The 72,089-nt window shown below is 45.8% G+C and overlaps 3 protein-coding genes across 5 annotated transcripts in view; all 3 read left to right on the forward strand.

The window, feature by feature from the left end:
- The window catches only part of LOC115561651 (P2Y purinoceptor 2), a 17,004-nt gene extending 9,576 nt beyond the window's left edge, over window positions 1-7,428 (forward strand). For all 3 annotated transcript variants that reach the window (XM_030381803.1, XM_030381805.1, XM_030381806.1), the window contains exons 2-5: window positions 4,718-5,084; window positions 5,400-5,568; window positions 6,209-6,530; window positions 6,789-7,428. In XM_030381803.1, the coding sequence (XP_030237663.1) occupies window positions 4,718-5,084; window positions 5,400-5,568; window positions 6,209-6,530; window positions 6,789-6,995 (1,065 nt within the window). In that variant the 3' untranslated portion in view covers window positions 6,996-7,428. The remainder of the gene's footprint in view (window positions 1-4,717; window positions 5,085-5,399; window positions 5,569-6,208; window positions 6,531-6,788) is intronic.
- A 27,017-nt stretch (window positions 7,429-34,445) lies between these two features.
- On the forward strand, window positions 34,446-40,767 carry LOC115560821 (P2Y purinoceptor 2-like). Its single transcript, XM_030380398.1, has 5 exons — window positions 34,446-34,617; window positions 36,887-37,241; window positions 37,586-37,754; window positions 39,197-39,521; window positions 39,909-40,767. The coding sequence occupies exons 2-5, from the start codon at window positions 36,905-36,907 to the stop codon at window positions 40,098-40,100; spliced, it is 1,023 nt and encodes a 340-aa protein (XP_030236258.1). The 5' UTR covers window positions 34,446-34,617; window positions 36,887-36,904; the 3' UTR covers window positions 40,101-40,767.
- Window positions 40,768-67,597: 26,830 nt separating this feature from the next.
- LOC115561188 (P2Y purinoceptor 2-like) overlaps window positions 67,598-72,089 on the forward strand; it is a 20,926-nt gene continuing 16,434 nt past the window's right edge. Inside the window, exons 1-3 of the mRNA XM_030381016.1 lie at window positions 67,598-67,934; window positions 68,353-68,521; window positions 69,225-69,512. Coding sequence (XP_030236876.1) covers window positions 67,598-67,934; window positions 68,353-68,521; window positions 69,225-69,512 — 794 coding nt within the window. The remainder of the gene's footprint in view (window positions 67,935-68,352; window positions 68,522-69,224; window positions 69,513-72,089) is intronic.

Raw genomic sequence — 72,089 nt, forward strand, 5'->3', positions numbered from 1 at the left:
CAGTCACCTCCTTGCCTGGTCCCTCAGCTGCTGGGCGAAGGCGAAGGGTCGGTCCCCCTCACTGAAGGCCAGCGCCCGGAACCGCCGTCGATGTTCCTCCGGGTAGAGGCCCAGCCGGTCTCGGATGGCCCTGTTGATGGAGTCGTAGTCTCGCTGGGCCCCGGCCGGCAGACTGTGGGCCGCGAGCTGCGCCTCTCCTGTTAGGAGCGGCAGGAGGCGGTGCGCCCACTCCGGGCGAGGCCACCCTGAGACCTCGGCCACCCCCTGGAAAGTCTCGATAAAGGCTTCCGCGTCGTCTGCCTCGCCCATCTTCGGGACGTGTATGTGCGCTGCGGGTCCCGCCCCTCGGGGTCCTTCGCCGCGTCCGCCGGAGGCGAGGAGCTCCCGGAGCATGGCCCGATCGGCGGCAAAGGACTGGGCCAGGTCCGAGAGCACCTCGTTCTGCGCCTGGTGGAGCTGGCCTTGTCTGTCCGCCATCTGGGCTAGGTGCCCGAGTACGTTTCCCAATGGGGACTGGTCCATTTTTCCTGCACTCTAGCCCCACATTGGGCTCCACTGTAGCAGGTTCCAAATGAGTGCGAGCAGGCAGAGTTGTCAACCCTCAGCAGGAGATCGTTTTAATGTCTTTTAAAGCCGAACAAAATCACTTAAACTATAAACAAGGTTCTCTCAGAGGATCTCTTGGGTCCGTTCTGGATCTCTCTGGTCCGTTTTCTCCCGGATTCCTTTCTCCTCACTACAACACAAAGCAGGCACATAAGTACAAACACTCCCTGATTGGCCTGAGTGCTCACACCTGCTCGCACGGTCCAATCCCCCCAGCCAATCCGGTGCGCTCCCAACCTGCCCATACTCCCCCTGCAGGCCAGACGTTGCACGTCCCCCCACACCCAACAATGTGTACAAGGTCCGAGAGAGCAAATTGGGGTTCTAGCTCAAGCAGGCAATTTACCTCGGGGAGTGTGAAGGCGCTGACTGGGCCGCGGAAAAGGCGTGCATAAAACGGCCTATTTGGCAGTGTAAAAACGCTCAGTGAGAGAGGGCTGTATCTGACTCCAAATAAGCAACAAAGTCAGTAAAGTGTCAACTCTATTCTCTGTGTTGTTCTACTAAAAAGCGGACCCTTGGTGGTGACGTATTACGACGTGATGATGTGTGTACAAAAGGCAACCGTACTCAGGCACAGTTGAGATTGCCTAGTGTGAGCACAGGCCAGTGCACAGCAGGGGGAGGGGGGCAATCGTACTTGAGCACGGTACAGGGGTGAAACGGACTAGGCACGGTACAGAGGGCCTAGTGTGAGTGCGCCCTTAGATTCTGAATGCAGTGCACATGAAAGGTCGCTGTTGGGTCACTGGTTCTCCACCAAAAAAAGTCTGCGCGCGTCAAGCCTGCGCGCATCCAGCCTGCGCGCTGAACTCAGTTGAGGAGGTAGCAGTTGTTAAAGCTACAAAAATAATAATAAAAAAAAAATATATGCATTAAACGCAACTTTAACGTCGCCCAGCTGCTGGGGGGGTGATGACGTCATCGTTTGCGTTTCAGGTGTCCACACGAATCCTAACACGAAAACGCATAGGTCCGTTTTTAACTTATCCACCCTGGGACCTTGTTTCAGGGCCGCATCTGTCTGGACAGTCGGCCCAAATGCAGAAGACTTATGCGTTTTCACCAAAAAATCGTTTACGTGTTGACGGGGCCTGACTCGGCACCGGAACCGCCCTGGAGGTATCATAGGCTCTGGAGCGGATCCACAAAACGGGTCCGGATCAGAATCCAATTGCGTCTGTCAAACGATGCGCCCAATACAGAATGACGTTATTTTACACTTCTACTCACACCATGTTCACTATAAGAATATGGGGAGCATTATTTTGATTTTCTATTATAACGTCTTAATTGGAGATTTCAGGGGTACAGTACGTGTTTTTTGACGCCACTAGGCCTACTACACTGCAGATCAATAGAGCGCAACAGTGTGGTTCCGGAAGTTACTATTCATTTCCTCCATAGAGGTTTTGATAAAAAGCCATTATGTCGGAACCATCCAAAATATACTTGCCACGCGCCTTGTGAATTGCTAGTATATGCTCCTCTAGAAGTGACATGTTAAAGACGTAAACTTCTAGTTTTTAGAAAACACGCTTTATTCGCGGAACCACCTACTACTACACTACCCACAATCCTAAAGTGTAACACAACGTCTTTGATTGGTGGAGCTCGCTGCTTCCATGGAAACGTTTGCCTCCACCCGCGAAAGTCAATTCGTGATGATTGCTGCCACTTAGCTGAACCACAGCAATCATGATTTCCCTTAGATTAATGGGAAGTTGGAGTAAGAACTGAAGCGGAAATTAGCTGTATATGTTGAAAAATATGTTGACATAGAATATATGATAAAAATAAAAGTTTTAATAATTTTGGTAGTTTAAAAGCGAGGAATACATAATGTTGAGTGAATACGTAATTGAATTACGAGACTGAATTGAATGTTATTACGTTGTGATTGCATTCAGGAATAAAGGAACGTACCATTTCGATAACAAAGCTAAACGCTATATGAGACACTATACATACACGCACGCACACACACAGAATATATGACACAACTTGTATTAACAATAGAAAAATTATAATAATGACAAAGGTTATAAGATGCATGAAACGCGCTTAACCATTGGGTTGTAACCATTGAGAATTTTTTTGCAATGGGATGAGTAGTACCGTCAATCTTTACAAAAAATAATGTACACAACCTTGTACCTTTGCTTTTTCTATCGATTTCCAAATTATTTTCCCCCCTGAATAAAATCGTTTTATGGTCATGACTACCGTGAGGAACGATTATACGAAAAGTCAACAGTGATAATTAATGGGAAATATTTCTTGGAACCAGAGCTGTTCAAAAAGGGGGCGTTCACTGTTGCGCTCTATAGTTTCGTCATGCGCATGCGGAGAACCATTAGGTAGCACAATTTGATAGGTAGCATAAATCGGCAGAATACAAATACCTCACGGGTACTGTGTTTGTTTATTTTTATCCCCCTGTCGCACAGAAGTCACGATTCTGTTGACCAATCCACGGATGGTGTGTGTAGTTCCACCTTTCGGCACCCTTTCGGACCGCTTGGTACCCCAATGGTGGAGTAACGAAAATAGGTACAGCTCAGTGCGCTTACTTTGGGACCCCGCCCAATTTTGGCGCTGGAAACGTGAACTGTAACGCACCAAACCACTCGGTGGAAACGAGCTATAAGTATTTATGATATTATGAGGAAGGATTATCTTGCTCGACAACAATCATAATGTCATCAATAAAATCGCAGAGTGAAACCATCAGTCAACCAGAAATTGGATGTGTTGTGAAAACTTGGGCCTGCTTCATCTTTTTTGCCAGACAGACCTTGTAATGTTTCTGAAGCCCCCTGCACGTCAATGCAGTGGTCTCAATCAAATAAATTAGCATGCCTGTGTTTTTTTTCATGTGCTAGGGTCAATTTAAACACTGCTTAATGCCCCTTTTCCACCGACAGTACCAGCTCAACTCATCACGACTAAGCGTGGCACGACTTGGTTTGGTTCCAGGCACGTCGTGTTTCCATCTAGAAAGTACCTCTTTAACGTGTGCCGGTCGTCATAGCACAAATGCGCGAAACTGCGACACATACGCAACCACGTGACACATAAAAAAACAGTGTTACGCATAGGAGTGACTCCACCTCTGTCACGGTCCACGGCGTGTTCTTGGCCGCTGATCCTGCCATGTTCAATAATCAATCGCTATTGATGACTGAACGCTGATGCTATTATTTTAAGATGCCGGGTCTCAGGTGTGGGTTGTCAGGCTCGGACAACGCGCTTATCATTATTCGTCCAGTGGTGCAAAGATTCTGCTTAAGACTGTGATAGCTTATAATGTCCTGATGCCACTTTTTCAGTTCCGAAATCGATACCGCAGCTTTGGCTACCTGCCAATGCCCACATCAGTCCGATACTTAGTTTTACTCTTGAACAAATAATAATAATAATAATAATTCAACATATGGAAGCACTTTACTCATGATGGCCCATTAGCCACCTCAAAACATCTCACTAAATTTATAATTTATAAAATCAACTATATCTCGGAGATGAAAAACATAAACCTGATCAATTTCCTTAGATAAGTGGTTCTTAGCTCTGACGCGGGGTTCTGAGCCTCTATAGGCCTCAAACATTTGCGTATACTTGATAACTTATTGTAGCCAGAAATCAACTGTAAAATGAGATCCGAGTCTCATTTTACAATTCGTCAAGACTTCATACTGAACGTGTATGGCCTCCATTTTTCCCGAGCTGCATAGACTTGCATATACTTGCTTTAAATAAGTCAGGGACCTCAATAATATATATTTTTGTGTTTGTTAGTTTCGCCTACTTTTGTTTTGTTCTAAAAACTTGTTCACCGATGTGCTATTGTTATATTTGTGTTTTAAGATCTGGTATCATGACAGATCGATATTTGAGACGCTTTGGTCCAAAGTGGATAATCTGTGAACAATTAAAAATTACCAATCACTATCGGAATAATATGCATATTTCACGTTAGTTGACAACCTTGGGAGACTTTATTTTGTTTAAACTATTAGGCTTCTGCAATGAACAATATGAGATACAGACAAACATTGGTTAATAAAAAATTCCTAAACACACGAGATGATGATTTTTCTCACAACAGGGGGTCCCAGCATTCATGATGGACTCTAGCAATGTGTCCAACGTGTCCATCGCGACGTACAACAACAGCAGCCTCGACTCATGTCTCTCTGGAAAGAAATATGAAAAGGTCTTACTATACCTGCTGCCCATCAGCTACTCTCTGGTCTTCTTCTTCGGCCTCTCGCTGAACGCCATGGTGCTATTCTTCATCACGTTCCGCACCAAGCGCTGGACCCCGTCCACCATCTACATGCTCAATCTGACCGTGTGCGACATCCTGTACGTCTTCACGCTGCCCTTCCTCATCTACAACTGGGTTAAGGACTGGCCCTTTGGCGAGGCAGTCTGCAAAATCTGTGCCTTTCTCTTTCAAGCCAACCACTATGGTAGGAGGTACGCATAGTAAACGGTATTAATGCTTCCTTAGTCTTTTTGTTGTATAATGATGACTGCATAATAACTACATCTCAAATAACTGATAGAGTAGCTTACATTCATACCAAGTGTGTGCTAAATTCAAAAGAAAAGCTGTGTTGAAAAAATTAGAAGAAAACTACAAGGGTTGACTACGTAACATTGTGGCCCCAAAATACATAACATGGCACATTACCATTACCACAGAATGTAGTCATATCCCATCAGGTGGTAAAACAGGTTGGATGCATACTACTGCGGTGTTAACACACCACCTTTGCCTACAGGCTCCATTCTTTTCCTGTCTGCCATCAGTCTGAATCGCTTCATTGGCATCTGCTACCCGGTCCACTCCCTCAGCTGGCTCGGCGTTAAACGCGCCCAGCTGGTGTCCGTGGGCGTGTGGGCCTGTGTGCTCTCCTGTCAGGCACCTGTTCTGTACTTCGCCGGGACTAAGTGAGGAAGCACCACACACACACACACACACACACACACACACACACACACACACACACACACACACACACACACACACACACACACACACACACACACACACACACACACACACAGCTTCCATTTACTTACTATTCGTAACACATTTGAACTCTTATGAAGTGAAGTGCATTCAGCTCACATGAACAGGAGCTGGGCTACTGTAAGTCTGCAAGTCAATAAAATTGGCCAACAAAAGGTAAATGCTAAACAGGAAACTCTCCCTCTGAACACTCATTTGGAATCAAACAACGGGTTTGAATCTTGGCAAGAAAGGCAAACGCTTATTTACAGATATCTCGGCAGTAAGAGTTAAAGGTCCCATCACATGCCACCAGGTGTGGGTGCGAGACTGATTTTCAAAACAGCTTGTAACGGCTAATCACACCCACACTTGGTGGCATGTCATGGGACCTTTAAGCATCACTCTCAAGGACGCCATGAGAAGGATTACATTGGGGATCAAACCGAGGGCCTTTTGGTCGGGGAGTAGACTGCCCTGTTGCCACTGGACTATTCTACCTCACCCCACTGTCAGTAGTTATGGGGGCACAAGAATGCTACACTTGCATTCAACCACAATGCAACTGTTGTTTTCCAGGACGTCCAAACATCGTTCTTTTTGCTATGGCATCACGAACCCGGAGCTCTTATATCAATTCCTAGTCTACGGCTCTGTGATCTCCGTGGTGACGTTCGTCCTGCCCTTCATGCTGGTGATGGTGTGCTACGGCCTGATGGTGCGCAAGTTGCTGGAGCCCAGCTGGGGATCAGGGGAGGGCCAGCAGGGGCTCCGGGCGGCCCACCGCACCAAGCAGAAGTCGGTGAAGATGATCATCATCGTGCTGATGACGTTCATGTTCTGCTTCCTGCCCTACCAGCTGATCGAATACTGGAAACTCGCTATATATGATTCAAGAAAGGTCAGTTCGGCACACATCCTTAATCAAACACCTGACTCAGGATTGGATTGAAATCGGATAAAAGGGTCAGTTTAAATCTGCACACACATGTATGTGTCTTCCTTAGCATTCTCTAATGTCTTGAGTTGTAGCTACAGAAATTAGCGATAGGATTTTCAGAAGAGAATGCAATGTTTCTAGTTCCGATATTTTTTTTATTTTTTTTTATTTTCAATACCTGTCACCAACTTTGTGTTTGATCTTCATTCTGTGTCACAGGATCAGATTACCTGTAAAATGGGGGAAGCGTTCTTCATAGCCTTCCAGGTGACCTGGCTGATGGCCAGCGCCAACAGCATCATGGACCCCATCCTCTACTTCATGGTTGGCCAAGACTTCCGTAAAACCATGATGAAGAAGAAGCAGAAAGAATCTGAAAAAAACCTTCGAAAATCTCAAAATACAGTTTTGATGGCATCACTGTGATACCAGATTCTACCCGATATATAAAGCCTCGAAATCCCACAAACCTACCTTTTAGTTTGTATGCGTCGTATCTCGTTATTGTTGTAAATAGGTATGTGTAGCATCCCCACCGATGAATGGCCAAGACTTAAACTGATGGTTTTCTTGATTTATGTAAATCCTTCTATAGTCAACCAATAAACCACCGTAAGAGCTATAGGCAGAAAACAAATACAATGCATTTACTACCTTGCCAGTGTCATGTATTAACCTAGCATGACATTGAGTAGAATTACGTGGTATATGAACTTAACGCATGTAAGAAATGTCTTATTACCGTACAAAATCATTTCAAATGACATTAACACATTTTAACCGTATATTATACATGAACACTGACCTTGTGTCTCTTCGGCGGGTGCTAAAACAATTAAAAATTTAAACTGTATCTCTATCTTTGTGTCTTTGTTCACGTTTCTGTTGCGTTCTGTTCTTCTCCTTCGTTCGCACCAGGAACTCGCTCTCAATACGGCACATTATTTCAACATAAAAGGCATAAAATAACAAGGCAGAATATAAGGCCTTATAAATTCACCAAAAAATAAAAGCTAATAATAATAATTATAGCTCAGGAATAAACAATAGTGCTGTGTTTTCTTGAGAACTAATTTAGAAATTGGGTCCTTTACACTCCCACCAAAGTACGAATAATTTTCTCAATAGAAATGACATTTAACATAAAGACTTTTTCTTTTCTTTTCTTTCTAAGCAGCTTCTAGCAGCAGGACCAGTTTCTGCACCGGTCGCTCCAACAAAGAGAGCTTACTCAAACGCTCACCCTTTTTGCTCAGTCTCTTATCTCCAACAGAAATCTTTGCTCTTCTTACAAGTCCATCCTTTCCCTTGACAGTCTCTATGACTCTTGCAAGTTTCCACTCACCTCTAGACGACAGTTCAGCAATGTCCATGACAACATCACCTACTTGTGAGTTTATTTTCGGTGAATGCCATTTCTGTCTTGCCAAGATGCTGTGCAGATATTCTTGTTTCCAGCAGCTCCAGATCTGCTCCGCTAAATGTTGCAACCTTCGCCATCTCTTTGCTCCGTACAGTATACGCCCTCTCTGGGGAATGTGGCGGGCGGAGGCAGTGCTGGGCCGGGCTTCATTTGGATGAGGTGATTGGGGGTCAATGGCTCCAGACTGTCAGGACTGAACAAGGTGTCTACAGTGAGGGGTCTACTGTTGACTATTAGCCATAGCTTCATATAGCAGAGTTCGTAGTACAGAGTCACGCCTCGTGCCCATTGCACCGTCAGTCAAAGGACGTTGGAAGACGTGGCTGACGGATGGGGGAGCTTTCCAGGGTCGTCAGAGCCCGAGTAGTTTCACAGTGCTTAAATTTGCATACGGGATCTGATTGGATGACGGATCCATCGCTGCGGCATCGATTTCTCCTCAGATTAGGCCAATAAAGCAATGATTAAAAAAAAAGGACCAACGACCTCAACGTCTCCCCCTGCTGGCCAAGAAGAGGGCTGACATCAGTTTTATCTCAACGTGTCCCCCTGTTGGCCAAGAAGAGTAACCGTCACCGGTTCCACCTCAACGTCTCCCCCTGCTGGACGAGAAGAGAACTATCATAAGTCCCAACTAAGCAACCCCCTGCTTTCCAAGAAGCAAACTACTACTGCTTTCCACACACACAGCCCCAGAACACGCCTGCTTTCGGACGTCATGGCCGCACTCGATGTGCAGCCTCGCCTAGCAGAGGCGAGACCCGATCCAGATACCTCAGCCCAGCTGAGGGCTACGGTAGCCAGGTACCTGGCAGCCAACGCCCAACCAGGCAAGCCACTGTCTACTAAAGAGCAAAAAGTCTGGGCTAGAAGAGAGGAGAAGTATAGAAGACTATTTGAAGTAAACAGAATATGGATTGTGGGAGTGAAGGTCGACACCAACCTATCCACGGACGCCTGGAACTACACCCTACACGGTAGCAAAAGGGCTGCGATCAGACGCATGAGTGCAAAGACGAAGCAGAAAAAGGGGTCACTCGAGAAAAGGAAGAAAGTAGAGGGGCTCACCTTCACCCTGCTCAATGCTTACAATGTGGCAATCGATATGGATATGCTAAACAGGGACGGACGACCCAACGAGGGCACACCGCCTGCCGAGGTTCTGCCCCCACCAACTGGAGGGCCATCTAGCCTGTCTCCCACCAAGGAGTCTCCAGCCCCACCCACCCTGAAATGAGCGGCCATGGAGGAAACAGGAACACCATGTGGAGGGGAGAACCAGACCAGCCTCTACACCAACCTCTACCCAGCCTCACAGATGACCCACTAGTCCCGACCATCATATTGGCTCCACCCCCATACTGGTGCTACGACCACCCCATATCTCAAGGGTCCGAAGACCCTGCCCTGCAATACCCAATGATCTGTATAGCGAAAGGAACGTTGGAAGTCTCGTACAACGGCCCGACCCAAAAAATAAGTGGGAGTACGAGATGATTATTACCGTGATGACAGGATCAAATCCTCAAATGGGACGAGAAAGCCACTGGATAGAGAGGATCAGAAAAACAGAAGCAGAGAAGGGGGGGCCGATGAGGTGGACCAATGCAGTGATAAGAAGAAGGAGCAGCCCGGGTGCCATAATAAGTGAAGAAGAAGCCCGCTCTCCGCTGATCTCGAGGACAATGTACCAGGACAGGAGGCCAGAGAACATGGAGCGGCCTGCCTCGATATACAGAGACAGAAGGCCAGAGATTTATGGAACAGCCTGCCGAGAGATCGGAGGGAAGTACGCGGAAGACTACTATGAAGAACACCAGAGGAGCCAATGACCTCATGAAGAAGGAATCCTGGAGAGGAGTCCAAGGGTACGAGGACGAAGGAAGGGACAAAAGGGGACTTGGAGTCTGAAAGAGGGGAACAAACAGAAGAAACAGAACATCCAGAGAGGAGCCACCGGACCCGTGTCAAGACAAGACTCCCACAGTCCGACCCAACCCGGATCAACGCACGACTCCAGAGATAAGGAAAAGGGAGGACACAGAGAAGACACTCCAAAGAAACCCGGAAAAAGGGCGACCGCCGGCCCCTCAACCCGGCCCCGGTCGCAACAAAAAGTCCCAAACCAAAGGGGGGCCCCATGCCATGAGGACCAGGTCGAAAGATCCTAGTCCCCAGCGCCAAAAAACACCAGACCAGTCCGAGCTGGAGTCGTCCGACGAGGAAATTACCAACCCCATGTTGTTCGACCTTCCGAGCACGAACAACCCCAGTAACCCCCGGCCCAACCAGAGCGGGTCCCGTTCCCCCCCAGCCAAACTTTATGGCACCCCTTACTGACAGATGTAGGGAGGGGAGTGAAACCTATACAGCATCGGGCCACCGGGACATGGCCGCTCTCGCCACCCGCTTGCCACTGCTTACAGCGGGGGCAGCGGCCCGGATCTGGAAGTTCGAGACAGAGACATCTGGAGATGTCCTGGCCCTAGGAGATATACAAGCCATCATCAGCAGGGCGCACGTCTCCACAAAAGCTATTGAATTGGAGAGATTGACCCGAATTGATGAACTGCCTGACAGAACCTTTTTCGATACATACCGGAACCTCTTCTGGAGGAGCCTCAAGAAACTATACCCACCCGACAAAAGCAAAGTGGGAATCGCCGGCCTGACCATCGCATCGGGAGAATCCATCTTTGCGTACGTAGATAGGGCTGAAGGGCTGTGGGCAGACAAAAATGACTGCCACCCACACGGCAGCGCCCTGGCGATTGAAGTTTTCCAAAAAGCAATCCTAAAGGGATTGTAACCTACGGTCCAGAATTGACTAAAGACAACGGTAGGGCTGTCCACCAAACCATGGGTGGAGTTGGTAGAACACCTCGTTCACCACTTCAATCTTAATGAAGAGAGGCTGTTAGTAGGGCTGTAACGATACGCGTATCGAAACCGGAATCGCGCCACAAACCTGTCTCGTGATGTGAGAAGGCATAAGCGCGATACGCCCTTTCTAACTCTCCTGTCAAATTGTCAGATTGAAATTTGCTAATAATTTGTCCAAATAATAGTCTGCTGACACCGCCCCCTCTTATCGATGCCGTAAGTATGCGACGAGATGCCCTCTCTGTGATAACAGCTGAGCTCTCCGTGGCTACGGAGGATTGCATTTCTCCACAGCCGTCGAAGTCCTCATATGCGATATGAACGACATTTATCCAGAGTGGGCCACGCGCGAAAGAAATTCCTGCGTGATCCCTGTCTCCATTGTTTTGAGTGATTTGACCGGCAGTTTGTCTGTCGGAATGAAGCGGCCACCGTTTATTGACAGGATGGATCATTTATTCTACCGGACTCGTTCTCTTCTTCACTAGACACACACGCTACCGCTCGCTCTCCTCGCTCGTCCACTCACTCGCTGACGTCACTCACACACACAGCCATGCTCGCGCACACACATACGCTACTCATAACACATGCCTCGTTATTGCGACGTTCATGTTTTTTTCCATCTATTGAAAGTTAGGCTATTAAACATGTTGCATTCTATACAGCCTGATTATGTCATTATTTAAGCTCGATAGCCTAATAAAAAGCTCTAATAGGATATTTCACTAAACCAACCAAACTAGTTGAGGGTTTTTGCCTACCTGCAAGCATCCTCCAACTGCAATCTTTGGTTATTTATTTATTAATTTAGCTATACTTTAATAGTCTTCTTTCTGTTCAAATCTGTTCAGTGTTCCAAATACTTTGTTATTAAATGTTACATTAAGTTAATTTGTTATCCAAGTGTTTAAATAAAATGCTTTTTAAATGATACAAACCGAATCGTGAGTTGGTGTATCGTTACAGCCCTAGCTGTTAGGCAAGGAAGAAGATTTAGAAGACAAGAATAAACAACTCATAAGGATGTAGATTAAGGAGCAAATGGAGAGGTCCCAGCTGCATAAAAAAGCTAAAGACGCCCGGGAACCCCTGGCCATGATGTCCCTGACGACCCAACCAACGGCACCAAGAGACCCCGCTACCTGAATGGCTACAGCTGTTCACAACCCCACTAGACTTCAATATACTGGAACAGAGAGGATCTCATTCGTTCCTCTATGCCCCATCATCCTATTAGGCAGGGACCTGATGGGTTCCCTGCAGAACACATTGGCCTGCGACTTGGGGGGCATCACCCTATAACACCCCACCAGGCCGGCCCCGGACGAAGCACCCATGTTCAGGTTAAATGTTACGTATTTTAAGCACATAAGCTGCCCCCACATAGCCACTAGGAAGCAGGATCGAACGCACAAGCTGCATTACCCCCATATAGCCACAAGGGAGCAGGATGAAACATGCAAGCTGTAATATCTACCCCAGCCACAGAAGGCAGCATCTTTATGACAGACATGGAACTAAGCTAAGCAGCTAAGACGTCACATAGGCCACGCCCACTTGGCCCATTTTCAGCGCCCGGAGCCAGAGGAGGTGGGAGACTCACAGGCGCCCCGCAGAGAGCCTCGGGCCTAAGCCCGGGGCTCGAAATAGCTCGAGGTATTTCTCTCTACTAGTGTTAGATACAATTCCCTCAGACATCGGATGATGATCACAGTAGAAATCACAGGAAGTGACGACTCAGAGGACCCAACATGCTCACTCACATAAAGGAGACGTGTGGGCAAAGGGTCCATATGATGTAGGACACACCCCGCAAAACAACATTGTCGTAGACATTGAGAACCCTCACTGACCAGAATGGAGACACAAATACAGGATAAAGGAAGACGCTAAGGAGGGAATCAGCGATACCGTAACTGGGAAAGTTAGGGAAAGGACAGTGGGGAAAAGGTGACAGCTCTTCCATTAGCATTAATGGCCATACGGTCCTCCCCCTCAAGCACCACCCTTCTCAACCCCACTGAACTAGTCACAGGGCGTCCCATGCAGGGACCACACAGCCCACCGTCCAAAGGGCGGTAATTCTTCTTTAAAGGTTGTTCTCCCAGATCACTGACCAAGGGAAGTCCGAGGCAGAGGACCCTTCTCCACCAGTGGTGACTCCTGGCGAGTGGATCTGGGTGAAAAAGCATCACTGAAAGAACCTAGAGGATCGGTGGGAGGGGCCATACATGGTACTCTTGGCGACACCGTTTTCTGTTTCTGTATAGGACCGACGAGGAGCCCAGTGGCATCACCTGAGCCGGTGCAGCAAAGCAGATACCCCTGGCAGATCGTGGACAGAGACCCTGACCCACCTAGCTGCACTCCAAGCCAAGGGCAACCACGCCCCGCCCCAAGACCATGGGCCGGAGTATGCACCTAGGGATGTACCTGGTGGGACTCCTACTGGTGGTCCTGTTGCAGGAGGCAACGGAAGATAGCCCCGTCATAAGCAAGGGCACAGTCAGGTTCCCACCGCACGGGACTAGAATACCAGGGCGTGTCTTGCTGAAGTACTGCCATGGGGTAGAAAGTGTCTTTGAGATAGATTTCTGTCGGATACTACCCTGTTGTCCATGGACTGACACGGTCTACTTGGCAGAAAAGTACATGTGTGTAGGAACCGGACCAGATGGAGAATACCTAGGTAGATATGCCTGCCGGACATGGTCACAGGTGTCATGGATTACACACCCTGGGTACAACGAGGGATACTACCCTCTGACGTCTAGATACAAGGTCCTCCAAAAGGGAATAACCCTGACGAGAAAGCTTATAGGTATATGGAAAGCTGGATTAGTGATGGTAAAGCAGTCAAGGGAGAGACGATGTTCGTTAGGATAAAGGCAGAGTTAATCATGCCTGAGAATAGGTCACGAAAGACGGACAAGAACCGTTTTTTTCTAGTGCTAAGGGCAGATATAGAGGGAGACGACCCAAAGATATTGATCATTCTATCGGGATATGCATGCGGGCCCACTAAAGGGATGAAGGGGTACTTGGAAGCACTTGGCTTACGCGGAACAATGGGAGGTAGAGACAGGTGAGCTTAGTCAGAATATGTGAGTAAAATGGATGAATTAAACAGCCCGGGCACAGGGCAAAACCAACTATTATCTGCGCCGCAGGGCGACCCACCCTGACCACATCCCCCGCTAGGATCACTCCTCATAATTTACAACAAGGTTTTGCATGTCTAGTGGAGCTGGCCACATCCCAGGGTGCTCGATTACTGTCAAAGCCCGACTACATATCGTGTACCCCCAGATTAAGACCATACCCCCCAGATACGAGGTTAATCTAACCCCGGACTATCATTGTATCACGGGAGGGGAACAGGGAGGAAGGTAGGGTCCTTTCCCCCTTGGGCATGTAATACCACTAGGCTAATAGATTTGCTGACCAATATGACCCATGCCCGAAGGGACATATGGTGGTTCTGTGGAGGAAAAATCCTCAGGGTGGGGTTCTCCCCATAAAATACTCAGGGACATGTGCCATAACACAATTGGTAATGCCCATCTACGTTTTACCGGACACCAAGACGGTGATGGATCTCAAATTATTGAAGGATGGGAACTTCCTAGATTTGACCCGCCAGAAACGGGCGTATGAACCAGTCCCGGGGAGTTTTGATAAAAAAAAAAATATATATATATATATATATATACACATATACACACACAATAGGGGTGCCCCAAGGGGTCCCTAACGAACATAAGGCCCGCAATCAGATAGCTGCAGGATTTGAATCTGTTCTGTTTTGGTGGTCCACCATTAATAAAAATGTTGATTGGATAAATTACATTCACTATAATCAGCAACGGTTTGTCCATTTTACAGAGGATGCAGTCAAAGGACTTTCCGAACAATTGGATGCCACCTCCAGGATGACATATCAGAATAGGCTAGCCTTGGATATGTTATTGGCAGAACGAGGAGGGGTGTGTGTGATGTACAACATGTTGTACTTTTATCCCCAATAACACAGCTCTGGATGGGTCGGTGGACAGGGCGCTGGCAGGATTACAATCCCTCAGGTTAGAATTGGCAGAGAACTCTCTGGCATTAATGACCCTTTCACTGGATGGTTGGAGAAACAGTTTGGTAGGTGGAAGGGCTTGATCCAGTCAGTACTCGTAGCGGGAATAGTGACAGTTACCGTGTTAGTTGTGAATCGGCTGATCACCACAGCCGTGGGCGCTCCAGAAGCGCCAGGAGCCATACAGGCTTACATGGGGATCAGATATGATCCGGTGAACACGGACGAGATATCACCTGAGGGACCCGACCTGATCCATCTGCAGTATGTAGAATAGTCAACACCTGTAGTAACACCTGTATCTAAGAGAATCAATATTCCTGGTTTACTTGAATGACGACTTATTAAACGACCAATGCGGGTTATGTTTGTTATTGTATAGTATTGTTTGGTTGCGAGTGTAAAAAGTAGTTTCGGTATCTGTCACACCCCGCCTCGGGTGAAGGTAATGTGAGCAGTATTCTTCTCCGGAGTTGCCGAGGGCGTGAGGCGCCGGGCGGGTGTGGGGATACTCATGAATCCCCGGCTGAGCGCCGCGGTGTTGGAGTTTACCCCGGTAGACGAGAGGGTCGCCTCCCTGCGCCTAAGGGTTGTAGGGGGGAAAACTCTGACTGTTGTTTGTGCGTATGCACCAAACAGCAGCTCAGAGTACTCGTCCTTCTTGGAGACCCTGAATGGAGTCCTGTATGGGGCTCCAGTAGGGGACTCCGTAGTTCTGCTGGGAGACTTCAACGCCCACGTGGGCAACGATGGAGACACCTGGAGAGGCGTGGTGGGGAGGAACGGCCTCCCTGATCTAAACCCGAGCGGTCGTTTGTTATTGGACTTCTGTGCTAGTCATGGATTATCCATAACAAACACCATGTTCGAACATAAGGGTGCTCATAAGTGTACCTGGTACCAGAGTACCCTAGGCCGAAGATCGATGATCGATTTCGTGATCGTGTCATCTGATCTGAGGCCGCATGTTTTGGACACTCGGGTAAAGAGAGGGGCGGAACTGTCAACCGACCACCATCTGGTTGTGAGTTGGATCAGGGAATGGGGGAAATTTCCGGATAGACCTGGTAAGCCCAAACGAGTAGTGCGGGTGAACTGGGAACGTCTGGAGGAGGCCCCCGTCCTAGGTATCTTCAACTCACACCTCCGGCGGAGCTTTTCTGGCATTCCTGTGGAGGTTGGGGGCATTGAGCCAGAGTGGGCGGTGTTCAAAGCCTCCATTGCTGAAGCTGCGGTGGCTAGCTGTGGCCTCAGGGTCTTAGGCTCCTCAAGGGGCGGTAACCCTCGGACACCATGGTGGACACCGGTGGTCAGGGAAGCCGTCCGACTGAAGAAGGAGGCCTTCCGGGATATGATATCCTGGAGGACTCCTGACTCGGTTGCAAGGTACCGACAGGCTCGAAGGGCTGCAGCGGCTGCCGTGTCGGAGGCTAAGCAGCGGGTGTGGGAGAAGTTCGGAGAGGCCATGGAGAAGGACTTTCGGTCGGCACCAAAGTGTTTCTGGAAGACTATCCGGCACCTCAGGAGGGGGAAACGGGGAACCATCCAAGCTGTGTACAGTAAGGATGGGACTCTGTTGACCTCAACTGAGGAGGTCGTCGGACGTTGGAAGGAACACTTTGAGGAACTCCTGAATCCGAATAACACGCCCTCTATGTTGGAGGCAGAGCTCGAGTTGATGGTGTTTCGTTGTCAATTTCCCTGGTGGAGGTCACTGAGGTAGTCAAACATCTCCGCAGTGGCAAAGCCCCGGGGATTGATGAGATCCAGCCAGAAATGCTAAAGGCTCCGGGTGTTGAGGGGCTGTCATGGTTGACACGCCTTTTCAACATTGCGTGGGAGTCGGGTACAGTGCCAAAGGAGTGGCAAACCAGGGTGGTGGTTCCCCTGTTCAAAAAGGGGGACCAGAGAGTGTGTGCCAATTACCGGGGTATCACACTTCTCAGCCTCCCTGGTAAAGTCTACTCCAAGGTGCTGGAAAGGAGGGTTCGGCCGATCGTCGAACCTCAGATTGAAGAGGAACAATGCGGTTTTCGCCCCGGACGTGGAACTACGGACCAGCTCTTCACTCTCGCAAGAATCCTGGAGGGGGCCTGGGAGTATGCCCTTCCGGTCTACATGTGTTTTGTGGATCTGGAGAAGGCGTATGACCGGGTCCCCCGGGAGAAACTGTGGGAGGTGCTGCGGGAGTATGGGGTAAGGGGGTCTATCCTCAGGGCCATCCAATCTTTGTACTCCCAAAGCGAGAGCTGTGTTCGTGTTCTCGGCAGCCAGTCAGTTTCGTTCCCAGTGGGTGCTGGTCTCCGCCAGGGCTGCGCCTTGTCACCAATCCTGTTTGTGATATACATGGACAGGATATCGAGGCGTAGTCGTGGTGGGGAGGGGTTGCAGTTCGGTGGTCTGAGGATCTCGTCACTGCTTTTTGCAGATGATGTGGTCCTCATTGGATCATCGGCCTGTGACCTTCAGCACTCACTGGATCGGCTGGCGGCCGAGTGTGAAGCGGCTGGGATGAGGATCAGCACCGCTAAATCTGAGGCCATGACTCTTAGCAGGAAACCGGTGGATTGCTTACTCCGGGTAGGAAATGAGTCCTTAGCCCAAGTGAAGGAGTTCAAGTACCTCGGGGTCTTGTTCGCGAGTGAGGGTACTATGGAGCGTGAGATTGGCCGGAGAATCGGAGCAGCGGGGGCGGTATTGCGTTCGCTTTACCGCACCATTGTAACGAAAAGAGAGCTGAGCCGCAAGGCAAAGCTCTCGATCTACCGGTCGATCTTCGTTCCTATCCTCACCTATGGTCATGAGGGCTGGGTGATGACCGAAAGGACGAGATCGCGGGTACAAGCGGCCGAGATGAGTTTTCTCAGAAGGGTGGCTGGCGTCTCCCTTAGGGATAGGGTGAGAAGCTCAGCCATCCGTGAGGAACTCGGATTAGAGCCGCTGCTCCTTTACTTAGAAAGGAGTCAGCTGAGGTGGTTCGGGCATCTGGTAAGGATGCCCACTGGGCGCCTTCCTTGGGAGGTGTTTCAGGCACGTCCAGTGGGGAGGAGACCTCGGGGAAGACCCAGGACTAGGTGGAGAGATTATAACTCAACACTGGCCTGGGAACGCCTCGGGATCCCCCCGTCAGAGCTGGTCAATGTGGCCCGGGAAAGGGAAGTCTGGGGCCCCCTGCTTGAGCTGCTCCCCCCGCGGCCCGACCCCGGATAAGCGGATGACGATGAGGAGGGCATAATTTACAACATAATGGAATAATCACCTCAGTAGATATTTAGCATCTCGTGGAGAGCTGAGCACACTGCTCAACACAGACAACCTCTTTGGGCAACAGCATACAGCAAACTGTGAGAAGGACAGCAGCTCACCCATTTTATACCCCATGGTCCCTCCAACTAGACAGGCCCAATCAACAGTGGGATTATAATACTGTGGCATTTTGCAAATCGACCATGAATAAACTCATCAAAAATACAGCATGCATGTTAAAGTTCACTTCATCTTGTAGATCAGTGATTTTCACTAGTGCATTGAGGCTTGTCGCTCATTAATGTCCAATGTCAATGTCCAGTGTCCTCCTTTGACACAAGGGAAAATGGTTTGGCCCAAATTGGGCCAATCAGTGGCAGCAGGTGTTTCCTGACACCATATTTAAAGCCCTCAGCCCCACCCCGACTGTTTTAGTCTGCAGTACAGAGCTACGGTGAGAGGGAGAGATTGTTTGTGCGTGTTTGTTGCTTGAATAAAGAGCTTGAATATACTATATGCTTGAAGGTTTGCTGTTCATACACTATCTATCAATGCGCGCTATTGATAGGTAGTTAAACAGACAGGGACAGTGGTCAAACTGTCACAGTATCACTGCACTGATAATGGCACTGTTGAATTTCTTTCAGCCAGTTGGCTACAAATTTCTTGCTACTGATACGGCCGAGTTGATGATGAGGGACGAACATTGGGTTCCTGAATTACAGGTCCTGATGACAACAAAGGAAATAGGATCTGCGACTACAACAATGTCCCAAACCAACTCATTCTCACTCCGAACGCGTCGATTTTTGACGAACGGTCAGTGACTTTGGTTTCAGTTTCTGACACCAAAGGGTACCCTTGCGCTTCTTTTTTCGACGCATGGGGTTTTCAACTCGTTACAATGTAACCCCTTCACGGGGGACCCGATGGCTGCACATCGAGACGCTATGAGCATTCATCCCATTGGCTAACGGAGGACCATGCGCTTCTTTTTTCGACGCAGGGGGTTTTCCACTCATTACAATGTAATCCCTCCACGGCAATATATGAAGCTATGAGCATTCATCCCATTGGCTAATGGAAGAGCCGATGGCTGCACAGAGAGACGCTATGAGCATTCATCCCATTGGCTAACGCAGGACCATGTGGAGCAAGGTACGTTTTATGACTCTGTTTTCTGGGAATTATTGACGCAAGCAGAAACCAGAAAACAAGACGTTTTTCCGTTTTTTCGTTTTGACAAGAAAACGAAAATCAAAATTTCAGTTCGTTCACTCGTTTCTTCGTTTTGTCAAAAAAACGAAAATCAAAATTTCAGTTCATTTATTCGTTTTTTGGTTCTTACTGAGCGAAACAAATTTACCACTCAATATCTGGTTTCCGCCGGTGGGCGGGTCCTCTTATTGGCTAGCGTGCTTCGTTGCCCTGTGCTCTTCATAATAAAAGTTCTTCCATTTGATAATGTCGACAAAAATATTAGCTACTGTATTAAAGACACTAGCAGACACAGAGGACCACACCACCCACAGTCAAGACTAAAACGGCTTCAAATAACAATAATAGTATTCATAATCATTTGAAAATGAGAACTTATGAAGTTATGATGTCTTCAGTGCAGTTGATGTTTAGCCACAGTTAATACATGCAGAGTAGACCTGAGGGCTTTACAACGACATCATTGTCCGGCTCGGAACTATGCGCTCTGTGCGCGTTCACATCAAAGGAGCTGCGTTCGCGGGCTGCTGATTTCCTCACAGCCTGAGAGCTATGAGGAATACAAGTGATTACAACACATTTCTAGCTGAACATTGCGCAGGGCTAGTGAGACACACGCAATTCAACCCATCCACACGCTCACACGCCACACTTCGTATTTCTCATGCAGAGAAATTACCAGGATAGCGTCCACCAATTTGGGCCGCTATTTAACAGTGGAAGGGTAGGAATCAAATGCGTCCGGGTGAAATTTCAAAATCGTCTGGGATTTTATTAAAGCCTAAATGTTCACATTTAATTTGCGTTGCGTTCCTCTGGGTCTGTCACAAACTAGTTGGGCTACGCCCTCCCCTACTCAGTTCTGTTCGCTTTGCATTGGTTGAAGTGAGTAGGGGGAGTGGTTAACTAAAGCCTTCAGATTGGACGGTTTGACTTTAGAGTTACCGTCATGTTTTGTGTTTTTTTTTTTTTTCCATTATTGTTTTATAGGGACAAACATTAACACATTTCTCCTGCAGGGGATTGATAAAGTTCTATCGATGTAACAGAAGGAAACACTTACTCATCAAATATTCATACTCATACTTTGCACACTTACCACAGCATTGGCCTACTGAATGCCACAGATATATTTTTAAGCATTGGACTGAATGCCACATAAATATAATATATGTTTTGCACGTTTGCAACGTTTAAAAGTTCAGGGAAAAGTATATGCCTCTACTGGTGTTGCTAAGGCCAATATCCTTTTGAGGCAGTGTTGTTTCTGAATATTAGTGTTAAGGGCCAATAATGCCTACTATCATACATTAGTCACCATGTCTGTGGACAAATTGGTATGCAGTTACATATTAATATATCCCCCCCCCCCACCCCCGACAAAATCTCACTCTGAACTCAGTTCAAAAAATGGAGAGCCCTGCATTGCGCATCTGTTGACCTTTATCCATTTACAGTAAACAGATTTTTTTTTTCTTGCTGGAAGATATTTTATATTGTTTTCATATTATTATTTACTGACAGTGATTACAGAATGTGAGTGTGTGTTATATTGAAAGCGAGGCTGGGTGTGCCTATGAATATAGGCTACAGTGAGTTTTTTAAGGTGCTGTACAAGCAAATCATATTGACTACTCTGTACAGTGACAAAGAGTGTACAGTAACCTACTTCATTCAATATTGAATAGGCTACTGTAGCCTAAACTATGTACAAATGGTTTTGCTCTTTGCTCATGGCAGTTGTGGCATTTTAACATGTCAGCAGGCAAGCTTCACTCATTCCAGGATGTATTATGCTTTGTCCTATAACCTACTTGGAACGTGTTTTGAAATGGATCTATAGTAGCCTATAGAAATTTGCCAGCTGGAATACAAAGCAAACTCTCCTTCAAATGCACATTCATGGAAGTCTTGTATTGTCATCCCCAAATAATGCTGCAATGTAATAATATACATCTTTAAATGCACAATAATGAGTCAGTATTTTTATTAAGACTTATCAAAGATTTTTATTGGCTCCCAGAATGCAGGTCTGTTAGTGACTCCCAGTATCTCTAAAAACAGACTGGGAAGTAGAGCATTCAGTTACTGGGCTCCTTACTGTGGAACCAGCTCTCCCCATGGGTCAGAGAGCAAACACTCTAAATAAAGTTAAGTACAGGCCCCCCCCCCCCCCCCCTCACCTTTCGCACCTTGTAGTTTGGCCTTGGCGTCTCGCAGTCTCTCTGTGTTTCCACATATTCTCCACAGCTCCATCCCCAGTCTGAACCAACTGCAATTTTTCCACTGGGTTTTCCTGGGAGTTTTTACTTAGTCGATGTGAGCGTTTTAAGGGAAGAGGATGTTGTTATGATGCTCCTGCGATGTAAAGCCCTTTGAGACAAACTGTTTGTAAAAACGGGTTATAAAAAAAATAATTGCCTTGCCTTGCCTAACCCGCTTGGACTGTAATTCATATTCATGCTACTAGTTTGATCATTGACTGACTACATGAATAGGAGGAGGAGATTCTTATAGAGGTCTTATAGTCAAACGGTATAGGGTATATACATATTTTATGTGTTACGCCAGTTATGAGATCTAGTTAACATCATTTAAAGTAATTTCCAAACACATTAAGAAAAGAAAAAAACAAAAGCAAAGAGATTTTGCAGCAGTAGCACACTTTTACTTAACAGAGTGGGATAGGTAAAGCACACTGCACCCCTTTGGTTGTTGAACGGGCGTGGATGATTTCTCATACGTTACAGTCAGCAATTAATGGCCAAGTTCATGACAATAGAAACACTCACAAGTCAGCGAAACTGACTTGTAAAACTGAGTGGTGGGTGTGGGACACACAACACACGCACACAGGGCCGACGGACTGCGGGGGAAAGTGAGGCAGTCCTGGGGGGGCCCAGAGAACAGAGGGGGGGCCCATGGCAATAAATTATTATTATTATTATTTTTTTAAATGTTTTATCTTAATTATCCACCAGCCATAGTGTTAGGAGTCGCACACGGCCACGTGTCCTAGCCCCCCCCCCCCCCCCACCCCCCCCCCCCCCCCGTCAACATTCAGCGCAGGGGGCTAGTAGGGGAATTCGGGGGGGCCCATCAGTACCGTCTTGTATACAGGGCCCAGGATTGGTGCAACGGCCCGGAACACACACACACACACACACACACACACACACACACACACACACACACACAGCACACACACAACACACACACCAGTGGCGGTTTTAGGTACGGGCGAACCAGGCAGCCGCCCTGGGCGGCATATTTGTGGGCGGGCGCCAAGTCACATGGGGGGCGCCCACGAGCAGTAAAAAAAGAAATCGCGCTGCGTAGCGGTTATCAATGAAGTACTACATAACATTGTGTTGGGAATAGGTATTTTAGGTATTTTAGGTATAGGTATTAGGTTCACGAATCACGATACGTAACCCCCCCCCCCCCGCCCCCCCCCCCCCCCCCCTCCGCTTGAAGATAGTCTTGCCCGGGGCGTACTGGACGTAGGAACCGCCACTGCACACACACAACACACACAACGCACGCACAAATATATAATGCTGCATCAGCATTCACACTAGCTACAAAATGTAGCCTACTGCCAGAAGAACATGCATGTTACGCATGTTATGCGTAGCCTACAGTAGGCCTATCTGTCACATACAGGCACGTACGCGCGCACAAACAAAATGATGTCTCTGCAAGCAAAATAGTTTTTGATTGCCTGACTTTAAATTATTAACACATCAATAATAACGAATTTAAGCTTAAATAGCCTGCTTAATATCTCTTCATCATGAATATAGGCTATATCATTTCAATAATGCATAGGTGATAGGCCTACCTATACGCGTCCCTACGTTCGGCTTGCCATAGACTTTGTATGGAGTCGTGTCGCCCCGACGCGTCCCATTAGATTAGATTAAATAAACTCTAATGTCTGTTTACACAAATTTGTCTTGCATTACACATCTCTTAGTAGGCAAAAAGCGCGGTTCCTTTAAAAGGAAAAGCGAGATCGAATGAGCGATATCAGCTGTAAATATTTTGGACAGCGATGCGTTTTGAGCTATTTGGCGATTTGGCATCTTTTATAGCTTTTGGTTTGAACGTACAGAAACGTGCCATTCATGGTAGGCGCGTCAATCGATTTCGTACAACGAACGTGAGTCTTTTTGAGGTGCCAACGCACGTTGATTCTGCGACCCGAGAAGTACATTGATATTTGACTCTGGATTGACTTCCAATACACATTTGCTGCAATTTCTACATTCGTTCCACATTTGTTGGGTGAGTTTTTAATGACGCAAAGCTTTTCTAATTTAAAGTTGCTGTCGTGTTCATGGAAATTGGGATCAGTTTTGTTTTCTTGTCATAACATTTTGTTTAAGAGATTTAGAGAGTTTAACATGGTAAAGTTAGAGTTAAAGGGTGTTGGAGGTGATCAAGTAGATACGCATTGGAGATGGTAAAGTTAATGCGTTGGAAAAGGTAAAGTTAAACCCATTGTCAGTGATTGAAGGACATATGTCATACAGGTGTTCCAGAGTGTAGAACATAGTCCAATAATAATTGTACGTTAATAATATTTCATGAATATTTATGAGTGCACGTTCAGATAATAAAAATGCATCTATAGACGTCCTAAAATAAATACCATACGCCATCCTCGAGTAAATGGCTCTTAAAAGATTATTTGGTGCAAACATTGCGATTGAAAAATAACCTTCCCAGACAGCAAGCAAACATTGAATAAACATTGATTTTCCATCTGAATCATCATTATGGTTGATATTGAAATTTCACTGCAAAATAAATGTTGAATCACCATTACCATATCGATGAAACCTGATGTTATCAATGTTGATGGCAGCAACATTGGAACAACATTGATCTATTGTTATCTTTATGATTGAATAAGCATTGATATTTGGGTTACCGGCCGATGTTATAATAATATTATCTGGGTTGGGTGCAAACAGTGTGAGGGTGCTTGTTCACTTGTCTGGGAGGCAAATCGCTGTCCTGGTGTTTTCCAGGAGGAGCCGATTCCAGGCAACACTAAAATATGTCCCATCCCTAGCCAGCATGCTGCAACCACATGCAGTTTCTTCAGAAAATGCACATGCGGCGACATGTTTAGTTGGTGTGGATGCAAATCAAACCACACTATTGTTCGTGATCATGCGTCTTATTATTAGAGTGAGTGCAAAGCAATGCACTACCCAGGTAGTTAACCGACCGAATCCTCCCTGCGGTATCGTGGGCTCCGGACCAGATCCCCAAAACGGGTCCGGATCTGTGTCCAATTGCGAATGTCATCGATGCTCCCAATACAGAATGACGTTATTTTACACTACTACTCACCCCAGTGGCGGACTCAGGGGGGGGGCAGGGGGGGCAACCGCCCCCCCCTCGTGGCTCAATGGTTGAAAAAGCGCGCTAAAGTGCCCTTCTAGAGTGTCGAAAACGAGAGGAAATGCCTTATTGGCTGCCCTTTTCACTTGCAAAACATGATTAGGTGCCCTCTAGGGTGCTCCTTCATACAATAAATTATGAATATGTGCCCTCTAGAATAGGAAAGTTCAATGACGTGCCTTAATGAGTGCCCTTATAGTCCCCTTCTGCCCGTCTTGTGCCCCCTTTAGTACCCTGATAGTCCTTCTAGTGCCCTTCCAGTGCCCTTCTAGTGCCCTTCTAGTGCCCTGATAGTGCCCTTCTGCCCGTCTGGTCCTTCTAGTGCCCTTCCAGTGCCCTTCTAGTGCCCTGATAGTGCCCTTCTGCTCGTCTGGTCCTTATAGTGCCCTTCTAGTGCTCTTCTGCCCTTCTGGTGCCCTTCTAGTGCCCCTCTGCCCATCTGGTACCCCCATGGTTTGAAAAAGTGTGCTAAAGGGCTCTCTATGGTGGTGAAAATGAGTGCCTTATTGGCTGCCCTTTACACGTGAACAAAAATTAATGAGTGCCCTAGGTTGCCCCTGATGATGATGATGTGCCCTCTGGAGCAAGAATATGGCAAACCGAAAAAAACATGTTGTGGTTAGCTATTGAGGTGCAGACGTTCCTCTCTTGGTCGCTGAAGGAACGTGAATGCGAGGTGTTGCTTTCATGTGGCGTCGCCATGACAAACAGCTACATTGAGTGGTACTTAAATCTCCACTGGATAACGAAGCAAAAAGCGGATTAAGAGTATGCCAGTACCCATAGTGGAAAAGCGCAATTAGGGTGCACTCACACTAGGCCATCTGGCCGTTTTCACACCTAACCGTGCTCAAATGCCAGTGTGAGTGTGGCCAGTCTGGCCAGGCCAGGCCAATTTGGCCACTTGGGAGAGGTGTGCTGCTACGGTACGGGCCGCTACGGTACAGATGCCTAATGAGCCGACAACGCGCACGACGCACGGCTACGCAACCTGAGCTTGATGACGTATAGTCCATGCGACGACCACGGATATAATAAAGGTGACGAGCCTTCTTTCCCATTAAATGGTAAACACATATCCAAATAAGCAACAGACTCAGCAAAGTGCGAACTGTGTTCTCTGTGTTGTTGTCCATTGTTGTTAGAACTCTGACTGGCGGCAGACTTTATTATGGTCCATGCAGCGGACGCTTGGTGATGACGTGTTACTTACGACGTGATGACGTATGTACAAGAGCCTACCGTGGCCAGGCCACAGTTGCGATGGCCAACGGCCAGACGGCCTAGTGTGAGTGCAGGCCAGAGAACAATGGGGCCATTTGAGGACGGTTAGGTGTGAAAACGGCCAACGGCCACGGCCAGGTGGCCTAGTGTGAGTGCACCCTTAGATGCCAAGTTAAAAAAACTTAATATTTTCAGTTTGCATAATCCGTTTAAAATGTATATACATTTTTTGTGCGTTCAAGATCATTCAAGTGTAGGTCATTTCATGCAAGAGAGACGATAATGGTCAGCTATCACCTCAACAAGAAGGAAAACTTCCTTAAATGTTTCCGTAGCTGGCTGTCAGCGGTCAAAGACCGTATGGTAGTGGCACATTGAATTTTCTCCAGTCAAATTCTTACGTAAATGTTAGTAAAGATGAAAGCAGTAAGGCATCCTCCTTTCTTTGGCTAAACTGTGAAAGTGCACAATGATGTGAACAACTCATTTTGGTGTTTATAAAGTCGCTAGAATAAGGGGAAACAGGTCTTTGAAGCAAATTTTTTTCTGGGGGAGGACCCCAAGACCCCCCGTTTAAATTATGAGCCGAACTATTCTTTTAAGGGCTACATGGAGATGTAACAAGTGCCCCGAATGGAACCTTCAAGGCAGCGCTTGCTAAGGTTAGGACCTTCCCGGCAGCACTGCCTTTAAGGCACCGTTGGGGGAACAAAACACCATCAAGTTAGAAAAGCCACTGTGTCCGCTGGTGGGGCCCATGTTGTCCAGAATGTGCCCTTTTTATTTTTTCGCCCTGCCCTTCAAACAGTCTGAGTCCGCCACTGACTCACCCCATGGTTACTATAAGAATATGGGGAGCATATTTTGATACTCTATTATAACGTCTTTATTGGAGATTTCAGGGGTATAGTATGTTTTTTTTTACACCAAATAGGCTTAATACACCACGGATCAATAGAGCGCAGTGTGGTTCCGGAAGTTAAACCTATTCATTTTCTCCATTGAGCAGGGGTGTCAAACTAATTTTGGTTCAGGGGCCACATACAGCCCATCTGATCTCAAGTGGGCCGGACCAGTAAAATAATGGCAAAATAACCTACGTCAACTCTAAATCTTTAGCTTTGTTTTTCAATATGCTTTATCATTCAGCCAACATTTGTAGCCTACATAATCACGGACCACAAGAATCTATATTAGCACAACACATTTCTTCACAGATATGCCAATGGAATTGAAATAAAATGCATTTCACCTTCATTAACCTCATCCTCATCCTCATCGTCATCCGCTTATCCGGGGTCGGGTCGTGGGGGGAGCAGCTCAAGCAGGGGGCCCCAGACTTCCCTTTCCCGGGCCACATTGACCAGCTCTGACGGGGGGATCCCGAGGCGTTCCCAGGCCAGTGTTGAGATATAATCTCTCCACCTAGTCCTGGGTATTCCCCGAGGTCTCCTCCCCACTGGACGTGCCTGAAACACCTCCCAAGGAAGGCGCCCAGTGGGCATCCTTACCAGATGCCCGAACCACCTCAGCTGACTCCTTTCTAAGTAAAGGAGCAGCGGCTCTAATCCGAGTTCCTCACGGATGGCTGAGCTTCTCACCCTATCCCTAAGGGAGACGCCAGCCACCCTTCTGAGAAAACTCATCTCGGCCGCTTGTACCCGCGATCTCGTCCTTTCGGTCATCACCCAGCCCTCATGACCATAGGTGAGGATAGGAACGAAGATCGACCGGTAGATCGAGAGCATTGCCTTGCGGCTCAGCTCTCTTTTCGTTACAACGGTGCGGTAAAGCGAACGCAATACCGCCCCCGCTGCTCCGATTCTCCGGCCAATCTCACGCTCCATAGTACCCTCACTCGCGAACAAGACCCCGAGGTACTTGAACTCTTCACTTGGGCTAAGGACTCATTTCCTACCCGGAGTAAGCAATCCACCGGTTTCCTGCTAAGAGTCATGGCCTCAGATTTAGCGGTGCTGATCCTCATCCCAGCCGCTTCACACTCGGCCGCCAGCCGATCCAGTGAGTGCTGAAGGTCACAGGCCGATGATCCAATGAGGACCACATCATCTGCAAAAAGCAGTGACGAGATCCTCAGACCACCGAACTGCAACCCTCCCCACCACGACTACGCCTCGATATCCTGTCCATGTATATCACAAACAGGATTGGTGACAAGGCGCAGCCCTGGCGGAGACCAGCACCCACTGAGAACGAAACTGACTGGCTGCCTCGAACACGAACACAGCTCTCGCTTTGGGAGTACAAAGATTGGATGGCCCTGAGGATAGACCCCCTTACCCCATACTCCCGCAGCACCTCCCACAGTTTCTCCCGGGGGACCCGGTCATACGCCTTCTCCAGATCCACAAAACACATGTAGACCGGATGGGCATACTCCCACGCCCCCTCCAGGATCCTTGCGAGAGTGAAGAGCTGGTCCGTAGTTCTACATCCGGGGCGAAAACCGCATTGTTCCTCTTCAATCTGAGGTTCGACGATCGGCCGAACCCTCCTTTCCAGCACCTTGGAGTAGACTTTACCAGGGAGGCTGAGAAGTGTGATACCCCAGTAATTGGCACACACTCTCTGGTCCCCCTTTTTGAACAGGGGAATCACCACCCCGGTTTGCCACTCCTTTGGCACTGTACCCGACTCCCATGCGATGTTGAATAGGCGTGTCAACCATGACAGCCCCTCAACACCCAGAGCCTTTAGCATTTCTGGCTGGATCTCATCAATCCCTGGGGCTTTGCCACTGCGGAGATGTTTGACTACCTCAGTGACCTCCACCAGGGAAATTGACGACGAAACACCATCAACCTCGAGCTCTGCCTCCAACATAGAGGGCGTGTTATTCGGATTCAGGAGTTCCTCAAAGTGTTCCTTCCAACGTCCGACGACCTCCTCAGTTGAGGTCAACAGAGTCCCATCCTTACTGTACACAGCTTGGATGGTTCCCCGTTTCCCCCTCCTGAGGTGCCGGATAGTCTTCCAGAAACACTTTGGTGCCGACCGAAAGTCCTTCTCCATGGCCTTTCCGAACTTCTCCCACACCCGCTGCTTAGCCTCCAACACGGCAGCCGCTGCAGCCCTTCGAGCCTGTCGGTACCCTGCAACCGAGTCAGGAGTCCTCCAGGATATCATATCCCGGAAGGCCTCCTTCTTCAGTCGGACGGCTTCCCTGACCACCGGTGTCCACCGCGGTGTCCGAGGGTTACTGCCCCTTGAGGAGCCTAAGACCCTGAGGCCACAGCTAGCCACCGCAGCTTCAGCAATGGAGGCTTTGAACACCGCCCACTCCGGCTCAATGCCCCCAACCTCCACAGGAATGCCAGAAAAGCTCCGCCGGAGGTGTGAGTTTAAGATACCTAGGACGGGGGCCTCCTCCAGACGTTCCCAGTTCACCCGCACTACTCGTTTGGGCTTACCAGGTCTATCCGGAAATTTCCCCCATTCCCTGATCCAACTCACAACCAGATGGTGGTCGGTTGACAGTTCCGCCCCTCTCTTTACCCGAGTGTCCAAAACATGCGGCCTCAGATCAGATGACACGATCACGAAATCGATCATCGATCTTCGACCTAGGGTACTCTGGTACCAGGTACACTTATGAGCACCCTTATGTTCGAACATGGTGTTTGTTATGGATAATCCATGACTAGCACAGAAGTCCAATAACAAACGACCGCTCGGGTTTAGATCAGGGAGGCCGTTCCTCCCCACCACGCCTCTCCAGGTGTCTCCATCGTTGCCCACGTGGGCGTTGAAGTCTCCCAGCAGAACTACGGAGTCCCCTACTGGTCCCCCATACAGGACTCCATTCAGGGTCTCCAAGAAGGCCGAGTACTCTGAGCTGCTGTTTGGCGCATACGCACAAACAACAGTCAGAGTTCTCCCCCCTACAACCCTTAGGCGCAGGGAGGCGACCCTCTCGTCTACCGGGGTAAACTCCAACACCGCGGCGCTCAGCCGGGGATTTATGAGTATCCCCACACCCGCCCGGCGCCTCACGCCCTCGGCAACTCCGGAGAAGAATAGAGTCCAACCCTTATCCAGGAGTACGGTACCAGAGCTGAGACTGTGCGTGGAGGTAAGCCCCACCAGATCTAACTGATAGCGCTCCACCTCCCTCACAAGCTCCGGTTCCTTTCCCCACAGCGAGGTGACGTTCCACGTCCCCAGAGCCAGCTTCTGCCGCCCGGGTCTGGTCCGTCGAGACCCCTGACCTTCGCTGCCACCCATGTGGCTGCGCACCCGACCCCAACGGGTCTTCCCACAGGTGGTGGGCCCATGGGATGAAGAGAGGGGGGGTGCCACGTAGTTTGTTCGGGCTGTGCCCGACCGGGCTAACCGTGGCAAACCCGGCCACCAGGCGCTCGCCATCGAGCCCTCCGACTGGGCCTGGCTCCAGACGGGGGCCCCGGGCTTCCTCCGGGCCGGGTCACATCTCCTCTTTTTCCGTTATTCATTGGAGTTTTTTGACCTTTTTGACCTTCATTAACAACTGGTTTAATTTTATAGAGTTAAGTGAATACATTTTTACATCTGAACACCTGAACCACAGCACCACACTAAACCAACTCAAATGGGAGCTATGAAGAAAGCTATCATACTGCCTTGAAAATGTAAATGTGTCCATATAAATAAAATCACCAAACATAAAAGTTATAGCAGTGCATGAGCAATGACATTAGGCTACATCAGATCAAACTGTTTTGTAGGCTACTGAAGCTGAGAATGATATACTGCACAATATTCATTGTATTTTGCAACCCTGCAACATTTTGTTAAGATTATTCAGGTGCTGTGTAATGTCCACCAAAATGAGTTTGACACCCCTGGGCTAGACACTTCATTTCTTTTTGACATACTCAGAAATGTATGCTCTAAAAGTCGCGGGCCTGATCAAATCATCTCGCCGGATCTCGGCGCATTTTGGAGGCCAGCGATTCAAGTGGGATTTTGTCACGGCCAACATCCCCTTTCTCCTCCTCGGCGCGGATTTCCTTTGTGCGCACAATCTGCTGGTTGACGTCAAAAACAACCGCATGGTGGACACCCAGACGTTTTCCTTGTTTGCATGTGCCCACGGTGAGGCAGCATTCGGCGGACTCTCCAGCTCCCTCTCAGGGGGGAACGAATTTCAACACCTTCTCAGGGAGTTCCTCGGTTTAACCCAAACAAAATTTTCTGCGGTCACGGCAAAACATGGAGTAGAGTATCATATAGACACTAAGGGCCCACCCGTCTATGCTACAGCCCGACAACTTGACCCCGACAGGCTGAAGGTCGCTAGGTCGGAGTTCGCCAACATGGAGCGCCTCTGCATCATCCGCCGCTCAGACAGCCCCTGGGCCTCACCCCTCCTAATCGTTCCCAAGCCAGACGGTGGGTGGTGACCTTGTGGAGATTACCGCCGCCTGACCAATGCTACCACACCCAAGTCCCTCCAGGATTTCGCGGGCCTTTTTTGAGATTGTTGTGTGAGCTTTTCCAAAAAGTTGTGATGAAAGTTACGGTGTTTTTAATGTTTTTGTTGCGATTACAGTGCGAGAGGAAGTGAAAGTTGCGGTGAAAGTTGCGATAAAAGTTGCGATTTTCCTGATGTTATTACTGCAATTTTCCCCGCGTAATTTGTTAAATATTAAGATATTACTGAAAAAAACATTAATTAAAAGAACAAAAACACTGAGAAATGGTCCTATGAAGAATTTATTCTTGATTCTTTCCGCACTGGCAATCGACTTGGATGCAACAGCCTGTGTCATAGTGATCTGCCTCGTTGTCAGATGTCCTGCCTGCAGTTCTGTAGTGATGTTTTGCGTTGATCGCGATCTTTCGCAGTTAATTTGGTCTGCAAGTGTGAAACGTTGGATGCGCACATGCTGCATGAATGCTTGAATCGCTTGAAGTAGTAAACACGGAAGTAAGAAGAAAGGTTGTTTGTCGACGTCAGTTCAAGACAACGCCACTGATTGAATTTGCGGTGATTGGTTGATGTTGCGTTGAAGTTGCAAATCACATCACGAAATCCTGAAGGTCTGACACCCGACCGCTACCCCATCCCACACATCCAGGACTTCTCAGCACACCTGGTGGGCAAGCGGGTCTTCTCGAAGGTGGACCTGGTGCGCGGTTACCACCAGGTGCCAGTGCATCCCTCAGACATTGCCAAGACGGCAGTAGTGACACCTTTCGGGTTATCTGAGTTCCTACGTATGCCGTTCAGACTCAAAAACGGAATTTAAGACCTTGCAGTGGCTAATGGGCTTCGGGCGCTCAGGGACATGCCCTACGTTTTCGTGTATTTGGACGACATCCTGGTTGGCAACATCTCCGAAAAGGAGCGTCAGGGACACCTACGCAACCTCTTCATGAGGCTCGACCAACACGGACTGATCTTCAACACGGCGAAGTGCCTGTTCGGCTTGTCCTCCATCCACTTCCTGGAGCACCTCATCAACAAAGATGGGGCCGCCCCTCTCTCGTCGAAAGTAGAGGCGATTTCTGCTTTCCCCCGCCCGCACACAGCTCAGGCGCTCCAGGAATTCCTAGGGATGGGGACTGTTTACCATCGGTTCATCTGCCAGGCAGCTCACGTCGTGCGCCCGCTGTATGAGGCCCTCAAGGACAAGTCCCCCGGCCAGGCTGTCGACTGGACGGCGGAGAGGGAGAATGCGTTCAAGTCCACAAATTGCTGGCAAGTCCAACGTGGTCGCAGACTGCCTCTCCAGAAAAGTCATTGGAGCCGTCCAACTGGGCCTGGATTACGTCCGTATGAGCGTGGACCCGGCCTCCGACTTCAGAGTCCAGACCCTAAGGAATTCGGATACGGGTTTGCACATGGAGGAGGTCGCGGTTGGCAGCTCAGACGTGAGGCTATGGTGCGACGTCTCCACAGGCAAACTTTGACCGCTGGTCCCGGTGAACTGGCGCCGGCCCGTTTTTGAGGCGTTACATGGCCTTTCCCAACTCGGCAGGAAGCCGTCTGTAAAATTGGTTTCCCAGAAGTTTGTGTGGCAGGGGCTTAGAAAGGACACTAGTGCTTGGGTCAGCTCATGCGTTGACTGTCAACGGTCCAAGGTGCACCGCCATATTAAGGCCCCCTTTGGAGAGTTAACTGTTTCCGAGAGGAGGTTCGACCACGTCAACATCGCCCTGTTTGGAGCGCTTCCCTCCTCTCACGGGTTTTCCTACCTCTTCACCATGGTCAACAGGACGACCCGCTGGCCTGAAGCGGTTCCCCTCTCCTCGACGTCGGCTTCCGACTTGGCACGCGTGTTCATTGGCACGTGGGTCGCACGCTTTGGGAGTCCTTCAGGCCTCTCCTCAGACCAGGGCTTGCAGTTCACCTCAGATCTTTGGAACGCAGTGGCTGAGGGGTTTGGGGTCAGGCTGCACCGCACTACCGCCTAACGGCTTATGCAAACGGTTGGTGGACGGCACCGACGGGCCTGCTGCTTCCTACGCCTCGACCCCTGTCAACCGCACGCGCCGGGTCGGGTCCCCTTCCCGTCACGAGGACTTTGACTATGGGTGAATTATTGGGGCCTTGTGTGGTGATTTACATAATTCACCCACGGAACTTTGGGTGGGGGGGACGTGTTTACCACGGACACTTTAGGCGGACGGAACGACCGTCTCAGTTTAGTCCTCATTGGCTTTCGAATGTGCTGCTTTAAGTGGTGTTTAATAAACCCAGTTCTGGATACTCCGCCTCCGACTCCCGTCTCTCGGCACTACAATAGAAAAATATAATAATGACAAAGGTTATAAGATGCAAGAAACGCGCTTAACAATTGGGTTCTATTGAGGAATATTTCACAATGTTATGGGATGAGTAGTTCCATTAATCTTTACAAAAAATAACGGACGCAGCCTTGTTCATTGGCCTTTTATTACGATTTCCAAATAATTTTTCCGGCTGAATAAAATTAAATGGTCACAACTACCTTTATAAACAATTGGCTTGATTCCAGGCTTAAAACCCTTATATAACGATTGTACGAAAAGTCAACTGCAAAAATGTATGGGTAATAGACTTCTGCAACCAGAGCTGTTCAAAAGGGGGCGTTCACTGTTGCGTTCTATAGTCTCGTCATGCGAGAGACATTTTGGCTGGGGAAAACGCAGTTTTTTTCTGGTCAATTTAAACACTTACTTACTGCCTACTGCCCCTTTTCCATCGACGGTACCAACTGAACTCGCCACGACTTAGCGTGGAACGACTTGGTATCTTTCCAGGCGTGTTGTGTTTCCATCGAGAAACGACCTCTTCAACGTGAGCGGGACGTCAAAGCACGCATGCGCGAAACTGTGACACATACGGGACCACACGACACATAAACAGACAGTGTTACGCTGCTACGCACAGGAGCGGCTCCAACTCTGTCACGGTCCACGGCGTGTTCTTGCATGCTGATCCTGCACACATGGCCCCGTCCTCGCCAGATATAGCCATTTATTCTAGAAGAAACTGGGATCGCTGAAATTCACTGCAGCACAGGGACTCTGTGTTAGTGTCCATAGGCGAACAGAGCAAACAGGTACACCACCAGTTCACTCCGGCGCGCTCCGGCTCCTCGTCCTGGGCAACAGACAAGGCTTGTTGAGCTGCAGCCGCAGCAGCCTCCTCCTCTATTTGTCTCAATTCTTCCTGGCTGTATTCTGGCTCGTACAAATAGCCCTGAATGTCAGAATGCAGCATCGATTTTCAACATCCACTTCGGCTGTTTCCCATGCAAATTTGCTTCTGCCATGGTCGGAGGTTTGTGTCGTTGAGTTCTCGAACTAAATGGTGAAGAAAAATGGCGGACATTGTGTTTACACCTCCTATGCGAACAAATAGCAGGTGGGCTTACAAATTTGCGGAAGCAGTGTTTTGTAGTCCTCGGCCTTTCTAGCAGGCAAGCAAAGTTTTACTGAGATGACGTCAAATGTTTAATTTGATGTCATTTAAGGAGAAATTTTGATCAGGAAAGCTGGGCAAAGGGAAGACTGGGTTAGACTGAGGGAAAAAAAAACTTTTTTTTGTATTACAATAGCGATTTTATAATGATCCCGGTTCTGAATCGGTGAAGTATCCCTTTAAAGTTGCCGGTCGTCGGGTATCGGGTGTCAGGCTCGGATGTTGCACTCATCATTATTCGTCCAGTGCCATCACTCTGGCCAATCAGTGACCAGCAGCCTGTTTATGTCACACAAAAGTATCAGATCAGCTCTATTGAAACCTCCACGGAGGTGAGACAAATAAAGTACCAGGTACCAGGTACCTTATTTTGGCGATGGAAACGCAAAAAAAAGTCGAGGCGAGTTGAGCTGGTATTGTTATTATTTTATTATTACTGCTATAGTTATTAGTTTTATAAGAAAGGGTATAAATATGAGTGTTAATAAAAAAAAATCTTTGTTTAACTCTCGAACAAATATTAATAGTAATTAGTTAACTCACGATTAATCGCGAGAATCGCAAAAAAAATTGTATGCTTAATATCCCTTGATATCTTTGTCCCATTAATTTTCTCATTTTAATGCTCTTATCAACATGGCGAAGTGCATCGGCTTGCCTTGTGTAAATGTTTTTTTATTGATAACAACATTGGCATATACTGATCAAAACAGGACGATACAAAAAAAAAGCCTATAGTGCAATTAAACGATGAACATTAGGGATGGGCAAAATGATTATTTTCCGGGAATCAGTTCTTTCAGTTCAGTTCACTATAACGATTCGTTCGTTAGATTCGTTACGTCAGATTACGTCATTTGACAGGGAATCTCACAGGTGTCTGCCCCCCTCCCCCGTGAGACGGTCCTGAGCATAATTTAAACGACTTCTAGGCTCTACCCTCTGTGGAAATCCACAAGATATAGTATTTTGTAGCACTAAACGTCCCACCAATATTTATACCACTTGCTTACTCTCTATATGTCATTCATGGTTTTATATTTATATTTATATTTTATTTATATTTACTTTACATTTAATTCTTCATTATTCAGGCATTACAGAACTTTCATGGTCATAAATAAGAAACACAAACTGCAGTTTAATTTCTTTGTTTGTTCTTGAATTGACGTAGAATGGAGCAAAGACTCCTGGGATTGGGAAATGCGTTTATCCAATAAACAGATGGAGGTTAAGTCTATTTTCGGAAATGTAGGGATGTGAGTGGCCCCACGTCGAATGGCATGACCCAAGATACGTCAGACAGAGAATGCGCGCAAATTCGACGGTACCACCTTGTCATTTGTTTACCCAGGTGCCATGGCAACACCATTGCTACCTCTCATTGGCTGAATCTTTGAGAACGTTGTAGACTCAATCAATATAAGGTCGCGGGGAGACGAAGCTCTGTTCATTTGTATATTTTATTTACGTGACCATATTTTTGTTTTATGTTAAAAAAAAAGAATCAAAGAACCAGTTCTCTTGTTTTGGGGAACCAGTTCTTGTCGTTCACCTTCGGGATTCGTTCGTTGTGAACGAATCGGTCGCGACCGACTCATCCCTAGTGAACATACAAACATACTGCCTTGAACATAGCAGTCAGGCTACTGCTTCTTTGTTTTGAGCCAAAGAAAAAATTAATGCCGTTAATAACGCGTTTAACTGACAGCACTAATAATAATAAAACATATGGAAGCACTTTACTCATGATAGCCAATTAGCCACCTCAAAACATCTCTAAATTTACAATTTACAAAATCAACTATAGCTCGGAGATGAAAAAACTAACTAGAACAACATCCTGTTATTTTTTTACTTCACGCTTAAATAGATTTCCATATGTAAGATGATTTTTCTCACTACAGGGGGTCCCAGCATTCAGGATGGATTCTAGCAACATATCCAACGCGACGTACGTGAAAGACCTCGGCCCATGTTACTTTGATCAGGGCATTGACAAGTTTATACAATACGTGTTGCCCGTCATCTACTCTTTGCTCTTCTTCTTCGGCCTCTCGCTGAACGCCATGGTGCTATTCTTCATCACGTTCCGCACAAAGCTCTGGACCCCGTCCACCATCTACATGCTCAACTTGACCTTGTGCGACATCCTGTACGTCTCCACGCTGCCCTTCTTCATCTACAACTGGGTTAACGACTGGCCCTTTGGCGAGGCAGTCTGCAAAATCTGTAACTTTCTCTTCGAAGCCAATCACTATGGTAGGAGGTACGCATAGTAAACAGTATTAAGGCTTTCTTAATCTTTTTGATGTATAATGATGACTGCATAACTACATCTCATATAACTGATATAGTATCTTACACCCATACCAAGTATGTGCTTAATTCAACACAGAAGAGCAATGTTGACATTTTGTGAAAAGTGCAATTCAGAGATGTGCTCAGAAAACTAGAGGGGTTGACTATGTAACATTGTGGCGACAAAATACAAAACATGACACATTACCATTAACATTAGCACAGAATGTATTCATGTCCTATCATGTGTTAAAACAGGTTATATGAATGCTACTACAGTGTTAACACCCCACCTGTGCCTACAGGCTCCATTCTTTTCCTGGCTGCCATCAGCCTGCATCGCTTCATTGGTATCTGCTACCCGGTCCACTCCCTCAGCTGGAACAGCACTCGACGCGCCAAGCTGGTGTCTGTGGGCGTTTGGGCCTGTGTGCTCACTGGTCAGGCACCCGTTCTCTACTTCACCGATATAGGGTGAGGAATATACACACACACACCCCACGGCCTGGCATAAGGGAGTGTTATAATGTAAGGTCATTCAGCAGACGAGACACTTCTAACCAAAGCCACCTCCAGTGTCCTTGTTATAAGTGATTAAAGGGATGCAAAGATATATCCCTAAATTGGAGGATGCCTGTCTTACCCATCTAGGCTACTGTAACTCTGCAAGTCAATCGAAGTGGCTAATGTAAAGAAAATGCTAACCAGCAAACTCCCCTTCTGGACACGGAATTGGGATTTGGAATTGAACAATTCAACGGAATCTTGGTAGGATAGGCAAATGCAAATGTACAGATATCTCGGCAGTAGAGTTAAGCCTCTTTCTCAAAGATGCCATAGGAAGGACAACATCAATGCCAGTACCATTTTGGTCGGCACTAGCCTGCCCTACAGCCACAGCACTATTCTACCTCACCCAACTCTCAGTAGTTTTGGGTGGCCAAGAAAGCTACACTTACGAATCACACATTAAACGAGGGTTAAGCCGCACTTATTTCATTCATCTTCGACAGATAATACAATCGCGGTCTCTAGGGTCGCCGTGAGCCTCTAGTCGCTCGGGGTCCCGAGCGCTTCCTTCTCCCCCCTCGCCCCCGTTCTCTTGCTCCTTTTAAGATGGCTCCCGGGTCTTTTCCTCCCTCCGGCAGGTGTCCCCTATCTCGCTGATTGGGGGGAGAGACTTGATGCTCTCTGTCGCCGGTTAGTGGGTGGCGGCGGTATACGCCTTCCAACACTCAACCTCGGCCTGGGCGGGTCCGAGGTTGAGTGTTGGAAGGCGTAAGGGGCTGGATGCCACAACACACACACACACACACACACACACACACACACACACACACACACACACACACACACACACACACACACACACACACACACACACTTGTCCAAAGCGACCTCCAGTCTCCTTGTGATTAAAGGGATACGCCGAGATATCTGTAGATTAGCGAATGCCTGTCTTATCCAGGATCAGACAAGTTTTTTTTTATTCTGCTTCCATTGACTTACTATTCGGAATCGTAACCCAGTGGAACTATTACGAAGTGAATTGCATTCCCCTCACATGAACAGGAGCTGGGCTACTGTATGTCTACAAGTCAATATAATTAGCCAACCGAAAGCAAATGATAACCAGTAAACTATCCCTCTGAACACTCAATTTGAAATCAAACAACTGGTCTGAATCTTGGCAAGAATGGCTAACACTTATTTACAGATATCTCGGCAGTAAGGATTAAGCATCACTCTCAAGGATGCCATAGGAAGGATTACATTGTGGATCGAACCAAGGACCTTTTGGTCGGGGAGTAGGCTGCCCTATTGTCACTGCACTATTCTACCTCAACTCACTGTCAGTTATGGTGAAGAAGAAAGCTAGACTTGCATTCAACCACAATGTATCTGTTGTTTTCCAGGGATTACGACAATAGCTCTTATTGCCATGTCCTCCCGAACCAGACGCTCTCTGGTGCATTCCTAGTCTATGGCTCTGTGATCTCCGTGGGGATGTTCGTCCTGCCCTTCATGCTGGTGATAGTGTGCTACGGCCTGATGGTGCGCAAGTTGCTGGAGCCCAGCTGGGGATCTGAGGAGGGCCAGCAGGGGTTCCGGGCAGCCCACCGCACCAAGCAGAAGTCGGTGAAAATGATCATCATCGTGCTGATGACGTTCATATTCTGCTTCCTTCCCTACCACCTAGTCGAATTCTGGAGACGCCTCATTCTATATGATTCAGAAGAGGTCAGTGCAGCACACATCCTTAATCAAATACCTGACACAGGATTTGTTTGAAATCTGATAAAACTATGTATGTGTTCCTGTTAGCATTCTCTAATGGCTTGAGGTGTAGCTACAGATAGCTACAGATATAGCTATATGATTTTCAGGAGAAAATAAAATGATTTGAAGAGAAACATTTGCTGGAGGAATTAACCCATGGATTGGCACGTTTCATTCTAGAGGAAGTTTCTATTTCTATTTCTATTTCTAATTTTTAACCCTGTGATTTCACGAGATAGTGTCTCAGCAACGCCTGCCACTAACTCTCCCTGATTTGAGAGCCATGCCCCTCTTCTCACTCATATAAAGTAATTTTTGTTTGATCCTTTTTCTGTGTCACTGGATCAGACTACCTGTAAAATGTGGGAAGCGTTCATCATAGCCCTCCAGGTGACCTGGCTGATGGCCAGCGCCAACAGCATCATGGACCCCATCCTCTACTTCATGGCTGGCCAAGACTTCCGTAAAACCATGATGAAGAAGAAGCGGAAAAAATCTGAAAACACGCTTCCAGAATGTGCAAATACAGTGTTGACGTGATATTTTACCAGATTTTACCCGATCTAAAACGCCTCGTCCTATTTGAAAATTCCCAGTGACCAAACATGGGTAGCAAATCACTGCCATAATGTTTTTAATTGTAAAAGCAGGGTTCCTAGAGGTCCTTAAATAGTCTTTAAATGTCGAAAATCCAATAATCTGAAATACAGGCCTTTTAAATGTCTTAAATACAGGTCTTAAAATTTAATGGATTATGGGACCAATAACCACTAATGCAAACTGTGCAACCCAGTTAGAATTGATCCGAGCACACCCTGCTAGTGTGTCGCGATAGCTACTTGTTTCTGTTAACGTTAATTTCGTCTACTATGGATTAATCCAACTTCAACAAGATCTGGCTCGAGAACAGTGCTGTACCTTGTGCAAGAAAACGCTCAAATAAGGAACTTTAGAGGCATTAGAGTCACATGTGAAGTCAGAAAAACATTAAAACCACTGTAAAATGCCACCGGCAAACGCCTGCCATCACCCAATATTGTTCAGCATTCACATCAGGAGCATCAAAGTCCGGTCTCAGCACGACCCAGACTGCTGAAGTGGAGCTCAAATCAGATTATTGGTCAAAATCCCACAAACCTACATTTAGTTTGTATGTGTCGTATCTCGTTATTGTTGTAAAGGTATGGCTTACAGAGTACTGCATTAAAGGCACTTATAACACATGATTATATTAATTATTTAGCTTTTTTCTTATTAAAAAAGTCATGAGCTGGTTTCAATCACGCTCTCCGATACTGGTATAATGTTCAGGGCACCTGCAGGTTGTCCTGCACCAGCTGCAGGTGGTCCTACTGCAGCTGCAGGTGGTAAAAAGAAACAACATCACATTGATCCACTATACTCCAGGCTAATAAGCATTTTTAAAACGAATTATTGCATTCATTGGCAGGGGAATTAAAGCTTATCTTCAAACTGTAGTCCCTAGAACATGGAACATATGGATATCATGCGACATGAGACCGGCAGCTCCCCGACCGCCAGCCCGACCATGGGCGGCCCGACGCCGGTCCACGGCTGGGCTGCGGAGCCCTCTGCCCGCGGCCGGGCTGCGGCGGAGCCCCCGGCGTGATTATTAACGTAGAAAACACTTACATTTGTGGTTCTCCATCCTGTCGCATCTTTTCGCCCGCCATCTTGCCTAGGATTTTCCGTGATTTTCCATTTTCTCGCAAGGTATTGTGGGAAACAGAGCGTTTGAGTGTGCCCATCGAAAATCTAAATTTTGAGGGGATGTTAGTCCTTACGCTACCTTTGAATTTGTTTCGGATATGGCTCTATGGAGGTAGATTTGTGTCTTTATTATGCAATCAAAAATAATAGGTTTGAGAGCAAAACTTTCCACAATGCAATCAAAAAATAGGTTTGAGAGCAACATTTTCCACACTGCAATCAAAAAATTGATTTGAGAGCAAAACTATCGACACTGCAATCAAAAAATGTTTTATTGCAAGATAAATTAATGTGATAAAAAAAATATTAATGGGAATCCAAAAGTTTTGTTTGCAAACCCAAAAGTTTTGTTTGCAAATCCAAAAGTTTTGTTGCGAATCCAAAAGTTTTGTTTGCGAATCAAAAAGCTTTGTTTGCGAATCCTAAAGTTTTGCTTGCGAATCCAAAAGCTTTGCTTGCTGTTGAGCTGAATCTCGTGGGCGGGACCTAAGCCGAAAGATGTAAGACATGTCTCTATTGGCCAGTCTCGATCGGAGTGACAGCTTGGCAACATCCACAGTTGGTAATGAGAGAGGGAGTTCTATTTCATGTAGGCTACGCCGTCTAGGTTTCGCCTTATGGGCTTGTCCCGTGCGCGCGCTTGCGCGCCCTGAAAATCCCGTAGGCCTCCCTGTCAGCCGACAAGGAGACCATGGCAGAGGAGAGCAGGGCGATGTTGTTGACCGCCGCCGCGGATTGAGAGGCACAAACGAACACCCTGTCCGTCTGGCCGACAATCTGCTTCTGGAGGCGGTCGGGGGGCAGCGGCTTTTCGGATGTTGCCAAGCTGTCACTCCGATCGAGACTGGCCAATAGAGACGTGTCTTACATCTTTCGGCGTAGGTCCCGCCCACGAGATTCAGCTCAACAGCAAGCAAAGCTTTTGGATTCGCAAGCAAAACTTTAGGATTTGCAAACAAAGCTTTTTGATTCGCAAACAAAACTTTTGGATTCGCAAACATAACTTTTGGATTCGCAAACAAAACTTTTGGATTTGCAAACAAAACATTTAGATTCCCATTCATAATTTTTTTATCACATTAATTTATCTTGCAATAAAACATTTTTTGATTGCAGTGTCGATAGTTTTGCTCTCCAATCTATTTTTTGATTGCAGTGTGGAAAGTTTTGCTCTCAAACCTATTTTTTGATTGCAGTGTGGAAAGTTTTGCTCTCAAACCTATTATTTTTGATTGCATAATAAAGACACAAATCTACCTCCATATACTTGGAGGATATTTTTTTTGCAATTGAAGAAATATGTTTCTTTGTATGTGTAAAACATAGGCTACTGTAGCAAACATTCTGAAGCAAAATGCTTTAGTTTGTGAATGATGTTTTGTATTTGCAAACCACACTGAGCGTGTGTGTGAATCGTTGTGAGTGAGTAAAACACGTTTTGTGTGTGTGTGAATCGTTGTGCGTGAGTAAAACACGTGTGTGTGTGGGGTTTTGGCATGATTCTAACTCCATATCTGTTCAACCTTATCCGTTGCTGTTGTCATTCCTTTATTGTTTCACTCACCAATTGTTCCTTAATCTACACCCATAACCCGGACCATTTTAACATCTGTTACCTCCCCCGCTACCACTAGACAGTGGGAGTGTAGCAATCATCTTCGTTCACCAATACCATCCAGATGACATCTTATGGATCACGGTCAATATTTCATATTTTCAGAGATGTGTATCACAGGCTCTGCGATGTAATAACATGCGCTGTATGGAGGAAGAGGTGGATAAAGTGGGGCTAGTCATGGAACACAATACTCATACTGCGCAAGGGTGTTCAGAGAAAAGAGATAGAAGGTGCGGCGAGTGAATCATTGACGTAGGAGATTACTTTGATGTGAAAACCAATAGTAATGCATACTAATTCTCCCTTGCTGTTGCCATACAAGTTGTTTTTAGGAAAACTAGGATGCCTAATAGAAGGATGCATGGATTCTGAAGCAGGATGGGCAGCAGGCATGGCAACAATAATAAACTGATTAAACTAGCAGGTCATTTATTTGGGGTTGAAACACAGACTCAGAAGAAGGCCATGTGCTCTACCGGTCTACGGGACATATTAGCTTAAATATACACACCCAAGCGCACACCCACACACATACAAACACACATACATACACACACACACACACACTATACTGCTGGAAGGTATGGATTAAATTGGGGAAATAGTGGGTGTCTGTGGGTGTGTTTTTATGTCTCAGTCTCATTACTGGAAATGGAGACACAAGTCTATCTCTGACCACACTCATCATTACACACACACACACAACTTTACTGCGGGAAGTTATGGATTAGATAGAAATGTTGTTCAGGCTAAGATTTTAGGAAATGGTCCTGCATGTGTGTGTCAGTTTGTCTCTATGAGTGTGTGTGTCTGTGTGGCAGGCTCATTAATGGAAATAGTGGAGACACATTAACTGAGGCGATACCACATACTTTCTCTAACAACATGTTTTTGCAACCTACACAAACACTCAACACACCATTTTGCAGAATCAATTGGACCGAACTCAGAATCAATTGGTTGTACATTTGTATGATTCACTGTGTAGCCTATATTAGATTGAAAAAACACACTTAAAAAGCGTTGATTTCTAGACAGTTGTATACAAACAAGAAATTACACATTTCTTTCCACCAATTCATTCAATAATTATTGAGCCTTTTTTACACGCTACATTTGTATAATCTGGCAGATCCTTGCACCATGCACAACTGATCAATAAGTGCCAAGGGACCCAAGGCAATTTCAAGGAAGGCCAGCTCGGGGGTAAGTAAGCTGAGACCGAACCGGCTTGGCAGTGTAAAAAGGCCTATACATCATCCTGCCCAACATTATGGGCAGGACCTAGACCAAGCACTCCTAATCGGGTCAGCAATAGCCGTGTGTCAATGCCCAGCCTCTGCGTTTGAATGATAATGTATGAATGGAACGTTGCATTTTTAATGTTTACACCAAAGATTGTAGACTAGAGAGGGCGCGCCAATCACTAGCCGCGTTTACATGGACACTTCTCATCCGATTAGAAGTGGAAGAACAGCTCGATCGGAATGAAAAATGATCATATATACACTTAAATCGGAATAGAATTCCATGCGGAATAGAAGAGGTGCTGTAGTCCGCTATAATCGACATGTATACACTCTTATTCTGATTGGTTTGGGGCAGGTGCTGCTACTTAGAGAGATTGCATCAGCAGCTGCAGTAGTTCGCAATGGGTCCGTCTGTACTGTTATGCACACCAAACTTGACCGCTGTCAAGGAAAGTGGATTTTTTTGCCTGGTTCACGTCTTTATTAGCACTCTGCAAGTAGTCCGGTAACTTATCAAACCCAGCGAGCGTGTCCGGTTGCTGAGCGAAGTCAACGTCTTTGGCGGACTATTTCTCTGCTTATCAACACTACGAATGGTAAATGTAAAAAGACACACCATGTGAAGATATTGTTTCATTTTGGCAAGGAGCCGCGTAATAAGCGGGATAATGAATAGAACGTCGCCGGACATTATCGAAAATAATACCCTTCAGGGCGTAGCAAGACAGCTCCGCTTCGTGTCGGTGTCCGGTTCGCCCTGTGGGGGCTTATTATTTTCCCGATAATGACCGGCATTCTGTACAACATTATCCCTTGCATATATCATATAACTCCAGACAAACATAACGGTTGTGCGCGAGAGACATACGGACGTACGCTTACCACTTTTGTAAATGCCATGTGTACAGTGCATTCGGATTGCATGATAGGAATAGATATATTCCGTTTAGAAATCTAATCGGATCAGAAGTGTCCATGTAAACGCGGCTAATGAAACCTTGTGCGGAATCAGATAAAGTCGGTTCTCTTTGCTGCGCAAATCATGTCTCAGAAACCAGCACATTAAGATAAATGTAGTTTCCACTCTTATTTTTAAATGGAATTATTTCAGGGGGAAAATGCTGTGAATTTTCTTGCACAGTGTGTTCAGGATAAGGATACAGTGCGTAGCATATGTCGGCCTAGGCCAAATCAATTGTGTTTTAATATCTTTAGCATTCATATTATTGCAACCCCATTTTCCTGCGCCATTCCTGCGCCTCCTCCTCTTGAAGAGCCCATTTCAGCACTGTGTCAGTGGACAGTTACAAGCCTACGAACGTCATTAGAGCATCGCACATGTTAAGAGGAGTTTCGGGAAACGCTCTAAAGAAATTTCCGAAGGTTTGCAAGATCCTTCGTGAGAATGATCGTAGTAGCGTTGATCCATCGTTATCGGGAAACGGGGCCCAGGCTGTGCTAGTGGGTGTGGGGCGCTGTCATGCCAAATTTGTACCGGCTGCCAAATTTGTACCGGGCACGTCGACAACTGATTACGTAAGGGTTGTCCGTTGCCGGGCAGGTTTCAAAAAACATTTGCGCTCATGTTGCCAAAGACGAAATAACATAATACAGATAACGGATCGCTAGATAACACTTGTTTTTACTTTATATTTGTATTGTATTGAATTGTTTAATCAAATTTAGCTAGTAAACTGAGTGTTTAAAGCGGGTTTCAAAAAACATTCGCGCTCATGTTGCCAAAGACGAAATAACATAATACAGAAAACGGATCGCTAGATAACACTTGTTTTTACTTTATATTTGTATTGTATTTAATTGTTTAATCAAATTTAGCAAGTAAACTGAGTTTTTAAAGCAGGTCAAGGATGAAATAGCACAAAACAGATAACGGACAAGTGCAAATGAACGAGCTTGAAGGTTCGCGAATGTTCGTGAACCTTTCACGTCATTCGACGCGATCGTCCGTTGCCAGGCAACGGACGACGCGATCATCTGTTGCCAGGCAGGTTTGGAATGGATTACGTATGGATGACGCGCCCGGTACAAATTTGGCAGCCGGTACAAATTTGGCATGACAGCACCAGTCAAATTGATTTGACTCGCCACGGTTACCTGAGCAACGCATCAGAGTCAAATGCGCGGGCCATGGTGGAAAACCTCATTAGAAGAGAATGCATTGTTGTCGTTGTGTGGGCAGGCTCCGGCTAGTCGCCGGATGCATGGGAGGAAGCAGCAGGTGCGTTTGTTGACCTGGGCCCCGTTTCCCAATAATGGACCCACGCTCGATCATTCTCACGATGGATCTTTCGAACCATTGTACATTTCTTTGGAGAAATGTACCGTGTTGCAACGGAGCTGCATGCTCCGTTGCAACACGCTGCATTTGTATTTTCATTTCATTTTGAATATAATTTTTTTTTAAATTTTAATGTAAAATATTAACGATTAATCGACTAATTGATCGTTAATTCTCCTGACGATCGACTAAGACAACTTAATCGAATGCCCATCCCTAGCTCGTACGACGCACTTCTAGAACCACTTAGGCTAATGATGCTTTCGGGGAAACGGGGCCCTGCCCTGTTTTTTCCCTTGTTTATGTTTTTATTGCATCCCTATTGGTCTGGATAATGAACCCCAGGGTGCCTTCTGCACCCATTGGCGCTCTGGTTGGATGGCAGTGATGGAGCAATTTAGGAGAGGCGTCTGTCTTTGATTTTCCAATCTGGTGGGGGAATAATGCCCTTTATTAATTGTGCAGAGAGTGCAATGGATGTGGTATAAGCCATTGGAACAATAACTATCAGTCAAATGTATACAGATGGGAGAATTCCTATTTTACTGCCCTTTTGGATCCGGTCCTACTTGTTTGTAGCTCATTTTGAAGACCAGTTGCGTTAGCAGAGTAAAGGGTTGGGGATTCAATTCCCAGAGGTGCCACACAGTGCTGATACATGTATGCATTCACAGTATTGTGAAGCACATGAGAGAAAAGCATCCCCCACGTCTAGCAAAATGTAGATCATAGTCTTATGTTTACATTTAGGGGATTCTAATGCTTTTATCCAAAGAGACTTACAACCATTCATTCACACACTGACGGCAGAGTCAACCACCCATGTTGACAGCCAGCCGTCAGGGTGAGGAGTCCCGCTATGGGACAACTCGACACTCTAGGAGGAGCCGGGGATCCAACTAGCAACCTTCCAGTTACCAGTCAACCTGCTCTACCCCTGAGCTTATGCCGCCCCACTATCTTCCACCCTCTGAGATGTCCTTTTGTTTTTCCTCTCTGCCTTCATTGCCGTCGCCAGGAACATGAATCCACTCCAGCCGTGCAAAACAACAAAGGACCAAGGACGTGCCCGCCAATAAGACTGCCATCCAATTGAGATAAACAAAAGGGGAAAACGAAATGTCCACGAAGGTAAAGCCTTGAGATGGTAAAACTGCCAACCAAACCCCTCTATGCAAGAGAGTAGCGCTTCACTTGGAGCGGAGAAGATCAGTCATAGTACCAATGGGAAATATGACTGTGAGTTATCTGTATATTATAAAGCCTACACACTACATTAGGTTGGCCTATATCAAATGGCTCTCAAATTAATGTCTCTCAAATTGATTATTGAGTCTCATTGATTCATCATCGCGGACATGAACGTGTGTGTTCCATCCGATTGAAAGAAACCAAATGGGCCTATATTTAATGTCTCTCGCATTTTAAAATATAGCCTATACAACGAACTATTTGCGTGTGTTCTTGTGTTCTTCTCGCAAAGAGTTGAGTTTTTATTAATTCTTTGATATAAACGTATCATTAAAATTGGGCAATGTCATTGTTGCCAATATTATTATGCTCCCGTGTCCCATACCTACTACAAAATAATAATATCTACTGTTATAATAATAATAATGTAAGTGTCGCCCCTCAGTGGAAATAAACTTCAGCCGCTCTGTCTGGGGCATAATGGCCAAATATGCTACATTGCGTGACTTATAATTAGACTAAACAGCTGTCAAAAAGCCAGCGATCAAATAACTATTTCAGTAACACTTGCAAATAAAATAAAACAGGCGCATCAAAACATGGTCTGATGCAAAACATGGCGGAGCTCGATTGGGGGTCTCTGTGGGGTCTTCACTCGTGCGCGTGGCATCACGGCACTGGTACATAGTCACATTATAGTCACATGATAGTCACACTCTCATTTTGTTTGCCCTCGCAAGGAAGGATGCACACGCAGCTGAATCAGAATCAGAACAATTTGATTTCGTTTTTCTATGATATAACGTGGGCAATCAAAGGCCTTGATGATTATGAAGTTCAACTGGGCTGCTCCTTACTTGCTCTTGTGCTCTTCCACAACTGTGACTGTGTGTGTTCTGTTTGGTCCGGAGCTATCCCTGATAGCACTCTTATAGCATACAGATGATGATGTATCTAGCGTGCGGCATGTATGCTTCTACGTTATACGACTAAATATAGCATAGGGAGAACCCGTCGGTACTTTGATGTGTTTTATGTCTCGAACGTACTGCGCTGGCTGAGGACCTCAGGGAGAGCAGCACAGCGCATGGCACACACAAACACATACACAAGACGTAGACACACACATAGTGGCGGACTCAGGGGCTCAATGGTTGAAAAAGCGCGCTGAAGTGCCCTTCAAGAGTGTCGAAAACAAGAGGAAATGCCTTATTGGCTGCCCTTTTCACGTGCAAAACATGATTAGGTGCCCTCTAGGGTGCTCCTTCATACAATAAATTATGATGATGTGCCCTCTATAACAAGAAAATTCAACGACGTGCCTTAATGAGTGCCCTTTTAGTGCCCCCTTTAGTACCCTGATAGTGCCCTTCTGCCCGTCTGGTGCCCTTCTAGTGCCCTGATAGTCCCCTTCTGCCCGTCTGGTCCTTCTAGTGCCCTGATAGTCCCCTTCTGCCCGTCTGGTCCTTCAAGTGCCCTTCTGCCCATCTGGTGCCCTTCTAGTACCCTGATAGTGCCCTTCTGCCCGTCTGGTCCTTCTAGTGCCCTTCCAGTGCCCTTCGAGTGCCCTTCTAGTACCCTGATAGTGCCCTTCTGCCCGTCTGGTCCTTCTAGTGCCCTTCTAGTGCCCTTCTAGTACCCTGATAGTGCCCGTCTGGTCCTTCTAGTGCCCTTCCAGTGCCCTTCCAGTGCCCTTCTAGTGCCCTGATAGTGCCCTTCTGCTCGTCTGGTCCTTATAGTGCCCTTCTAGTGCTCTTCTGCCCGTCTGGTGCCCTTCTAGTGTCCTTCTGCCCGTCTGGCGCCCCCATGGTTGAAAAAGTGTGCTAAAGTGCCCTCTATGGTGGTGAAAATTAGAGAAAGTGCCTTATTGGCTGCCCTTTACACGTGAACAAAAATGAATGAGTGCCCTAGGTTGCCCCTGATGATGACGATGTGCCCTCTGGAGCAAGAATATGGCAAACCGAAAAAACATGTTGTGGTTAGCTATTGAGGTGTAGACGTTCCTCTCTTTGGTAGCTGACGAACGGGGAATGCGAGGCGTTGCTTTCATGTGGCGTCGCCATGACAAACAGCTACATCGAGTGGTACTTAAATCTCCACTGGATAACGAAGCAAAAAGCAGATTGAGAGTATGTCAGTACCCATAGTGGAAAAGCGCAATTAGATGCCAAGTTAGAAAAACGTAATATTTTCAGTTTGCATAATCCGTTTAAGATGTATATACATTTTTAAGGTTAGGGGATAGGACCTTCCAGGCAGTGCAGCCTTTAAGGCTCCGTTGGGGGAACAAAACACCATCAAGTTAGAAAAGCCACTGTGTCCGCTGGTGGGGCCCCATGTTGTCCAGAATGTGCCCTTTTATTTTTTCGCCCCTGCCCTTCAAACTGTCTGAGTCCGCCACTGCACATACACATACACACACCACACACAAACATACACGCACATATCATACAGAGATACACACACACGGAGACACACACACAAAATTACATCAAACCAGTAGCAACAGCCATGCTTCCTTTTTATTTTTAGTTTTTTTTTTATTCCGCCACAACCACCCCCCCTCTTCGGAGGGCTTCTTTATATTGAATGAAGCAATGTATGTATATATACACACATATATAGCATACACAATTTGTTACATTCAGATCTATATACATTGCATTTACTATTTTTCTACCATAACAATTCACCCTGTTTTAGTAAGGTCCTGAATCCATATAAGGGGAGGGGGGATTATAGCCCCACGATAAAGGTTAACACATAACACATAAAACGCGACAAGGTGAGAGACAGACAACAGACGACAGAGGGAAGCGATACAGGACGACATCAGAACTGACAAAATGTGACTGGACAAGACAATTGACAAACACACTGGGATGGTATTAAAGATTAGTCAGAGTGATCTGTGGTTCACATCACGGTTAGGGTGTAGAAACGGGTTGGTCATGTTATGCGTGAGTGTGGAAGGTGTGTGCCTATGTGTATGTTTAACGTGGTAGTTGCAGGGACAAAAGAAAAGGAGGAGGAAGAGAAAAATAAAATTAAAGGGGAAATATAAATAAATAAGCTTTACATAACGGAAGGAGAGGTATGCAGGTGGTAATATACACAGCTTGTAGTTATGTTTTTGTTGAATTTATAAACGTTAAAAATGAGGACCAGGTGTCTCCAAAGGTTGATATTTGCTTCTTTCTGTGTGCATTGTATCTTTCCATTGAGATGTATTCTGAGATTAGATTTGTCCAGTTATAGATGTGGCAAGATTTCTTTGATTTCCAGTTTTGAAGGACTACTTTTTTAGCGAAAATTACGGAGATAAGCAACGGATTCCTGTGTTTTTGCGGGATGTGGATTTCGGAAATGTCACCAAGGAAACATAGTGTAGGAGATGAAGGGATTCTGTAGCTCAGGATGGTGGATAGAGTCTCAGTGACTGTGATCCAGAAAGAGTGAACTGGTTGACAGAGCCATATGGCGTGCAAATAGCGTCTGTGCTACCTAAAGTGCATTTTGAACAGAAACCTGTGTTGGATAGGCCCAATTTGAACATTTTACTTTGGGTGATGTGACTTCTGTGAATGACTTTATATTGTAAACTGCAAGTTTGTGCTATCGGTCATGGTCAATGTTTTTTCACAGATTTGTTCCCAATAATCAGGGTTGGGTGAGAAGGCCAGATCAGTTTCCCACTTGGCTGTTCAGAGCGCAGCTTCTCTTCTTCGCCTCTCCCTTTAAATGTCAATACACATTTGCGGTCCCAGGTGGTGCCAAAAATTGGTTCCGGGAAGAAGTAGCCCAGCGTCCTTAACAACCAGCCTGTTACCGGTGTTGAAAGATGGGAAGACAAGGTGACCATTTAGAGACAAGTGACTCAAAAGTGTGTGTGATGCCATTTTTAAAATAATGGTCGTCAATAAGGCAGAGTCAAGTAACAACTGCCAAGCTGCCAAGAAGCTCGGGGTCATGGAGTGTAACGTAAGAAGATGGCGGGCACAAAAACAACGTCTCAAAGATGCCAACAGTCAGCCCAAATCTGGTCTGCAAATCGTTTTTTCTAAATGTTTTGTTGAAAACGGGGGGTCGTCTTATAATCAGGGTCATCTTATATTCTGACCAATACGGTAAAGTAAAAGATCATCTGCATCTAAAATATTTTTTTGTTGTACGTTGGCTACCTGAATTCTATTGATTTTGCTGTTTTGTCGTATTGCTGCTGCGAGTGGTTCAATAAAAATGGCAAAGAGGGAAGGCGAGAAGGGGCATCCCTGTCTGGTGCCCTGATGTAGTGTAAAACTCTGTGAAGTGATTCCATTAGTGGTGATGGTGGCCCTGGGTGATGCGTACAGTATTTTAATCCAGTGAATGAACGATTCTCCAAAACTCCAAATTTGTGAAATGTATTAAATAAAAACGACCAATTAATCGTATAAAAAGCTTTTTCTGTGTCTAGTGAAATGATGTCCGGGAGACTTGTTGCTAGGAATTGTATCGAGTGCTTTGGTGAGTTCATTATATCAGTGCCTTTAACACCATCCAGCCCCCTATGCTTCACGACAAACTGAACAGGATGGGAGTGGAACCCTATTTGGTGGACTGGATTGATGATTACCTCACTGACAGGCCACAGTACGTCAGGCTGAAGGACATCACGTCTGACACTGTGGTCAGCAGTACTGGAGCCCCCCAGGGTACAGTGCTGGCCCCTCTTCTCTTCACCCTGTACACCTCAGACTTTTGCTACAACTCTGAGCTATGTCATCTACAGAAGTACGCCGATGACACAGCCATCGTTGGGTGTATTAGGGGTGACAGAGAGGAGGAGTATCGGTGTCTGGTGGGGGACTTTGCTCTCTGGTGCCACACTAACCGGCTACAGCTCAACACCTCTATGACAAAGGAGCTGGTCATTGACTTTGGAAGATCCAGACCAAGTCCGAGACCAGTCCTGCTAGACGGAGCTGAGGTGGAGGCTGTGAATTCCTACAAATACCTCGGGGTCTGGCTGGATAATAAACTGGACTGGAAAACACACACCAGCTACCTGTATGGGAAGAGACAAAGCAGGTTGTACTTCCTGAGGAGATTGCGGTCATTCAACATCTGCAGCAAATTGCTGTGGATGTTTTACCAGTCTGTGGTTGCCAGCGTCCTCTTCTACACTGTGGTGTGCTGGGGAGGCGGCATAAACAAGAGGGACACCTCCAGACTGGATAAACTGATCAAGCGGGCTGGCTCTGTGGTCGGCATGAAGCTGGACCCACTGGTGACGGTGGCAGAGAGGAGGACACTGGACAAACTGCTGGACATTATTGATAATGCCAGCCACCCCTTGCACACTGTCATCAGCAACCAGAGGAGCCTGTTCAGTGGAAGGCTGCTCCTTCCCAAGGTTAGGACCAACAGACTTAAGAACTCCTTTGTCCCTCATGCCATCACACTATACAACTCCTCACTCCAAATAGGAGGAAATAGAATAGAAGTAATAGAGTAAAGAGGAGAGATATAACCTATTCCACTGCTTAATTTGAACTGCTAATTTATTTAATTTAACTGTCAGCCACCCCTTGCTCACCGTCATTTCATTTTATTTATCCACTATATTATATGATATTTATTTATTTATATTTATATTAATCCTCTATACAGTTCTCTACATTTATCTTATTTTATTTTACTTGAATCCCGTTTTACTTCTATTATTATCTCTACTTTCTATATTAGCTAAGAGTTTATTGTTTACTGTTTACTGTTTTTTGTTTACTTTTTATAGTTAGTTAGTTAAGAGTTTATTGTTTATCTTATATTATTATTATAATTATTGTTTACTGTTTACTTTTTGTTTTACTTTTTATAGTTATCTAAGAGTGTATTGTTTATCTTATATTGTACATAATTTAATATTGTGTTGTGTTTCTTCTGTAAGCTACTGGACAATCAATTTCCTTGAGGGAGTCATCCCAAAAGGATCAATAAAGCCTAATCTAATCTAATCTAATCTAATCTATTAAGGCTAATGGGTGTCTAGAATGTTAGCTTGTTCTGCAGTTAATTTTGGTAATGTCAAACTGTTTAAGAAGGTGTAAACAGTTGCTGTAGAAATTCTGATATATATTATTTATATTCTGTGGGTTTTGATTAATGTTTCCTGTGGGGTCAAAGATGGCTGGATGATTGATTTCTCTTTCTTATGTTGGAGTAGATTTGATTTGTTTTATTACTGTATTGAAAACCATTATATTTCAGTTGCTGAATCTGAAATTGTGTTTTTTTCTGTATGATATCATCCTATTGTGTTTTGAGTTCCTTTAATTCCTTCTGTTTTGGTTCACTGGCATGGCAGAATATTTCTTTGTTATGAGTTTAAATTTTTGTTCCAATGTATTCTCCAATTGTTGTTGCTGTTTTTTTCTGTATGAGGAGTATGATATGACTTTTTTCCTCTGATTACAGCCTTCCCAGATTCCCACAGCAGTGAAAGTGAGGTGTCTAGAGATTTGTTCATCTCCAAAAAGAATGCCCACTCTTGCCTTATAAGGGTTGTAAAGTTAGGGTCTTCTAACAGTGAGGTATTAAAGCGCCAAGTAGCTGAAGTTTTAGTAGTTCATCAGGCAGTAATACAGTACGTTCAGTTCACGTTTGCCCAAAATATGAACGAGTTCATGAACTATCGTTCAATGAACGCCTTCAGGCACAACACTGTAGACATGGACAAATGGAAAGACAACACATAAACCATAAGCATAACTAGCAAAAAGATACTGAGTAAGGGGACTTTGCACATAAAGACGAGGACAAACAGAGAGACAAGACATAAACAAGCAACATGGAAAGAGAGGCACATGCCTTTCCTTCCATATTGCTTTGCACATATAGACGAGGACAAACAGAGAGACATGACATAACCAAGCAATATGGAAAGAGAGGCACATGCCTTATCTGCGATTGGAAAGACAGAGTGAGAGAGAGAGAGAGAGAGAGAGAGAGAGAGAGAGAGAGAGAGAGAGAGAGAGAGAGAGAGAGAGAGAGAGAGAGAGAGAGAGAGAGAGAGAGAGGGAGAGAGAGAGCACAACTGAACAAGAAAAAGAGAGTATTCATTCAGAAAAGCCATGGTATTCATTTATATAGAGTTTATCAACTGCCAATACTGCATGTATGTTGTTCCTTCGGTTTTCCTCTAGTATGGGGTAGAGAGCTTTATTTCCCGTGGGTATTGATCATTCATTCCAAAGTGAGTGTCCTTGAGTAATTTTCCTTCTTGCTCTTCCCTTCTTACAGGGTGTTCCGTTTCCTGTCATATTCTCTCTCTATTACTCTCAATTAGTATCTCTCTCTCTCTCTTTTTTTTTTGTGATCAAATTTTTTATTTTATTTCAAAAATACAGATTAACAGACAAAAGGACGACATATTTTTTAAATAATAATACACAGAAACTTTATCTAGTAACCATACTTGCAAATAGATACAGAGAAGTGCATGGATTAAAAAAAAAAACACATACACACTCGCACAGACACAGACAAACACACACACACCAGGGAGATTCTTTGGGTTTACTTAAGAAACATTACAGGAAAGGGGTCACTTTAAAAATTCTTTCAGAGAATTAGCGGCAGAGTGCCAGTTGTTCAAATTGGTCTCAGTGGTTTTATTAATCCGAGCAGTTGAAAGATAAATCACATCTAAAAAGGTGAGGGCCCAGTGTCTGACGACAAGGGAGTGGGGAGGCTTCCATCGCACCGCAACCATCTTTTTGGCAGCTGTCAGGCCTGCCAGTGCTATGCGTATTTTAAGCTTGGTGATATTGAGCTTTGAGAAATCATTTAACAAAGGGACTGACACAGTCACTGGTATTGTTACCAGTGACTGTGTCTTTAGTATTTTTTTAAAAATGGTTTTGTGAATTTTTTGTTGACAAATCGTGCTTTTCTCCTGACTGTGTGAGTGTGTTTGTGTGTGTGAGTTGTAGGTCCCAAATGCTCTTCTAGTCTAATGTATTTGTGATCATCGACAGTCCCAATTAAAATCAACACCAACCGTGATTAAAGAGTATGAAGAAGTAGGAGATGGCAGATACTAGATAGGTCGACTCTCTATGATGAAATCCTGTGCTTTCGTTGCTTTAGGGAGCAACAAATATACTTTCTATAGACTGCAAACACAGATTCAAATCACTTCCATAACCCTAGTTTTACCATGACTACCAGGTTGTAGTTTCAACATAAACAATGCTTGGCCGACATGTAAACAGTGTGTGTGTGTGTGTGTGTGTGTGTGTGTGTGTGTGTGTGTGTGTGTGTGTGTGTGTGTGTGTGTGTGCGCCTCTGTCTCTCTGTCCGTCTGTCCATCTGTCTGTCAATATGTCTGTCTCCCTGCCTCTACACATTGCCCTGCATGTCAGATCAGTCCATTGAAATTTCCTCCACCCACCAACCATTCTGTCTCTTAGGCATGATTCATCACTAAGCATCTTCACTTTTCTAAAAAAATACTCACACACACACACATGAAGACTTGAATGTGTGTGTCAGTGTGGGTGTTTTGTGCACTTATGCCTGGCCCACGCCACGAGCCGCCTTCACCAGCTACAAACGTCCCGATGGAACGTTTGTTTTGTCGCTTGGTTAATGCCTTGTTGTTGTGGGAGCTGGGGTATTTGTTTCCTCTCCCTCTCTTAATTTCTGATATCCCAATTAGAACGGTTGTTTTTGTGCCACTCAAAAGCAAAAGAGAGTCATCTTTAGCTTTGTGTTTGATCCCTCACACCCTTCTCTCTCCCCCTCTCTCTCTCCGCTCTCTCATTCGCCGACCAGTTCGTTTCTATCAATCTTTTTCTCGCTTCTTCAATCTCTATCCCTATGAGTCTCTCTGTGGCTCACTCACTCCTCCCTTCCCCCCCTCCCCACTCCCTCCCTCCCTCCCTCACCATCGCTCCATGCCTCTCCATCACTTTGTTGGTCTTTCTATCTATGCCTCTTCTTGAATATCTCAAATTCAATAATACATTTAACTCTCACACACACACACACACACACACACACACACACACACACACACACACACACACACTACTTGGGAAAACCCTTAGCATGGATACATGAAGGATCCCCTCTTTCCTGTGGTTCTTCAGCGGTGAGGTTATGCAACACGACGGAGAGAGATGGAGACACTGAGGAGGCTTGGATGGATGGGAATCCAGAATAATAACTGCTATCCCTTTACAGGTTGATTCCATAAAACAACATAGTCGCCCTCTGTTAGACTAAAGTGTGATCGTTAACCGATTTAGAGGGATGGGAACAGCGGATCTGTTGCGACACGGCTGTTGTTGAAACAGAATAGCAGAACAGCAGTAATTGGGTTTAACATTATTGAAGCTGGGTCAGTGCACAGAATGAAAGAAAAGACGCACAGTAAGCACAATATTGGACGTTAATGTCACTGTGTATAGCTTTGCTCCATTTACCCACTGTAAAGGTACATATCTATGCATGTATTTACATACGTGTCTCACACACACACACACACACACACACACACACACACACACACACACACACACACACACACACACACACACACACACAGCTGAGGCAATACATGTCTTACAAAGATGATATCTCTCTATGTCATATACATATGTGTGTTTGTGTGTGCAACGCCATGAATGTGTCTAAGATGGCATGGATTTGTGTGTGTGTGTGTGTGTACATGTGACCTACCTCAGATTCCCTGAGGTAGGTGATGATGGGTGTGTTGTGCTGTGGTTAAGTTAACACAGCCAACAGAGGGACAGAGCACAGACAATGAACTCCTATTGATTATCTGCACATTATGCAAGACTTAGTGCTGTCAAGCGATTAAAAAATGTCATTGTGATTAATCGCATTAATGTCATAGTTAACTTGGGATTTATCGTGATTAATTGCAATTTTTTTTCTATTCTAATATCGCTTGATTTCGTGCTGCTAGCCTTTTAGTGAGATCAGAGAGTGTTGAGAAGGACAGTAATAAAATATATTTGGTAAGATGGATATAAGAGACCCGCAGTGAATTCCACCCAGTCCACTTGACATCGGGTAGGTCTACCGTAAAACTTCAATAGCCCAGGCTTTTATTTGTTTCAATCACTGAACTTTCGAAGAAAAACTCTTGCTGAGCAAAGATGGGAAATACTATTGCTTAAAAAAATAAAACATTTACTATTTAAACCAGTATGAATATTCCTACCGTACGTAGGCCTATACACATTACGAATAACGCCTACGAACACACACACACACACACACACACGGTGGCGGAGCGGTAATCGGGAGAGTCGGGAGAATTCCAGGTGGGCCGTTTACTTTTCGGGGCTGTCGGGCTGATTACTGCGGGATAACAATATTGTGTTTATAAAAGTTCCTTGCAGCGCCGTCCGGCAGCCTGAGCTGTGTGCCCGCAACCTCTCACTCTCTCAACAGACGCAACACACTCAAAAACTCAACATCGCAACCAAGTAGATTTTGTCATGAGGGGAATAAATGAGCGGCCCCTCCCGAAGTGGTACAGCCCAGGTGGGCCTTGAACTGCGATTGGTCAGAAAGACGTGACAGCTAATGATAAGATTAAACTCTCGTGCAGGCTCGAACAGATTGACACACAAACACACATACACTTTTTCTTCACCCGCTCTGTATCCTTGCTTGCCCAAACAAGTACGGCGGTGTCACGTTAAAATTGTACCGGGGGCGAAAATTGTACCGGCCTACGTCATCGTTTGTTTACATCCTGACAACCTGACAACCTGCCCGGCAACAGACGACGCGATGCAGAAAACATGTTTCCAAACGACGAAATAACATAATACAGATAGCGGATCGCTATCTGTATTATGATAGATAGCTATAACACTTGTTTTTACTTTATATTTGTATTGTATTTAATTGTTTAATCAAAACAATAAAAAAATGTTCCCGCGAAACGGGCGATCGCGTCAAATCACGCGTCAAATCACGTAGGAAGGTTCTTGAACATTCTAGACTATGAAACCTGCTTAAAACACTCAGTTTACTAGCTAAATTCGATTAAACAATTCAATACAATACAAATATAAAGTAAAAACAAGTGTTATCTAGCGATCCGTTATCTGTATTATGTTTCAAGAACCCTCCTACGTCATTTGACGCGATCGCCCGTTTCGCGGGCAAAACATTTGTCATTTGACGCGATCGCCCGTTTCGCGGGCAATTTTTTTTATTGTTTCGATTAAACAATTAAATACAATACAAATATAAAGTAAAAACAAGTGTTATCGCTATCTATCATAATACATATAGCGATCCGCTATCTGTATTATGTTATTTCGTCGTTTGGAAACATGTTTTCTGCATCGCGTCGTCTGTTGCCAGGCAGGTTGTCAGGATGTAAACAAACGATGACGTAGGCCGGTACAATTTTCGCCCCCGGTACAATTTTAACGTGACAGCGGCGTGCTTGTTGTTTTGTTTCCGGTGTAGCTAGATCCAGTATTGTAGTTTTTCTAACGTGAATAGTCGTTGCCAGACAGCAGGTGAAAAAACGACAACGTTTGCCAAGCCAAAACAGCGTTAATCGCGCGATAAATAAATATTGCGGTTAAAATTGGTTTGCGTTTACGCCGTTAATAACGCGTTAAGCTGACAGCACTAGGCAAGGCAAGGCAACTTTATTTAAGTAGCACTTTTCATACACAAGGCAGACTCAAGGCAGCCTAGCAAGAATGTATTGATCCAGATCAGCTCCATTATAGGGTGCTGTGCGGGCAGTCTGCTATTCATTTAAGTATATTACCATCCCATATCAGAACATGCCTTAAGTACACATTATCCTTATTCACCCAGTGGCCATCTTGAATTCAAATAAACCCCATGAATTCAAATCAAGCTGGGAACGATTCCTGGGGATTCTGGAACGTGTTTTGTCAGATTGTATTACGTTACTTATTTTAGTCCTTGGCTAGCAAGACCATCATTTGTCTATCTTTTATCGAACATTGTGGTAGTTTGTGGTCTGATAGTTTGTAAATCTTACCTTGAATTTAAACCCGGGATCTCAGCTGATTTTACAAACCCACTCTCTGCGAAGTTCATTTTTTTCTGCTTCACATATCAATGGGCCATCCTAAGTTTGATGGCAATGGTAGAGTAAAATCAATGTTGCAGGCAAATCTACTCAGTATCAGTAACCAGAGGAACTGTTGACAAAGCCACTGCAAAAAAAAAAGCATGCAATTCAAGATGGCAGCTGAGAAAATAAAGCCAAATATAAGCTTATTTGCAAAGGCAAGTTTGTGTGATATTATTTCGAAAGGAAATTGTAAAAGGGTACAGTGAAATGTAATGGCAGTATAAACAATGTTCCATAACGTAATCATTTTAAGTAGAAGACTTTTCCATGAAATATGCAGAATCTGCCTGTCGGGGAGAAAATGTTGTCGGTGTTGCTTTGAGCAAATTCAGTCGAGGCTTCTTTGCTCTGAACAAACAGCTTAGGAGGAAGCCCATAGTAGAGCCACACAGGAGCCATCTTGGAGCCAATGGTAAGCAAATGAAGGTACATCTTGGATATGTTCAAATTGCTGAATAAAGCAACAGAGACCACATGGGCCTAGATTGATAGATGTAGGATGGATAGATACATACATAGATACATAGAGGTAGAAAAAAAATAGGATGGACAGAGAAATAGAGGAAGGGAGAGATGCACACTCACGCACACACACGCACATGCCTACACTCACGCACATGCCTACACACACATACACTTACACTCACACCCACGCATGCACACATACACTCACGCACACACATGCACACACACATCAATACACTCACACCCGCCCCCACACACACAAACGCAAGCACACAGACACTCGCGCATACACACGAACATAAACACACACATGCCTACACGTCGTGCACAAACACACCACCACGCACTCCCACACCAGAACAAACATCCACACTCACGCAGATAGCCTACAGCAATGTATCGTGCATTTATTACTACATTCAGTTTAAATATTTGGTTGGACAACCAGGAATAGGATCCACCAAAATGCTCATAAATTATTGACCTTAACACACATCCTTAAATCTATGGCCGAACTTACTGTCTTGACATGGATGCATAAAGGTAGGCCTGCATATTTTCTTTGGCTGTATATGGCCATTGCTTTTGCCCTCTATTTCGTGACTGCAGTGAGTACAAGACGTAATATATATTTTATTACATAATCCTCGGATGGTGATGCGAAATGTTCCTTTTTTCTGCGCGCTCCTGCGTGTGTGTGGAAGGGGGGGGGGGGGGGGGGGGGGGGCGGGGGGGGCGTCTACTCTAGGAGCCTCTACATCTCCAACTGTGCGTCACGTGTCACATCTCGCGCTCTTGGCGAAGTTTGAGACTTCAGAGACACCTCCGAGAGTTACGCACGTTTTTTCGGCCACACGGTTATTGGTATTTGACCTGCTCTTTGCTAACAACCTGCTCTTTGGATTGCTTTCCAATTCACATTTGCTGCAGTTTCTAAATTCGTTCTACATTTGTTTGGTGAGTTTTAAATAACGCCTATATTTTCTAATTTAAAGTGGCTGTCATGAAATGGAAATTGGGATCACTTTCGGTTTCTTGTTATAACATTTGGATAATCGTTGTCGTTGTGCAAATTCAGTCCTTAGACTCTCTGAAGGCAAGGAGTTGGCTCGGGAAACATGGGCTTATATGGCCCTGTTGTAGTGGTCAGCAAGGCGCTGTGCATGGGGCATCATCAGTCGCGCTTAACGTTTCTGAGGGTTGGATAGCCTGGAAAAGTTCACTGGTTTCGGCCGGTCCTGGGGACCCATGAAAGGATGTGAACATTTCAATTCAGCTTATATATCCACATTGGATTGGTATTGACTAAATACACTCATAATTACAACTTTGAAAGGTGTCAGAAATGTGTTTTAACAAGAAATGCATGAAAAAATCTATTATTTAAGTCTAAGATGAATGAACACTATTGCAACATTCATCTTTTTCCCAACAACCTGTCTAGGCTATCTACTATGGAAGCATATATGTAGCAAAATTCAAATGGCAATGCAATTTGCAATTACATTATGCAATTGACAATTCATTATGCAATTTTATAATGTAATTTGTAAATACGTTATTCAAAGTGTATTTTTATATGCAAAGTTACAATGCAATCCTCAATTAAATTTGCAAAAGTTATAACAATACAAATAGAATAACATTTTGTCAAATTCTTTGAGTTCCTTTTGTTACACCTTTCCTGTTTCTTGGCTCTCAGACCGTAGTCCGGGAGCACAGGGGAGACGTTCCCTCCAGGGCCGATGTCCTTTCGGGGGTAACACCCTTCACTATTACCGGCAGTGGGTCTGTTTATAGGTCGGAAGACACGGGCACGGATTCTCTGCGTTTGGTACTTTATTCAACAGTACACGTAACTCGGAAACACAACCGGTCTTGTTTAATTCCTCCTAGACTGACGCTCGCTCAATCGCTCGTTCACTCATTCGTCGACTCATTCGCTGACGTCACTCACACACACACAGACATTCTCACGCACACACATACGCCACTCTCGTAACACTTTGTTCAAATTGAAAAGCTATAGCGTCCCAGTGATTGCAATCCACTTCGCCACGCTCCGTGTGTTGCGATATTCAAATTACATTTCAATCCGCAAAACGAACGCTTTGCAAAAGATTTGGCAAAACGGAATCCAAAACGTTTTCCAAAAAGTCAATATGCAAAGTGGCAAACGTATCAGCCAATCAGCGTCTGGGCGGGAACTACGTCACTTGCTCATAATTTCCTTGTTCACGTTCGTATGTGTCTTGTATTGAACATGTATTGTTTTTGTATTGAATATGAATTGTTTGTTGTATTGAACATGTATTGTTTGTTGTATTGAACATGTATTGTTTGGTTTCTTCAATTACACCTCTAGTCAAGCAAACCAATATTTTATTATAAACCTTCTTATTTTATTAGCTAAATGGCATATTCAAAAATGTAAATACTCGAATCAGAAACCGCTTTTTGTTGTGTTCGAGAATGAAACCAGGCAATAGGAATGGGACAGCTATTAAAACACTTAGAGTGTGTGCTCTTTATAATATTTTTATTTAATTTAATGCTGCATTTTTTATTTTTTGTGTCTGTATTTTGTATGTGCCATTTCTGTACCCCCTGGCTGTTGTTGTTGTAGGCTATTGCTAATTGTCCATAAAATGTATTTAAAAAAAAAAAACGTTTGTATGTGTCAGGTCCAGAGCATGTGAGCGGAGCGAAGCGCCGCGCAATTCCCGCTCCCCGCTCAGGAGTTTGTCCGCTCATTCGCTCTGCCGCTCAACGTTGTGCCAGGGCGCTCCGCTCAAAACCGCTCCGCGCTCATCTTAAATTTCCTGCCGCTCCGGCGAAATGCTCCACGCTCCGCTCAAATTTTCAAAGTACTTCCCAAACTCCATCTTGCTACTCTCGCGGGCACACGAGCCGGTGTTGCGGGGGGGGGGGGGGGGGGGGGTGGAAGGGTCTCACGTGACGCGTTTTATCCAATCAGGTTGCTTGGATGCTCCCATTGAAACCCATTCTATTCTACGTGAACCACCTACATGTAAGCCGCTAGAAGCAGTTAAAATCGGAGCGGACTGGAGCGGAGTGAAATCCCCGCTCCGGCCTTTGAATTTAAAACCGCTCTGCGCTCCAACCCGCTCCAACCTATTTCTTCCGCTCCGCTCCACCACCCGCTCCACTCCGCTCACATGCTCTGGTCAGGTCAAGGGTCACCAATGGAGGAGATTATTGATACGCTCCGAAGTTTGGCCGATGATGTGGAGAACAATCGTGTTGAAGACACAGATGCAGTTGATAGAGGGCATGTTCTGGGAGATAGGATAGCCGACTTATCCTCACTGGTACGTTTTGACGCCAGTGTGGTAATGTTACGCCTCGTCCAGCTACTCGGTCCAACACCCCCCTCTAGCGGCGGCAGGGCGTAACGGATTCCTCTTCCCGCAACCCAGCTGTCGGCAATCCGCAATCCACGTTCCCTATTTCTGTCTGGGATCCCCAGTCTGCCGGCGCCAGTTCGTCATACACTTCCAGCAAATTCGTATCGCCTACCCGCTCTATTGCCAAGTCCTGTTCGTATACCGAGTTCCTCTAGTAATCCCATTTCCCCTTCTCTAGTTCTCCTGCTACCGGACCTCCGCCTGCCTGACTACTCGATCCTCGCCTAGCCCCCACCTGCACGATCGCCCTCCCGGCTCCAGACCCCCCCGCCTGCCTGACTACCCGATCCTCGCCTAGCCCCCTCCAGCACGATCGCCCTCCCGGTTCCTGACCCCCGCCTGCCTGACTTCCCGTCCACCGTCCAGCCCGTGACCACCTGATTGCCAGCCCGTTACCAGACCCCCGCCTGCATGACTTCCCGAACGCTCCACGAATAAATTCCTTTGCCTTTACCCTGTCTCCGCCTCCCTGCGTCCTGCACTTGGGTCCCAGTAACCCGTACCGTAACAGGTAAACAGAGTGGTAAACAGAGACCCACCGTGGAGATACCCTTGGAGGCAATAGGAGGTGACGTAATTCCCGCCCATACGCTGATTGGCTGATACCTTTGCCACTTTGCATATAGACTTTTTGGAAAACGTTTTGGATTCCGTTTTGGAAAACGTTTTGGATTCCGTTTGGCCAAATCTTTTGCAAAGCGTTCGTTTTGCGGATTGAAATGTCATTTGAATATCGCAACACACGGAGCGTGTCGAAGTGGATTGCAATCACGGGGACGCTATAGCTTTTCAATTTGAATAAAGGAACTCAAAGAATTTGACAAAATGTTATTCGATTTGTATTGTTATAACTTTTGCAAATTTAATTGAGGATTGCATTGTCACTTTACATATTAAAATACATTTTGAATAACGTATTTACAAATTACATTATAAAATTGCATAATGAATTGTCAATTGCATAATGTAATGACATTTGAATTGCAAATTGCATTACCATTTGAATTTTGCTACATGCTTCCATAAATGCTTCCATTCTTTTTCATGCTTCCTATACTTGCAAGTTATAAGATAAAACACTATTTGATAGATCATACTTTCATTGCCAACTTCTCCATGATTGCAATTAAAATATTCTATGTTCTAACCATGCATCTGTTAAATACCGTAGATTTTCTGAACATGTTTTCTGAATTTCTTATTCCTTACAAAAATACTAAACTAAACTTACATTTCACTTAAATTCTTTCCTCCAGTATTAGATTTGTCTCACAGTATCACATAGGCTACCACAACACACCAGGGCAACACACTAAACTAATTACCTTTTTCATGCATTTCCTTTTTTCTTACATAAGTTATGTATCAGTTACCGTTCACAGTTTCAATTATAAGTGTATTTAGTCAATACTAGTCTAATGTTGACATATAAGCTGAAGGGAATTTGAATTCCTGGCGAATGTCTAATTTCAAGCTAACTTATCTGCGGTGGATATTGAGGCGTTCCACCTTTGGATGAGGACAGGGTGGAAGTCTCATCTGGGCAGCAGGGTGGAGTTGACCTAGCCTGGCACCGACCACCTACCTACTTCCGCTCAATTTTCATTTCACTTCAGTACTAGTGCTTCATATGCATGGGTTCCTTGGAAGCCAGATTTTTTGGCTGTCCAATCAGCGAGGGATGGAGTGGCTGAGAACGATGACGTAGAGGTCGCGCGCCAGTTTCAGTTGTAGTCAGAGGAAGACAATGGAGAAGGATACGAGTGAAGCTATTTGGTCTGTTGTGGGATCACTGCCAAATATCGATCAATTAAAGCCGGAGCAAGAACAAGCTTTGCTGAGTTTTGTTGATGGCCATGATGTTATGGCGCTTCTCCCCACCGGGTTCGGGAAAAGTTTGATTTTCCAGCTGGATCCGTTAGTGGTGAAGGAGCCGGTCATGACCAAATGCTATGCGTTTGGTTATGGCAGATCCAGAGTGGCACTGGGCAGATCCAATCATTTTAAAACTTCAACAGACACCCGCCTCCAAGTGAGTGAACGTTTGTCAATTGGGCAGTTCCAGACCTTCTGTACAAATGAAATGAAGTAAGATGGTCTGGTAGGACCAGGCTAGAGCTGACCACTTTTGCGTCCGGAATTGGGGAGGCAGCTTTCTCCATCACCCCCTTAAGGGCTGTAGACCCACCTCTCTTTGTCTCTCTCTTTCCCTCTCTCTCTGACTCTCTCTGTCTCCACGCCTCCGCTTCCGTGCAACGGGGATAAATACAAACAAACACATTATCCGCGAGGTATTTCTGGACAACAGCGAAAGCTTCGTTTATTGAAGAAAATGTTGCGCAAAGGTTTGCCGACCTTCTTGGACATCCTACATTGTGGATCTTTGTTCATTGTGCGCGTTCTTCTTTTTCCAGCAGGCTACACTGTGTCGGGGTGCTATGAGGTCACAATGCTAACGTAGCTGCCGCGGCTATCGCCATCCGGCTTAAACTCCCCCCACCCACCATAACGCCTCGTGCCCACTGCCTTCGTCCGTTAACTGATCCCCATTGAATTTGAATGGGGACGGACGTGCAATGCATTGTGGATCTGTGCGCTGAAGGCTCCGTCAAAAAGTTAAAAAAATTTAAACTTTTTCGGCAGCGACGGATCCGTCATCCAATCAGAACACGTATGCAAATTTAAGCACTGTGACACTACTCGGGCTCTGACGACCCTGGAAACATCCCCCATCCGTCAGCCAGGCCTTCTGAGTCCTTTGACTGACGGTGCAGTGGGCACGAGGCGTAAGGGTACGGTTGGACCTTGAAATGCGAGCCGTAACTGAGCTGCGCTGAACCGCACCTTCACTACTCAACCAAGCCGCACCGAACCAACCCGCACCCTCCGGTAGAAATGCGGCATAGTCACACTCACACCTATTGATGGGTCGTTTGAGACCGAATCAGTTTGAATGAACGAATCTTTAACAAGAACGAACCAAACTGATCCTTCTCTCTCTTTCGTCTCGTTCGTTCTCAGACTCGACTTCTTCCAGACCCACTAGTCGCTGACTCGCTGTTCGTTCACTGACTGAGTGGTGAAGGGGGAAGAGGCTTAGTGATCGAGCGTATGATAATACGATTCAATATCAGTGAAATGGTATATGCATGCTGTCTATGTACTTTCTGTGTCATGCCAGATTTATCAAATATTTGAATGTCTCGTCAATCTGTCTCGTTCTTTCATGGTTCGTTCTCCAACCGGGACCCCCGCCATCATTGCTAAATCAAGTCTATTATCTTGCTGATATGTTAAACATCCAATAATCAACTACATCCCCCCCCATCCTGCTGCATTTGGTTAAAGTTGTAATGTTGATTGATGACTGACTTCCACGATCGTTTGAAAATGAGAATGAGGGAGGAGCTGAGTCTGTCAGCTGAGAACCGTGCTTTCCATGTTTCGATTCACCGCTACCGGAAACTCGACTGAACGAACTAACGAACGATTCTGAACGACTGTTCTTGGCAAACTGACTGACACGAACTGAATCAAGGAAAATAATCATCGAATCCAGCACTAGTCACACCCAATCAGAGGAGGAATTTCCTGCTCTCTCCCATTCAACCCCATGCTATTCACCCGACTCACCCATGGAAATGATTGGGAGTCAATGGAGGCTGAGGGAGGAACGTCCTCCGGCGTTAATTTTCAATAGGCGATAGGGGGTGCTAATGTCCCTTTACCCAGGAAAACAAACATTTCATATACAAAGGCATTAAAGTAGTCATATTTAAGGGTAGTTCATTACAGTAGTCCGGGCAAAATGAGAGACAAATATGACATAATGAACATTTCTAAAACACACCCAAATAAAACAAGATTATCACTTTTCTCACTACAGGGGTCCCCAGCAACCAGGATGCATTTTAGCAACAAGTCCGCGGGGTCGACCCAGAACAGTAGCAACTCATGTCCTGAAGGAGACTACAATACGGTCCTCAAATACCTGCTGCTGCCCATCAGCTTCTCTTTGCTCTTCTTATTCGGCCTCTCGCTGAACGCCTTCACGCTATTCTTCATCAAGTTCCGCACAAAGCACTGGACCCCGTTCACCATCTACATGCTCAACCTGACCGTGTGCGACACCCTGTTTGTCTTAATGCTGCCCGTGGCGATCTACCATCAGGTCAAAGATTGGCCCTTTGGCGAGCCACTCTGCAAAATCACCTTCTTTGTCGTAAACGCCAATCACTATGGTAAGCAGTACGTGTAGTGAACAGTATTAGGGCTTTTAAGTATTTTTGTTGTGATGGCTACATAACTACATCTCAAAAACTAATATAGTAGCTAACATCCTACAAAGTGTGTGCTAAATTCAACACAGAAGAACTGTTTTGAAAGGTAAGTGCAAGTCAGAGATGTGCTCATAAAACTAGAGGGGTTGACTATGTAATATCGTGGCCTCAAAATACAACACATGACACATTACCACATTCAACACGTGCATAGAATGTAATCATATCCCATCATGTGTTAAAAAAGGTTGGATGCATGCTACTGCAGTGTTAACACCCCAACACTGCATTTCTGCTTCTGTCCCACTTTAGAACAAGGTGTAAATTCTGTCAGACTTTGTACAATGACAATGTAACATGAATAACATTGTATCTACAGGCTCCATTCTTTTCCTGTCCGTCATCAGTCTGCATCGCTTCATTGGTATCTGCTACCCGGTCCGTTCCCTCAGCTGGAACAGCACTCGACGCGCAAAGCTGGTGTCCGTGGGCGTGTGGGCCTGTGTGCTCTCTAGTCAGGCACCCATTCTCTACTTCTCCGGGACCGAGTGAGGAAGCAACACACACAAACCCCCCCCCCCCCCCCCCCCCCCCCCCCCCCCCACACACACACACACACACACAAACTGGAAGGCAATGCCCGGCATAAGGGAGTGTTATGTTAAAATTTGACTATAAGGTTGATTAGCAGACAAGAATATTCGAACCAGAGTGACCTCCAGTGTCCTTGTTATAAATGATTAAAGGGATATGCAGAGATATCTGTAGATTGGCAGATGCCTGTCAGTGTCTTACCCAGATTCAGACGAGTTTTTTAATACCGTGGGCCTAGTGTGTTCGCCTGGTTAGCATTATGGAACACATTGGAACTCTATGGAAAATACTGAAATGCATTCCCCTCACATGAGCAGGAGCTAGGCTGTAACATTGTCATTAGAAGTGGCTAAAGGAAAGCAAATGCTAACCTGCCAACTCCCCTTCTGGACACGGAAATGTGAATTTGGAATTAAACAACTCGTCTGAATCTTGCCAATTTATCCAATTTACAGATATCTCGGCAGCAAGGGTTAAGCATCACTTTCAAGGATGCCATAGGTAAAATAACATTGGAGATCGAACCCAGTACAGTTTGATCGGGGAGCAGTCTTCCCTCTACTATAGCCACTGCACATCTCACCCAACTCTCAGTAGTTTTGGACGCCCAAGAAAGCTACACTTGCATCCAACCACAATGTATCTATTGTTTACCAGGAAGTACGGCAAGGACATTCTTTGCATAGAAGACGGGGGGCTCCTGGATGACTTCCTGGTCTACAGCTCCGTGATCTCCGTGGTGATGTTCGTCCTGCCCTTCATGGTGGTGATGGTGTGCTACGGCCTGATGTTGCGCAAGTTGCTGGAGCCCAGCTGGGGATCAGGGGAGGGCCAGCAGGGGCTCCGGGCGGCCCACCGCACCAAGCAGAAGGCGTTGAAGATGATCATCATCGTGCTGATGACGTTCATGTTCTGCTTCCTGCCCTTCCACATCTCCAAGAGCCTGTACTTCCAAGTCATATCCCTATATTTTAACCACCGAGAGCAGGTCAGTGCTGCACTTATCCTTCAATCAGATATATGACACACAGGATCTGTCAGTTTAAATCTACATGTTGTTTTTCGACGAAGTTTACAGACACTACGTGAAGACGCATGAGAGACGCGATAAAGCAGAATAGAAGAGAAGAAAATACAATTGATAATAATGTATATTGGATACCACATAAAGTAAGCACATAAAATACACCATAAGAAAAGAAAATGCCAACTTCACATTTAATAAAGTCTACTGGGGGCAGTTAATTTCAACATCAACAAAAGTTGAGCCTCTTTTTTTTCACATGTGAATTGGAATTCAAGTGACCTAAAATATTCCCATTGGCCAAGTCCGACCTAAGTGATTCTCACTGTTGGCGATAACTTGATTGAAATCAATATCACAAGAACGCATGGATTGAAGAGCGCTTGTTTGAGGCCCCGTTCACACGAAGCCGAAACGGGCGAAACCGTTACGGTTTCGATCTATCCGGTTTAGAAGTATCTCCGTAAAGACGAAGCCAAGCGAAACCGGGTAGATCTGTAGAAACGCTGTAGTACACATTCGAGGCCCATAAGGGGCGCTGCTTCTGGTACAGAAATCCAGAAGAAATGAAATAAGAAGAAGAGGCGAGCATGCGCATAAAGGCTGCCCTTATGCGCATGCTCGCATGTGATTTCTGAGACTCCGCGGGCTTAAGAGCCATTGGCTAGGAGGTCGAGGGGTGGGGCGATGACGTCATGGTTTGCGGTTTCAGTCGGTTTCAGGCGTACACACGAATCCAAAACGAAACCGGGTAGATTTGAAACCACCTCCGAGGGTGGTTTCAGAAGTTTGCGGTTTCGGTCAGCGGATTCGCCGGCTTCGTGTGTACGGAAGGCCGAACCGTACAAGACCTTTGCGGTTTCGCCATGAAATCGGCTTTGTGTGAACGGGGCCTGAGTCAACTTCAAAAAATGTTGGTTTCGCACTAGAGACGCTAGATGTCGGCAATACCGGCCTTTAGCTTGGTTGATGGAATACCCCCCAGGTTAGGTTGGCAGCGTTAGACACATGGTGATATAGCGATGCTATAACAGAGCCACTTCTGTGTCACAGCATACCTAGGCTTTGAGCGCAACATACCTAGCCATCCCGCTAATCGAGGTTCGTAGTATAGCTCACAGAGCCGCAGAAGGGTTTGTTGTCGTGACTTGGCTGAAACGCTACAAAGTCGTGACTTTAAGGCCACGTTTATATGTAGCAGGGTATTTATAGAAACAAATATTTCCCCCCCTCCGTTTTCAAAAATAACATTGTGCACACAGCATTGTTTTCAAAAAAGTTGTCGTTTACATCAAAACACATAAATACGCCGTCGAGCGCCATTATAACTATGCCAAACCTATGGGCGGCAGTGTAGTAGAGCTTATACCAACAACGGTTATCCAAATAACAAGGAAGTGTACAACACTTGCGTTACAGTCCTGGAGCTCTGCTCTATATCTAAATAATATCATATAATACATAGATATCTATATCAAATAATACATATTATCACGGCCAAAAGCTGTGTGCGCGTCCAGACGATATAATGAATCACAAAGGACTTCGTCGGGTTCTTCGACGTCTCTGGTTCTACCACTTCCACATCAATCTGAAGTAGACGCGGTCGTTTGAGATTCATAATAACCTATCGTCTGGAGGCTCACACAGCTTTTGGCCGTGATAATATATATTATATATTATATGATATAGATATCTATGTATAATATGGGTTTCTAAGAGCCATTGCGATACATCCACCGTAAACAGAGCGCATGGTACCGTGGCTACAAGCTGCTCAGGGCCAGGTGATAATATATATTATATATTATATGATATAATAATAATAATAATAATAATACATTTAATTTAGAGGCGCCTTTCAAGACACCCAAGGACACCTTACAGAGCATATAGTCATCATTCAAAACTATGTAAAACAGACTAGGAATAAAAGGAAAACAGAGGTTAAACATGAAGAATAATAATAATTAATAACACTCAAAGACGCCTAAAGTGAAGGGAGGACCTCACTAACCACCACCAATATGTAGCACCCACTTGGGTGATGCACGGCAGCCAATCGGTGCCAGAACGCTCACTACACACCAGCTTGAGGTGGAGAGTTAGGGATGAGGTGGAGAGTGAGGGAAAAGAACATTTAAACACTATCGACCATATTTAAACACTATCGATCACATTTAAACAATATCGACCACATGTAAACACTATCGACCACATTTAAACACTATGGACCACATGTAAACCCTATCGACCACATGTAAACACTATCGCCCACATTTAAACACTATGGACCACATTTAAACACTATGGACCACATTTAAACCCTATCGACCACATGTAAACCCTATCGACCATATATAAACACTATCGACCACATTAAAACATGTAAACCCTATCGACCACATTTAAACCCTATCGACTATAGATATAGATATCTATGTATAATATGGGTTTCTACGAGCCATTGCGATACATCCACCGTAAACAGAGCGCAT

The sequence above is a fragment of the Gadus morhua genome, chromosome 16, assembly GCF_902167405.1.
Source record: "Gadus morhua chromosome 16, gadMor3.0, whole genome shotgun sequence".
In the NCBI taxonomy this organism is placed as follows: Eukaryota; Metazoa; Chordata; class Actinopteri; order Gadiformes; family Gadidae; genus Gadus; species Gadus morhua.

Excerpts from the sequence above, each read along its gene's own strand:
- LOC115560821 (XM_030380398.1), top strand. The coding sequence starts at position 36,905 with ATGGATTCTAGCAACATATCCAACGCGACGTACGTGAAAGACCTCGGC. Across the intron at positions 37,242-37,585 it reads CTTCGAAGCCAATCACTATG|GCTCCATTCTTTTCCTGGCT; the intron begins GTAGGAGGTACG and ends CTGTGCCTACAG. Across the intron at positions 39,522-39,908 it reads TTCTATATGATTCAGAAGAG|ACTACCTGTAAAATGTGGGA; the intron begins GTCAGTGCAGCA and ends TCACTGGATCAG.